This window comes from Ambystoma mexicanum, chromosome 4q (assembly GCF_040938575.1).
Source record: "Ambystoma mexicanum isolate Mex_15411 chromosome 4q, UKY_AmexF1_1, whole genome shotgun sequence".
NCBI lineage: Eukaryota > Metazoa > Chordata > Amphibia > Caudata > Ambystomatidae > Ambystoma > Ambystoma mexicanum.
This window is the reverse complement of record NC_090928.1, coordinates 436,083,043-436,148,011: the sequence shown is the minus strand read 5'-3', so window position 1 is coordinate 436,148,011 and position 64,969 is coordinate 436,083,043. Positions and strand designations below refer to the sequence as shown.

Sequence of the window (64,969 nt, the reverse complement as noted above, 5' to 3'; positions counted from 1 at the left end):
GGATAAGGAGGACGGGGGCAGCAGTGGTTAAAATGATGGAGGCGCCGGTGTGTGTGGCTATGAAATGTGTACAATTACCACAGCATTATTCTGCTCAAGCCGCAGAACTGGTTGCACTAATATTGGCATTGAAGGAAAGTTTTGACAAACGAGTAACAATATATTCCGACAGTGCATATGTTACATCCACTGTCTACTCAGGGCTATCAAAATGGAGAAGAAGAGGGTTTAGGAGAGCTGATGGCACCCCAGTGCAACATGCCCTCTTATTAGCTGAACTAATTGAAGTAATAAATGACCCCCAAGAACTAGCCCTAGTAAAATGCACCGCACACACCAATGGGGAAGATCACATCTCAAAAGGGAATGCAGCAGCAGACGCACATGCGAAATATGCTGCATACTTTGGGAGATATGGAACCCTACAGACTCACAGAGAGGGAGAGGGAGGGGAATGGCTAGGGAGATGTTGATAAGAGAAGGGTACACCCATCTTCCAGCCACACAGATTATGGAGCTACAAGCGGCTGCACCAATGGCCGAAAAAGAAATATGGGTAAAAAGAGGATGTACAATGTCACCAACCGACGCATTATGGCGCCAGGGCAGCACTGGGAAAGTTGTAATACCATTGGCACTTTTAAACACCGCCCTGAGCCAATTACATCACCCAGCCCATACAGGCAAGGAAATAATTGCAGCACGAATTAGAGAAGATTGGTTCTGTCCTGAGTTAAATTCTCATGTGTCAAATTTTATCAGCAATTGTCTTACATGTCAGCAGTTTACGGCCGGTCATACCCTAAAGGTGATAAGAGGTACCATACCCCGGCCAGAGGGACCTTTTCGGCACCTTCACATTGATTATGTTGATATGATCAACATATGTCAAGGTAATAGGTAGATGATTGTAGTAGTATGCCCATTCTCTAGATGGATTGAAGCAGGGCCCTGTTCACACCCAGATGCATTTAGAGCAGCCAAATTCCTAGTAAGGGAGGTCTTCCCCAGGTGGGGAGTGTGCGAGGTGTTAAGGTCAGACAACGGCCCACATTTCGCAAACGAAATGTTCCAACATATTACATCCTTGCTGAACATAAAACATAAATTTGCATGTGCATACCACCCACAGGCTAACGGTGTATGTGAACGCCTGAATGGCCTACTGAAGGAGGCAATTGCAAAAATACTACAAACAACAAAGAAAAGCTGGTTGTATTGCCTTCCATTAGCCCTATTCGAATTGAGGAATAGGCCAGGGTCCGACCACCACCTCACCCCGCACGAGGTGGTTACTGGACGTCAAATGCGCCTTCCCCTAACGCCAACGTCAAGGGCATTCACTGACCACGAAAGTTCAGCAAGTGTGTTAGGTGATGAAATGTATCAATATGTGTCTTCTTTGATTACTAGTGTTGTGTTTGTGTCTCAACAGCTCGAGCGCACACGGGGCGGGTCCACCAGCAATCAAGAAGAAGGCGCCAGTACCGAATTAGAAAAGGAGAACTTGTGCAAACTTGCCAAAGGTGACCACGTGCTACTTCGCAATTTCAATAGAAAGTGGAACGATAAGAGGTTCACTGGCCCCCATCTGGTAGAGGACGTATCAACAAGAGCAGTAAAACTAAAAGACAAGCCTGCCTGGAACCACTTACATGATGTAAAGATCTACAAACTGCAGACCCGCCCCAGCGCCAACGACAGGTCCAGTGGAAGAACAGCAACAACATCCCCTACAGAGGAAGGAAGTTCTACCACAGACAACGACCCAATTGTTCCCTTACCGTGTCACTACCCAACTTCCCCGGAGACAATAACTGACGAAGAAAGGAGTGATACCCATACTGCCCACCCCATGGTCACACGCTCAAGGAGTAAAAATACTTCAGCCACCTGAGCCCAAACCCCCGCCCATTGACCCCCAAGTATAGTCATAACCGACCTGAAAGACATTGCCTCACAAATACACCTGTAAACACGTGAATGTTCTCTTTTTCTCTCGCACATACAGGAACTGCGTATTGTATTGTTAAGAAAGTAGCTTACTAACAAGTTCACTGCCCAGGTGTAGATGGTACTCCCAGACGATAACTACCCAGAAGAATTGTCACACCAATTTGTATACAAAATAAAAAGGCCAACGTACCTAAAAAGGAGAAGGGTGCGTGTCTACTACACAGCATTCCTCTTGGCCATAGAATATTCCATGCCCCACCTCCGCCCATACTTGCCGATCCTAAGAGACAGATCACTTAGAGTAGCATGGGAACAGCTCTTCGCCTGGGCACTGAATGACTATTTGATAGGGAGAGCTTAAAGGAAACATACCACTAACATTTAGTAACCAGCATTTTTGAGAATTTTCAGGCGGGCAACTTTAACGTTGCAAGAATACGCTGCCAGGACTGCAGCAAGGTAAGAGCAAAATGCCGGTGAGACTAGCATATGTAATAAAGATAATAGGGATTTTGATGATCACCGGGTTCTTGGCTGCTTCTGTATGGCAGTACAGCTATGCTATTAATTTTATTGCTGCACCTAAACCTAATATACCCCTGTCCCCTGCTGCAACAGGTGTTACGTCAGGTGATAGTAGTAACCTTGCACCCAAGCAAAATAGAGTTAAACGCAGCACATACTCAGACAATAAAGGTATTGATAATTTTATACAAGATTCAGCACACGTCACAAACAACATATGGTACCAACACATGACCCGCATTGGTAAACAAACAACTGAGGACAGCTGCTACGTTTGCTCATTAATACCATACGCCATGAGTGCTTCATGAACATTTGTTGCCACAGAAATTGATGAAAAGATAGCACAATGCATAATATACTTGGCACTGTTCCAAACGAAAGGAAGATTTCAAGGGACGGTAGTGCACATGACATGGAAAACACGAGACTCATATCCATATGAAAACAACTTCCTCAAGACCTATTTGAGTTACCACAAGACCAGTTTACATGCAGAAGCATTCAGATACATAACAAGTGGCCCTGCAAAAGGAGAAACAAAGAAAGTAACACTGCAGTATCTACCATGTGATTGGTACGCCACCGAAGTTCCGGGCAAACAAGGATGTTGGGAGAGGCCGCTGGTGACGATAACAGGAAAGGTGTATCTGGACAACAGCTGGGAGATAGGAGTGATTGGCAGCAACATGGTAACAAAAGAAACTATCTCAACTATCGAGGCCCACAATCACCGATGTTGGACGACGTGGATCAAGTATGTACCAATGCTCACGTGGGTAGAAACAGATGAAGACCCAATAACAATACTACCGCTGACTGCGCCCAAGGTATGCTACCAGCATAAAGGAGAGGTGGACGTAGGATATAACACCAATTGTGCAAGTGTGACGGAGTTACCTGAGGGGGGAGCAGGAACAGCAGTAATAATGGACCATTATTGGGCCTGTGGAGAAAAGGCATACCATACACTGCCCCCCCTGTGGAATGGTGTGTGCACAATGGTGCACGTCAATGTACCATCACTAGTGGTACCTAAGAAGCATGTTAATGTGGCGAACTTTCCCAAAATGGATGAAGGGGACAAGAGAAAAAAGAGATCTGCACCACTTAAGGAGGAGCAAGGGAACAGGACCAACAACAATGATACTGTTCTAATAGAAGGAAAAGACAAGGAGAGCCACTGACAGGAAATTACCTGTGGGGAAGGTCGGAAACGGAACTAACCTCCATACCACCAGAACACAGACTATTCAGCAGAGCAGCAATGTTCTTCTCCTCAATAATACACCCGGGACTGCAGGCTTACGCAAACGCAAAATGGCTCCAAATAACTATTGGGAACTAATGATGACCATCAATTCTACAGTAAATGGGTTTAACGCAATAAAAGAGGAGCTGCGAGCTATAAGAATGGTAGCACTCCAGAACAGATATGTATTGGACCTTCTCACAGCAATGGAAGGAGGAGTTTGTGCAAAGATAGGACAATCATGCTGCACGTTCATACCTGCCAACGATGCTGATAATGGTACACTGACTGAAGCAGTTTCACAATTGGCCCAGATGCACTCCAAAATGATGGATGAAAGTAACGGTGTAAACAAGGATAAGAGCTGGTTCTCAATATTATGGTCATGGATGCCATCCTGGCTGTCAGATGGACTGAAAATAATAGTGGGTTGTACTATTTTGGCTGGAGCTACGCTGATCATAATTAGATTTTGGAAGGCCCGGAAGGCACGCACCACTGACGAGTTGCTCGAAATGGTGGGAATGCACCCCCTGATGCCAGCAGATGACGGCCAACATACAGGTGTGATAATACAGGAGAGGGAGAAGCTGCACACCCAAATAATCACCAACCATCTAGACCCACCATCAGTGAAGATCGAGAACCCAAGAAACCCCAGGAGTTACATAGGGAAATGGGTATACTGTACTCCTGGAGGAACCTGTGAATATATATTTATTGGTCATTTGAAGATCATGTGAACCATTATGGACATCTAGGAGGAATAACTAAGATATGGCGAGTAAGAGGAGATAACGAGAAGGATATGTTTGTGGTCGACAAGAGGGGGGACTGAAGTGGGAGAATGGAAGACCAGGCTCCCGTCCTTCACCTCTCACGCTTGGCCTAGAGGGTCACGACCCAGACACCCGCCACGAGAAGAGTTTGTCCATTTACCAGATGACCAAATACCCTGGTATAGGAACATATGGATGTGTCCATCTGCCTGCCCAACAGCCCGCACTGGCCATGCCGACACCTGCGGCACGGACCAACTAGACTAAAATCTACACATCGTGTCAGATATCCTTAAGCACGGCTCCTTGTTGACCCGTTGTGAAGAGAATATTTCTTCCTATCAATGTGTCTCTCAGGGGTACAAAAGGACAGACTGAGAGACTAATTGATCGGAAGATGATGATGTAGAGTCGTTGGTATCGGGAGAGTTGTGCGGACCTCAGGCTTCACGACAGAAGAGACATCCAGTAACCTTCCAACAACTGCAGAAGACGATAACTGATTAACAACCACATATACCCTCTCTCTGATAAGGACAAATATTGCTAAACCCCAACAGGTAATTTACCTTCCAACAACTTGCATGAGACAGGCTTGACCCAGAAGCATTTCACATGAGACATCCTCTAGACTGTTGGATTCTGGAGACCATAAGGAAGAAGACAAGCAATCAGTACCAGATAGCGAGAAACAGAGAATGGTAAGGAAGGTAAGGTATCTTACCCTGGTTCTCTAGAGGTTGTCGTTTCCGATGTATCCCCTTCCAGTCTTCCCGTTGCATACGTGTGAAGTTAATCCTCCGCTGGTCCAGACGGCACGAAGGATTAGAGGCAGTCTTTAATCCATCACCCAGCCTATTCCCGCCGGCACGAGGACGCCTATGAGGTGCTCAGGAAGTCTCTAGTCCAGCACCAAGCCTATTCCCGCCGGCACGAGGACGCCTATGAGGCCTAAGACTACCCAGGAAGGGAGGACAGGAAAGCAGAGGAAGGGAAAAAAGAAGGAACAATAGGGAAAAAAGGCAGGAGGTCTCCCAACCTCCCAGGTCCAAACTCTACTTAATCAAAATCACTAGGCAAGAATATCCAAGAGCAATCCGAGGTCAATAATCCGAGACAAATAAGGGCAATCCGAGAGCATATCCAAAAGACGTAATCCAAGGTCAAAAACAAACAGCAAAATCTAAGCGAGAGAAAAGCCACTGCCAAGAAACGATCAGAAGCAGCGAGTAACTGGCGCCGGATAGTTAAGTACCCAAACTACCGGCAACAAGACGATCACATGACCCAGTGCGTGCGCTATCAGGTGGAAGACTACGCACCCACTGACGTAACCTCCAAGGCATCTTCCACGCAAAGCGTCGGAACCGCAGTTTCCGACGCACACGACTGCACCGAGCCACACGTGGAGAACCCGACTCCGCCCCCTGTCCGTCATTCGATCATAAAAGACGCTTCTGTCTACGGGGGGACAGAGTAACTGGGGGGGTACCACGAGACCTGGAGCGTTTTCTGACAGTATCCTCCCCCAAAGAAACCCCATGCCCCCGAGAGGCCAGAAACTGGGAGACCAATAACGGAGCATGCACATTTCTCTCTGGTTCCCATGTCCGATCTTCCGGACCGTATCCTTTCCAGTCCACCAGAAAATATCTGGTACCACGAGAAATTCTAGAATCAAGAATAGCATTGACTTCATATTCTTCCACCCCTTGAACCAAGACTGGGGACGGAGGAGCAACTATCCTGGTACAATCGACACAGGGTTTAATCATGGATACATGAAAAACAGGATGTATCTTCCAAGAACACGGTAAATCTAACCTGACAACCAATGGACTCAAGACATCCTTGACAACATAAGGACCGACAAAACGTGGTATTAGACACCGACGTCCTGGAATACGTAAATTCTTGGTGGAAAGCCATACCCGCGAACCTGGAACGTAAACAGGTGAAGGACGGCGATTCCGATCAGCATATTTTTTGGCCTGCTCTTGGGCTTGTACTAGATGTTCCGAAACCCTGGCATGGACTAAAGACAAATCTTTAATGCAAGACTGCACTGCCGGGCAATCTTCAGGAAGTTGCCAATCAAGGGGGAGAGTGCGTGGATGTTGCCCATATAGGGCAAAAAACGGAGATGTTCCCGTAGACGAATGGCTGGAATTATTATATGCAAATTCCGCTAACGGAAGAACGGCTAACCAGGATTCTTGATACTGAAGGATGAGACACCTGAGGTACTGCTCCATCGTCGCGTTAACCCGCTCAGTTTGACCATCCGTCTGCGGATGGAACGCTGTGGAGCAACGTTCATCAACACCCAACGCGGACATAAGATGCCTCCAAAAACGTGACGTAAACTGGGACCCCCTGTCAGAAACCACAATTTCCGGCAACCCAAAGACCCGAAAGACGTGTCGTAAGAACAATTCAGCCAGCTTGGAAGCGGAAGGCAGACCTTGGCAAGGGATGAATAAAGACATTTTCGTAAAACTGTCCACCACCACCCATACGGTATCAAAACCATCGACCAAAGGTAACTCCACTACAAAATCCATCGTAATCATAGCCCATGGTCTCGCCGGTACTGGCAATGGCTGAAGCAACCCCATAGGTTTCCCAGAATGGGATTTACATTGGGCACAAATGGCGCAAGTCGATATATATTGCGAGACATCCCTTCGCATAGAAGGCCACCAGCACCAACGTTGGAGTAGTTCGAGAGTTTTCTGTGAACCCGGATGAGCGGCAATAGCAGCATCATGACACAAGGCAATAGCTGCACACCGGGTCTCCTGATCAGGCATAAAAACACGACCTTGGACATACGGTAAACCATGCACAACATCCATGTTGTAATCTGCCAATTCCGCAGGACCTTTATCAACCCAGGTTTTGAGCGTCGACTTCAAAGGAGGCTGTAACACACAACTACAAACCACCTGTGTTGGTAACAACAACGACCCCTCCTGTGGACGTGAAACACAATCCCCAAAACTTCTGGACAGAGCGTCAGCTTTGGAATGTAGAACACCTGGCCGATAAGTCAACGTAAAGTTGTACATAGAAAAGAACTCATGCCAGCGGGCATGTCTCGCAGTAGTGCAAGTCAAGGACTGTAAGGCCAACAAGTTTCTGTGGTCAGTATATACCTGGACTGGTACTTTAGTACCAAGTAGATGGTGTCGCCAGACCGTAAATGCGTCCCTAATAGCCAATAATTCTCGTTCAGTAACAGTATAATTCCGCTCATAGGGCGTTAACTTACGTGAATGATAAGCGACTGGATGTAACTCCCCAGTATCAGCACAAGACTGAGACAAAATAGCTCCTACCGCAACATCAGAGGCATCTGCTTCGACAAAGAAAGGATATTCGGCATTAGGATGCAACAAGACAGGAGCAGTAGTGAACGCAGCCTTTAAGAAATCAAACGCAGTTTGAGCGCTATCATTCCACAAATATGTTTTCTTGCTGCTGGTCAATTCGGTGAGAGGTGCAGAAATAGTGGAGAACTGTCTAATGAACCGCCGATAGAAGTTGGAAAACCCCAAAAACGACTGCAACTCCTTCCTGGTAGTAGGTATCGGCCAGTTCAAAACGGCTTTCACCTTACTGCTACTCATCTGCACTCCCTTATTAGTGATGTCGTATCCCAAGAACTCGACATGAGTTGTATGGAACACACATTTTTCCAACTTGACAAAGAGATGATGATCACGCAAGCGTTGTAAAACTTCCGAAACATGGCGCACATGGTATTCCATAGATGGGGAGTAGACGAGTATGTCATCCAGGTAAACGATAACAAACCTGTCGATCATGTCTCGGAGAACATCATTGATGAAATTCTGAAAAGTAGCCGGAGCATTACATAGCCCGAACGGCATTACCAAATACTCGAACAAACCATATCTGGTCTTGAAGGCGGTTTTCCATTCGTCCCCACGCCGTATCCTGACTAAGTTGTAGGCTCCCCTAAGGTCCAATTTAGTAAAGAATTCTGAAGACCCTAACTGATCTAGTAAGACCGAGATTAAGGGAATCGGGTACTGATTTCTGATAGTACCTGCATTTAGCTCTCGGTAGTCAATACAGGGTCTTAATTCACCCTCCTTCTTGGGTACAAAGAATAATGGAGAAGCAAATGGAGAATGGGATGGTCGAATAAAACCCAACTCTAAGGCTTTATCCAGATATTCTTTAAGGATGACGTCTTCTTTTTGGGTAAGGGAATAAATGCGTCCTGATGGTACCTTGGCATTTGGTATAAGATCGATTGGACAATCGTATGGCCGATGCGGTGGCAGGTTTTCAGCTTTCCCTTTATCAAAAACATCCGTATAACTTGTATACTCGACAGGCAACACGATGCTAGGAACTGCACCAATAGTGACCACAGAATCCAACAAAGCCCGACTAGGAGCTGCAGACATAGACCCCGCTGGATTGCATGACTGAAGACATTGCTGAGAGTTGAAGGTAATAGCCCCGGTTCCCCAGTTAATGACCGGATTGTGGAGCTTAAGCCACGGTAAACCCAGAATCAGTTTGTATTGGGGTGCCATAATGACGTCAAACGTGATGGTTTCTGTATGCTCAATCCCAATAGTTAACTGCAAAGGTATAGTATGCTCTGTAACAAGCCCAGACAGAAGGGTAGAACCATCAACGGCATTCACCACCTCTGGAACATCCTTTGGCAAGAGGGGAATACCCCACTTCTGAACATATTGGGCATCAATGTAGTTACCAGTAGCCCCTGAGTCTAGGTCCGCTTCAGCCCTCCAGGGCGCGACCTGATCATAACTGAGAGAAATGTCTACATAAAAGGGCATAGACAACAAGGAACCCTGCATGGGAGAGCTCGGAGTAGGGGTTCCTTCTACTGCCGGGCTTTGGCGTTTCCCGATTTGCGGGGTCTTTTTGGACAAGAACTAAGTAGATGATTAGCGGAACCGCAATAAAAGCACAAATTGTTCCGTCTGCGATTTTCTCTTTCCTCAGCAGATAACGGGCCCCTAACTGCCCCGATCTGCATAGGCTCATCTACACCAGAAACAGGAACTGAAGAAACGGCAGGATTAACCGGGTTTGCTCTCCTCTCCCCTTTTCTTTCAGCCCGTCGGGCATCAATCTGGAGTACTAAATCCAAGAAATCGGGAAAGGACGTAGGAACCGCCGGAACCGTGGCTACGGTATCCTTCAATGAGTCAGACAAACCTTTATAGAATAAGGCTGCCTTCTTATCTTCCGGCCAACCGGTTTCAGCAACCAACTGGTTGAATTTAGCCAAGTACGACAATAAAGAAGCATCCCCCTGACGGAGATTTAACAATTCCAAATCAGTGGCCTGAGTTTTATAACGAGTATCAAATACCCTTGTCATAGCACTAATCAATGCATCACAATCAAACAATAATGGACTGCCCTGCTCCAACAAAGGGTTCGCCCAAACAGCGGCCATACCGCCCAGATTCGATAACACAAAGGCCGCTTTTGTAGTTGCATCAGGAAACGAGGTAGGCCGACACAAAAAATGTAACCTACATTGGTTAATAAAGGTCCGAAAAGATTTAGGATCTCCAGTAAACCTTTCCGGGGGAGCAAGCGGGAACTGAGCGGCCATATAAACATGCGTAGAATCCGGTCTGGCTGAAGACCCTGCCTGACCTGGAGCAGAAGCGGAGGCCAACGACGGTGATCCTGTAACCACTTCCCTGATACCAGCCTGCATTTCATCAATGCGCCGATGGGTATCAGCCTGAGCTGCCGACATATCGGCACGTAGGTCGGCCACTAATTGCACCATAACGGCCAACGGGTCATTAGCAACATCCATGATAAAGGCTTCTGATTCTGTCAGATATCCTTAAGCACAGCTCCTTGTTGACCCGTTGTGAAGAGAATATTTCTTCCTATCAATGTGTCTCTCAGGGGTACAAAAGGACAGACTGAGAGACTAATTGATCGGAAGATGATGATGTAGAGTCGTTGGTATCGGGAGAGTTGTGCGGACCTCAGGCTTCACGACAGAAGAGACATCCAGTAACCTTCCAACAACTGCAGAAGACGATAACTGATTAACAACCACATATACCCTCTCTCTGATAAGGACAAATATTGCTAAACCCCAACAGGTAATTTACCTTCCAACAACTTGCATGAGACAGGCTTGACCCAGAAGCATTTCACATGAGACATCCTCTAGACTGTTGGATTCTGTAGACCATAAGGAAGAAGACAAGCAATCAGTACCAGATAGCGAGAAACAGAGAATGGTAAGGAAGGTAAGGTATCTTACCCTGGTTCTCTAGAGGTTGTCGTTTCCGATGTATCCCCTTCCAGTCTTCCCGTTGCATACGTGTGAAGTTAATCCTCCGCTGGTCCAGACGGCACGAAGGATTAGAGGCAGTCTTTAATCCATCACCCAGCCTATTCCCGCCGGCACGAGGACGCCTATGAGGTGCTCAGGAAGTCTCTAGTCCAGCACCAAGCCTATTCCCGCCGGCACGAGGACGCCTATGAGGCCTAAGACTACCCAGGAAGGGAGGACAGGAAAGCAGAGGAAGGGAAAAAAGAAGGAACAATAGGGAAAAAAGGCAGGAGGTCTCCCAACCTCCCAGGTCCAAACTCTACTTAATCAAAATCACTAGGCAAGAATATCCAAGAGCAATCCGAGGTCAATAATCCGAGACAAATAAGGGCAATCCGAGAGCGTATCCAAAAGACGTAATCCAAGGTCAAAAACAAACAGCAAAATCTAAGCGAGAGAAAAGCCACTGCCAAGAAACGATCAGAAGCAGCGAGTAACTGGCGCCGGATAGTTAAGTACCCAAACTACCGGCAACAAGACGATCACATGACCCAGTGCGTGCGCTATCAGGTGGAAGACTACGCACCCACTGACGTAACCTCCAAGGCATCTTCCACGCAAAGCGTCGGAACCGCAGTTTCCGACGCACACGACTGCACCGAGCCACACGTGGAGAACCCGACTCCGCCCCCTGTCCGTCATTCGATCGTAAAAGACGCTTCTGTCTACGGGGGGACAGAGTAACTGGGGGGGTACCACGAGACCTGGAGCGTTTTCTGACACATCGTTAGAGATGCCATGACGACCTAGACAACGGGAAGCACCTCTGCACAAATACACACATTGGACATTCCCACACCGATCATACATGAAGAATATACTCAGTGCTATGACATAGGCGACAGGCATATTCACGGACGTGCATCTTTATTATTTTTACATAGGCTTTCAGAATGCAGAAACGCAAGACGCGTCATGAACTCATTTACAAAGCTTGCTCACGCTTCTCTTGAAACCAGTTACCACTATAAGAACTATAATGAAGACACGATACTGGTCATGGAACTATATGCTACTATAACTTAAAGCACCCATGCACCAACCGGATCACGTATGCACCAGGCCCAAGTAGGCCTCAAACAAGAGCTCCCGTGGACGTTAACAAAGCAAGAGTCTGGTTGCTGATCCTGCAGAATGGGCCCGGTGAAACAACCAGCCAAGGTCGCGATGTTGCAAACCCACATTCCAAGAACAAAGCATCAAAGGCACGATGTTGCAGCCTCGCACTCCGCGCACCAACGTTAAGGTCACACCTGCAAATTAAACCAGACACACAGTGGAAGAGCAATATTAATTGTGCAGAATTCTGCCTCAAACACGGTCCCTCCCCACGTGACCAAGCCGAACCTGACGAGATGCCAAACCCAGGAGAGAAAAGGCGTCTGGATCCCTCGCTACGAGACAGTGGGAGCGGTCAGCCTTCCAACTATGAATAAATCCTCACATTGTCTGCACGTACCCATATTGAAACATTGTTGCAATCGCAGGTACACCGAGAGCTGGGAACAACGGTGGTCCCAGGCTGGGAAGCTCACGGGTGCACCAATGTTTCAATATGGGTACGATGTTGCAGCCTCGCACTCCGCGCACCAACGTTAAGGTCACACCTGCAAATTAAACCAGACACACAGTGGAAGAGCAATATTAATTGTGCAGAATTCTGCCTCAAACACGGTCCCTCCCCACGTGACCAAGCCGAACCTGACGAGATGCCAAACCCAGGAGAGAAAAGGCGTCTGGATCCCTCGCTACGAGACAGTGGGAGCGGTCAGCCTTCCAACTATGAATAAATCCTCACATTGTCTGCACGTACCCATATTGAAACATTGTTGCAATCGCAGGTACACCGAGAGCTGGGAACAACGGTGGTCCCAGGCTGGGAAGCTCACGGGTGCACCAATCAGAACATGGGGCTCTTATCTCAGACGTCAGTAATATTAGCCAATCCTCAGGAGTCTTCATGTAACAATTTTCATGTATCTAATTGTAGGGACAACCCAGATATATCACCTGACTACCCTTTGTCCAGTAACATTGTCCTCTATATGTGTGCTATACTAACCCTACCACTCGAGCAACCAATTAAGAGTGGCGATAGGTTTTTTGTTAACTTTCTGAAGTGACGCGAATAGCGTGTCATAATGCAGTAAAAAGGGCCTGCGAGCCCCACGATTGTGTGTGTGTCAGGACGGACGCGTACGCTCCTTGACCCATCCCTGCCGTTTTTGTCTAATAAACAGCAGAGTCACCTTGCTCCTTGTGTGTGTCTCGCGCTCTGTCTCAACTGGGATACATGGGAGGAGTTGGGGCCTCCCTGCCTGGAGGTCCGCGGACGGCCCGGCCGACCCCGGCAGAATTTCCCCCCGACATCATGTTGCTTCAACTTTGTACATATTACTGAATAAATAAAGGTGAACTTTTCGGAACTGGGGGTGTAGCTCAGTGGTAGAACATTTGACTGCAGATCAAGAGATCCCTAGTTCAAATCTGTGTGCTCTCTTGTTCAACTGTTTTACCTGTAGAAAAAAACATTTACAATCTTAGCATTTGATGTAATGAGGAACACATTTCTACATTTGAAATACTCCTGAAACATAGGGTAAACACCATGAAACTGTTTAGGATTTCTTCATATGATACAAGCTGTGTTTTACATTCACCCAAGTTCTACTGGTGATATTATCAGTTTGAAATAGTCCATTGGAAGCTCATATGAATGTTATAAAACTGTGGTGGAACCCAATAATATGCCCTTAATGAAATGTATTAATTTGTACAGCTCACCAGAAGTGCACTGATGTCATTAGTTCTACAAGTTCCATACAGTCACCCACTCTATCACCTTTTTAAAAAAGGGCAGTTTTCAGCATTCAAGGGTTTAACTCAGTGGTAGAGCGTAGGAGTGCAGTTCAAGAAGTCCCTGTTTCATAACCATATACCCTCGTCAATAGATGCTGTTAAAATGTTTTTCAACCCAATGCACTGTAAGAAACATTAGGATATATCATCATTTCATATACAAAGCAATGAACAATTGGGTTTAACTATGCTCTTAGCACAAAATCAACAAACTGCAGTAGAGAAGTAGTTACGTTTTGCAGAATTTGTGCATTTGACAAAAGTTTTTTTTCCATGTTCCAAGATCTACATGTGATACGAAATGTATGAATTCTTGCAATGGAAACCTCACTGTATTTTACCAAGGCAGATAAAGGACATCTTTTGTACCCCTTATACTTATAAGGAGGGTTTGGTGTCTGAAAATGCATTGCTTTGATGGTGATTGCATGTTGCTTCCACTTTCTACATATTACTGAATAAATAAAGGTGAACATTTCAGAAATGGGGGTATAGCTCAGGGGTAGAGCATTTCACTGCAGATCAAAAGGTCCCTAATTCAAATCTGGGTGCCCCCTTGTCCAACTGTTTTACCTGTAGAAATATTTTTTTAATTAAATAAATTGAAGTAAACATTTACAATCTTAGCATTTTATGTAATGAGCAACACATTTCTACATTTGAAATACTCCTGATCATCACCTGAAACATAGGGTAAACACCATTAAGCTGTTTAGGATTTCTTCATATGATACAAGCTGTGTTTTACATTCACCCAAGTTCTGCTGGTGATATTACCAGTTTAAAATAGTCCATTGGAAGCTCATATGAATGTTATAAAACTGTGGTGGATAACAATAATATGCCCTTAATGAAATGTATTAATTTGTGCAGCTGACCAGAATTGCACTGATGTCATTAGTTCTACAAGTTCCATAGAGTCACCTCCTCTATCACCTTTTTAAAAAAGGGCAGTTTTCAACATTGAAGGGTTTATGTCAGTGGTAGAGCGTAGGAGTGTAGTTCAAGAAGTCCCTGTTTCATAACCATATACCCTCTTCAATAGATCCTGTTAAATGTTTTTCAACCCAATGCACTGTAGGAAACAATAAGATATATCATCATTTCATATACAAAACAATGAACAATTGGGTTTAACTATGCTCTTAGCACAAAATCAACAAAATGCAGCAGAGAAACAGTTACGTTTTGCAGAATGTGTGCATTTGACAAAAGTTTTTTTTCCATGTTCCAAGATCTACATGTGATACGAAATGTATGAATTCTTGCAATGGAAACCTCACTGTATTTTACCAAGTCAGATAAAGGACATCTTTTGTACCCCTTATACTTATAAGGAGGGTTTGGTGGCTGAAAATGCATTGCTTTGATGGTGATTGGATGTTGCTTCCACTTTGTACATATTACTGAATAAATAAAGGTGAACGTTTCAGAAATGGGGGTATAGCTCAGGGGGAGAGCATTTCACTGCAGATCAAGAGGTCCCTAGTTCAAATCTGGGTGCCCACTTGTTCAACTGTTTTACCTGTAGAAATATTTTTCAATTAAAAAAATTGAAGAAAACATTTACAATCTTAGCATTTTATGTAATGAGCAACACATTTCTACATTTGAAATACTCCTGATCATCTCCTGAAACATAGGGTAAACACCATGAAACTGTTTAGGATTTCTTCATATGATACAAGCTGTGTTTTACATTCACCCAAGTTCTACTAGTGATATCAGTTTGAAATAGTCCATTGGAAGCTCATATGAATGTTATAAAACTGCGGTGGAAACCAATAATATGCCCTTAATGAAATGTATTAATTTGTACAGCTGACCAGAAGTGCACTGATGTCATTAGTTCTACAAGTTCCATACAGTCACCCACTCTATCACCTTTTTAAAAAAGGGCAAATTTCAACATTCAAGGGTTTATGTCAGTGGTAGAGCGTAGGAGTGTAGTTCAAGAAGTCCCTGTTTCATAACCATATACCCTCTTCAATAGATCCTGTTAAAATGTTTTTCAACCCCATGCACTGTAAGAAACAATATGATATATCATCATTTCATATACAAAACAATGAACAATTGGGTTTAACTATGCTCTTAGCACAAAATCAACAAACTGCAGTAGAGAAGTAGTTACATTTTGCAGAATTTGTGCATTTGACAAAAGATTTGTTTTCCATGTTCCAAGATCTACATGTGATACGAAATGTATGAATTCTTGCAATGGAAACCTCACTGTATTTTACCAAGTCAGATAAAGGACATCTTTTGTATCCCTTATACTGATAAGGAGGGTTTGGTGGCTGAAAATGCATTGCTTTGATGGTGATTGCATGTTGCTTGCACTTTGTACATATTACTGAATTAATAAAGGGTAATTTTTCAGAACTGGGGGTATAGCTCAGTGGTAGAGCATTTGACTGCTGATCAAGAGTTCCCTATTTCAAATCTGGGTGCCCCCTTGTCCAACTGTTTTACCTGTAGAAATATGTTTTTAATTAAATAAATTGAAGTAAACATTTACAATCTTAGCATTTTATGTAATGAGCAACACATTTCTACATTTGAAATACTCCTGATCATCTCCTGAAACATAGGGTAAACACCATGAAACTGTTTAGGATTTCTTCGTATGATACAAGCTGTGTTTTACATTCACCCAAGTTCTACTGGTGATATTATCAGTTTGAAATAGTCCATTGGAAGCTCATATGAATGTTATAAAACTGTGGTGGAAACCAATAATATGCCCTTAATGAAATGTATTAATTTGTACAGCTGACCAGAAGTGCACTGATGTCATTAGTTCTACAAGTTCCATACAGTCACCCACTCTATCACCTTTTTAAAAAAGGGCAGTTTTCAGCATTCAAGGGTTTAACTCAGTGGTAGAGCGTAGGAATCCAGTTCAAGAAGTCCCCGTTTCATAACCATATACCCTCTTCAATAGATCCTGTTAAAATGTTTTTCAGCCCAATGCACTGTAAGAAACAATAGAAACAATAAGATATATCATCATTTCATATACAAAAGAATGAACAATTGGGTTTAACTATGCTGTTAGCACAAAATCAACGAACTGCAGTAGAGAAGCAGTTGCATTTTGCAGAATTTGTGCATTTGACAAAAGATTTTTTTTCCATGTTCCAAGATCTACATGTGATACGAAATGTATGAATTCTTGCAATGGAAACCTCACTGTATTTTACCAAGGCACATAAACGACATCCTTCGCACCCCATATACGTATAAGGAGGGTTTGGTGGCTGAAAATGCTTTGCTTTGATGGCGATTGCATGTTGCTTCCACTTTGTACATATTACTGAATAAATAAAGGTGAACATTTCAGAAATGGGGATATAGCTCCGGAGTAGAGCATTTCACTGCAGATCAAAAGGTCACTAGTTCAAATCTGGGTGCCCCCTTGTCTAACTGTTTTACCTGTAGAAATATGTTTTTAATTAAATAAATTGAAGTAAACATTTACAACCTTAGCATTTTATGTAATGAGCAACACATTTCTACATTTGAAATACTCCTGATCATCACCTGAAACATAGGGTAAACACCATTAAGCTGTTTAGGATTTCTTCATATGATACAAGCTGTGTTTTACATTCACCCAAGTTCTACTGGTGATATGATCAGTTTGAAATAGTTCATTGGAAGCTCTTATGAATGTTATAAAACTGTGGTGGAAACCAATAATATGCCCTTAATGAAATGTATTAATTTGTACTGCTGACCAGAAGTGCACTGATGCCATTAGTTCTACAAGTTTTTAGAGTCACCCACTCTATCACCTTTTTAAAAACGGGCAGTTTTCAACATTCAAGGGTTTATGTCAGTGGTAGAGCGTAGGAGTGTAGTTCAAGAAGTCCCTGTTTCATAACCATATACCCTCTTCAATAGATCCTGTTAAATGTTTTTCAACCCAATGCACTGTAAGAAACAATAAGATATATAATCATTTCATAAACAAAACAATGAACAATTGTGTTTAACTATGCTCTTAGCACAAAATCAACAAACTGCAGTAGAGAAGCAGTTACATTTTTCAGAATTTGTGCATTTGACAAAAGATTTTTTTCCATGTTCCAAGATCTACATGTGATACGAAATGTATGAATTCTTGCAATGGAAACCTTACTGTATTTTACCAAGGCAGATAAAGGACATCCTTCGCACCCCTTATACTTATAAGGAGGGTTTGGTGGCTGAAAATGCATTGCTTTGATGGTGATTGCATGTTGCTTGCACTTTGTACATATTACTGAATTAATAAAGGTGAACTTTTCAGAACTGGGGGTATAGCTCAGTGGTAGAGCATTTGACTGCAGATCAAGAGGTCCCTAGTTCAAATCTGGGTGACCCCTTGTTCAACTGTTTTACCTGTAGAAATATTTTTTTAATTAAATAAATTGAAGAAAACATTTACAATTTTAGCATTTTATGTAATGAGCAACACATTTCTACATTAGAAATACTCCTGATCATCTCCTGAAACATAGGGTAAACACCATGAAACTGTTTAGGATTTCTTCGTATGATACAAGCTGTGTTTTACATTCACCCAAGTTCTACTGGTGATATTATCAGTTTGAAATAGTCCATTGGAAGCTCATATGAATGTAATAAAACTGTGGTGGAAACCAATAATATGCCCTTAATGAAATGTATTAATTTGTACAGCTGACCAGAAGTGCACTGATGTCATTAGTTCTACAAGTTCCATACAGTCACCCACTCTATCACCTTTTTAAAAAAGGGCAGTTTTCAGCATTCAAGGGTTTAACTCAGTGGTAGAGCGTAGGAATCCAGTTCAAGAAGTCCCCGTTTCATAACCATATACCCTCTTCAATAGATCCTGTTAAAATGTTTTTCAACCCAATGCACTGTAAGAAACAATAGAAACAATAAGATATATCATCATTTCATATACAAAACAATGAACAATTGGGTTTAACTATGCTCTTAGCACAAAATCAACAAACTGCAGTAGAGAAGCAGTTACATTTTTCAGAATTTGTGCATTTGACAAAATATTTTTTTTCCATGTTCCAAGATCTACATGTGATACGAAATGTATGAATTCTTGCAATGGAAACCTTTCTGTATTTTACCAAGGCAGATAAAGGACATCCTTCGCACCCCATATACTTATAAGGAGGGTTTGGTGGCTGAAAATGCATTGCTTTGATGGTGATTGCATGTTGCTTCCACTTTGTACATATTACTGAATAAATAAAGGTGAACATTTCAGAAATGGGGGTATAGCTCAGGGGTAGAGCATTTCACTGCAAATCAGAAGGTCCCTAGTTCAAATCTGGGTGCCCCCTTGTCCAACTGTTTTACCTGTAGAAATATGTTTTTAATTAAATAAATTGAAGTAAACATTTACAATCTTAGCATTTTATGTAATGATCAACACATTTCTACATTTGAAATACTCCTGATCATCTCCTGAAACATAGGGTAAACACCATGAAACTGTTTAGGATTTCTTCGTATGATACAAGCTGTGTTTTACATTCACCCAAGTTCTATTATTGATATTATCAGTTTGAAATAGTCCATTGGAAGCTCATACGAATGTTATAAAACTGTGGTGGAAACCAATAATATGCCCTTAATGAAATGTATTAATTTGTACAGCTGACCAGAAGTGCACTGATTTCATTAGTTCTACAAGTTCCATACAGTCACCCAGTCTATCACCTATTTAAAAAAAGTCCCTGTTTCATAACCATATACCCTCTTCAATAGATCCTGTTAAAATGTTTTTCAACCCAATGCACTCTAAGAAACAATAAGATATATCATCATTTCATATACAAAAGAATGAACAATTGGGTTTAACTATGCTCTTAGCACAAATTCAACAAACTGCAGTAGAGAAACAGTTACATTTTGCAGAATTTGTGCATTTGACAAAGATTTTTTTTCCATGTTCCAAGATCTACATGTGATACGAAATGTATGAATTCTTGCAATGGAAACCTCACTGTATTTTACCAAGGCAGATAAAGGACATCTTTTGTACCCCTTATACTTATAAGGAGGGTTTGGTGGCTGAAAATGCATTGCTTTGATGGTGATTGCATGTTGCTTCCACTTTGTACATATTACTGAATAAATAAAGGTGAATGTTTCAGAAATGGGGGTATAGCTCAGGGGTAGAGCGTTTCACTACAGATCAAGCGGTCCCTAGTTCAAATCTGGGTGCCCACTTGTTCCACTGTTTTACCTGTAGAAATATTTTTTTAATTAAAAAAATTGAAGAAAACATTTACAATCTTAGCATTTTATGTAATGAGCAACACATTTCTACATTTGAAATACTCCTGATCATCTCCTGAAACATAGGGTAAACACCATGAAACGGTTTAGGATTTCTTCATATGATACAAGCTGTGTTTTACATTTACCCAAGTTCTACTGGTGATATTATCAGTTTGAAATAGTCCATTGGAAGCTCATATGAATGTTATAAAACTGTGGTGGAAACCAATAATATGCCCTTAATGAAATGTATTAATTTGTACAGCTGACCAGAAGTGCACTGATGTCATTAGTTCTACAAGTTCCATACAGTCACCCACTCTATCACCTTTTTAAAAAAGGGCAGTTTTCAACATTCAAGGGTTTATGTCAGTGGTAGAGCGTAGGAGTGTAGTTCAAGAAGTCCCTGTTTCATAACCATATACCCTCTTCAATAGATCCTGTTAAAATGTTTTTCAACCCAATGCACTGTAAGAAACAATAGAAACAATAAGATATATCATCATTTCATATACAAAAGAATGAACAATTGGGTTTAACTATGCTCTTTGCACAAAATCAACAAACTGCAGTAGAGAAGCAGTTGCATTTTGCAGAATTTGTGCATTTGACAAAAGATTTTTTTTCCATGTTCCAAAATCTACATGTGATACGAAATGTATGAATTCTTGCAATGGAAACCTCACTGTATTTTACCAAGGCACATAAAGGACATCCTTCGCACCCCATATACTTATAAGGAGGGTTTGGTGGCTGAAAATGCTTTGTTTTGATGGTGATTGCATGTTGCTTCCACTTTGTACATATTACTGAATAAATAAAGGTGAACATTTCAGAAATGGGGGTATAGCTCCGGAGTAGAGCATTTCACTGCAGATCAAAATGTCACTAGTTCAAATCTGGGTGCCCCCTTGTCCAACTGTTTTACCTGTAGAAATATGTTTTTAATTAAATAAATTGAAGTAAACATTTACAATCTTAGCATTTTATGTAATGAGCAACACATTTCTACATTTGAAATACTCCTGATCATCACCTGAAACATAGGGTAAACACCATTAAGCTGTTTAGGATTTCTTCATATGATACAAGCTGTGTTTTACATTCACCCAAGTTCTACTGGTGATATTATCAGTTTGAAATAGTCCATTGGAAGCTCATATGAATGTTATAAAACTGTGGTGGAAACCAATAATATGCCCTTAATGAAATGTATTAATTTGTACAGCTGACCAGAAGTGCACTGATGTCATTAGTTCTACAAGTTCCATACAGTCACCCACTCTATCACCTTTTTAAGAAAGGGCAGTTTTCAGCATTCAAGGGTTTAACTCAGTGGTAGAGCGTAGGAATGCAGTTCAAGAAGTCCCTGTTTCATAACCATATACCCTCTTCAATAGATCCTGTTAAATGTTTTTCAACCCAATGCACTGTAAGAAACAATAAGATATATCATCATTTCATATACAAAACAATGAACAATTGGGTTTAACTATGCTCTTAGCACAAAATCAACCAATTGCAGTAGAGAAGCAGTTACATTTTGCAGAATTTGTGCATTTGACAAAAGATTTTTTTTCCATGTTTCAAGATCTACATGTGATACGAAATGTATGAATTCTTGCAATGGAAACCTCACTGTATTTTACCAAGGCAGATAAAGGACATCTTTTGTACCCCTTATACTTATAAGGAGGGTTTGGTGGCTGAAAATGCATTGCTTTGATGGTGATTGCATGTTGCTTCCACTTTGTACATATTACTGAATAAATAAAGGTGAACATTTCAGAAATGGGGGTATATCTCAGGGGTAGAGAATTTCACTGCAAATCAAAAGGTCCCTAGTTCAAATCTGGGTGCCCCCTTGTCCAACTGTTTTACCTGTAGAAATATGTTTTTAATTAAATAAATTGAAGTAAACATTTACAATCTTAGCATTTTATGTAATGAGCAACACATTTCTACATTTGAAATACTCCCGATCATCACCTGAAACATAGGGGAAACACCATTAAGCTGTTTAGGATTTCTTCGTATGATACAAGCTGTGTTTTACATTCACCCAAGTTCTACTGGTGATATTATCAGTTTGAAATAGTCCATTGGAAGCTCTTATGAATGTTATAAAACTGTGGTGGAAACCAATAATATGCCCTTAATGAAATGTATTAATTTGTACAGCTGACCAGAAGTGCACTGATGTTATTAGTTCTACAAGTTCCATACAGTCACCCACTCTATCACCTTTTTAAAAAAGGGCAGTTTTCAGCATTCAATGGTTTAACTCAGTGGTAGAGCGTAGGAATGCAGTTCAAGAAGTCCCTGTTTCATAACCATATACCCTCTTCAATAGATCCTGTTGAAATGTTTTTCAACCCAATGCACTGTAAGAAACAATAAGAAATATTTTCATTTCATATACAAAACAATGAACAATTGGGTTTAACTATGCTCTTAGCACAAAATCAAAAAAATGCAGTAGAGAAACAGTTACGTTTTGCAGAATTTGTGCATTTGACAAAGTTTTTTTTCCATGTTCCAAGATCTACATGTGATACGAAATGTATGAATTCTTGCAATGGAAACCTCACTGTATTTTACCAAGGCAGATAAAGGACATCCTTCGCACCCCATATACTTATAAGGAGGGTTTGGTGGCTGAAAATGCTTTGCTTTGATGGTGATTGCATGTTGCTTCCACTTTGTACATATTACTGAATAAATAAAGGTGAACATTGCAGAAATGGGGGTATAGCTCAGGGGTAGAGCATTTCACTGCAGATCAAAAGGTCCATAGTTCAAATCTGGGTGCCCCCTTGTCCAACTGTTTTACCTCTAGAAATGTGTTTTTAATTAAATAAATTGAAGTAAACATTTACAATCTTAGCATTTTATGTAATGAGCAACACATTTCTACATTTGAAATACTCCTGATCATCTCCTGAAACATAGGGTAAACACCATTAAGCTGTTTAGGATTTCTTCATATGATACAAGCTGTGTTTTACATTCACCCAAGTTCTACTGGTGATATGATCAGTTTGAAATAGTCCATTGGAAGCTCTTATGAATGTTATAAAACTGTGGTGGAAACCAATAATATGCCCTTAATGAAATGTATTAATTTGTACAGCTGACCAGAAGTGCACTGATGTCATTAGTTCTACAAGTTCCATAGAGTCACCCACTCTATCACCTTTTTAAAAAAGGGCAGTATTCAACATTCAAGGGTTTATGTCAGTGGTAGAGCATAGGAGTGTAGTTCAAGACGTCCCTGTTTCATAACCATATACCCTCTTCAATAGATCCTGTTAAATGTTTTTCAACCCAATGCACTGTAAGAAACAATAAGATATATTTTCATTTCATATACAAAACAATGAACAATTGGGTTTAACTATGCTCTTAGCACAAAATCAAAAAAATGCAGTAGAGAAACAGTTACGTTTTGTGGAATTTGTGCATTTGACAAAGTTTTTTTTCCATGTTCAAAGATCTACATGTGATACGAAATGTATGAATTCTTGCAATGGAAACCTCACTGTATTTTACCAAGGCAGATAAAGGACATCCTTCGCACCCCATATACTTATAAGGAGGGTTTGGTGGCTGAAAATGCTTTGCTTTGATGGTGATTGCATGTTGCTTCCACTTTGTACATATTACTGAATAAATAAAGGTGAAAATTGCAGAAATGGGGGTATAGCTCAGGGGTAGAGCATTTCACTGCAGATCAAAAGGTCCATAGTTCAAATCTGGGTGCCCCCTTGTCCAACTGTTTTACCTGTAGAAATGTGTTTTTAATTAAATAAATTGAAGTAAACATTTACAATCTTAGCATTTTATGTAATGAGCAACACATTTCTACATTTGAAATACTCCTGATCATCACCTGAAACATAGGGTAAACACCATTAAGCTGTTTAGGATTTCTTCATATGATACAAGCTGTGTTTTACATTCACCCAAGTTCTACTGGTGGTATGATCAGTTTGAAATAGTCCATTGGAAGCTCGTATGAATGTTATAAAACTGTGGTGGAAACCAATAATATGCCCTTAATGAAATGTATTAATTTGTACAGCTGACCAGAAGTGCACTGATGTCATTAGTTCTACAAGTTCCATACAGTCAACCACTCTATCACCTTTTTAAAAAAGGGCAGTTTTCAGCATTCAAGGGTTTAACTCAGTGGTAGGGCGTAGGAATGCAGATCAAGAAGTCCCTGTATCATAACCATATACCCTCTTCAATAGATCCTGTTAAAATGTTTTTCAACCCAATGCACTGTAAGAAACAATAAGATATATCATCATTTCATATACAAAAGAATGAACAATTGGGTTTAACTATGCTCTTAGCACAAAATCAACAAACTGCAGTAGAGAAGCAGTTGCATTTTGCAGAATTTGTGATTTTGACAAAAGATTTTTTATCCATGTTCCAAGATCTACATGTGATACGAAATGTATGAATTCTTGCAATGGAAACCTCACTGTATTTTACCAAGGCACATAAAGGACATCCTTCGCACCCCATATACTTATAAGGAGGGTTTGGTGGCTGAAAATGCTTTGCTTTGATGGTGATTGCATGTTGCTTCCACTTTGTACATATTACTGAATAAATAAAGGTGAACATTTCAGAAATGGGGGTATAGCTCCGGGGTAGAGCATTTCACTGCAGATCAAAAGGTCCCCAGTTCAAATCTGGGTGCCCCCTTGTCCAACTGTTTTACCTGTAGAAATATGTTTTTAATTAAATAAATTGAAGTAAACATTTACAATCTTAGGATTTTATGTAATGAGCAACACATTTCTACATTTGAAATACTCCTGATCATCACCTGAAACATAGGGTAAACACCATTAAGCTGTTTAGGATTTCTTCATATGATACAAGCTGTGTTTTACATTCACCCAAGTTCTACTGGTGATATGATAAGTTTGAAATAGTCCATTGGAAGCTCTTATGAATGTTATAAAACTGTGGTGGAAACCAATAATATGCCCTTAATGAAATGTATTAATTTGTACAGCTGACCAGAAGTGCACTGATGTCATTAGTTCTACAAGTTCCATACAGCCACCCACTCTATCACCTTTTTAAAAAAGGGCAGTTTTCAACATTCAAGGGTTTATGTCAGTGGTAGAGCGTAGGAGTGTAGTTCAAGAAGTCCCTGTTTTATAACCATGTGCCCTCTTCAATAGATCCTGTTAAATGTTTTTCAACCCAATGCACTGTAAGAAACAATAAGATATATCATCATTTCATATACAAAACAATGAACAATTGGGTTTAACTATGCTCTTAGCACAAAATCAACAAACTGCAGTAGAGAAGCAGTTACATTTTTCAGAATTTGTGCATTTGACAAAAGATTTTTTTTCCATGATCCAAGATCTACATGTGAAACGAAATGTATGAATTCTTGCAATGGAAACCTTACTGTATTTTACCAAGGCAGATAAAGGACATCCTTTGCACCCCATATACTTATAAGGAGGGTTTGGTGGCTGAAAATGCATTGCTTTGATGGTGATTGCATTTTGCTTGCACTTTGTACATATTACTGAATTGATAAAGGTGAACTTTTCAGATCTGGGGGTATAGCTCAGTGGTAGAGCATTTGACTGCAGATCAAGAGGTCCCCAGTTCAAATCTGGGTGCCCCCTTGTTCAACTGTTTCACCTGTAGAAATGTGTTTTTAATTAAATAAATTGAAGTAAACATTTACAATCTTAGCATTTTATGTAATGAGCAACACATTTCTACATTTGAAATACTCCTGATCATCTCCTGAAACATAGGGTAAACACCATTAAGCTGTTTAGGATTTCTTCATATGATACAAGCTGTGTTTTACATTCACCCAAGTTCTACTGGTGATATGATCAGTTTGAAATAGTCCATTGGAAGCTCTTATGAATGTTATAAAACTGTGGTGGAAACCAATAATATGCCCTTAATGAAATGTATTAATTTGTACAGCTGACCAGAAGTGCACTGATGTCATTAGTTCTACAAGTTCCATAGAGTCACCGACTCTATCACCTTTTTAAAAAAGGGCAGTATTCAACATTCAAGGGTTTATGTCAGTGGTAGAGCGTAGGAGTGTAGTTCAAGAGGTCCCTGTTTCATAACCATATACCCTCTTCAATAGATCCTGTTAAAAATTTTTTCAACCCAATGCACTGTAAGAAACAATAGGATATATCATCATTTCATATACAAAACAATGAACAATTGGGTTTAACTATGCTCTTAGCACAAAATCAACAAACTGCAGTAGAGAAGCAGTTACATTTTGCAGAATTTGTGCATTTGGCAAAATATTTTTTTTTCCATGTTCCAAGATCTACATGTGATACGAAATGTATGAATTCTTGCAATGGAAACCTCACTGTATTTTACCAAGGCAGATAAAGGACATCCTTCGCACCCCATATTCTTATAAGGAGGGTTTGGTGGCTGAAAATGCTTTGCTTTGATGGTGATTGCATGTTGCTTCCACTTTGTACATATTACTGAATAAATAAAGGTGAACATTGCAGAAATGGGGGTATAGCTCAGGGGTAGAGCATTTCACTGCAGATCAAAAGGTCCATAGTTCAAATCTGGGTGCCCCCTTGTCCAACTGTTTTACCTCTAGAAATGTGTTTTTAATTAAATAAATTGAAGTAAACATTTACAATCTTAGCATTTTATGTAATGAGCAACACATTTCTACATTTGAAATACTCCTGATCATCTCCTGAAACATAGGGTAAACACCATTAAGCTGTTTAGGATTTCTTCATATGATACAAGCTGTGTTTTACATTCACCCAAGTTCTACTGGTGATATGATCAGTTTGAAATAGTCCATTGGAAGCTCTTATGAATGTTATAAAACTGTGGTGGAAACCAATAATATGCCCTTAATGAAATGTATTAATTTGTACAGCTGACCAGAAGTGCACTGATGTCATTAGTTCTACAAGTTCCATAGAGTCACCCACTCTATCACCTTTTTAAAAAAGGGCAGTATTCAACATTCAAGGGTTTATGTCAGTGGTAGAGCATAGGAGTGTAGTTCAAGACGTCCCTGTTTCATAACCATATACCCTCTTCAATAGATCCTGTTAAATGTTTTTCAACCCAATGCACTGTAAGAAACAATAAGATATATTTTCATTTCATATACAAAACAATGAACAATTGGGTTTAACTATGCTCTTAGCACAAAATCAAAAAAATGCAGTAGAGAAACAGTTACGTTTTGTGGAATTTGTGCATTTGACAAAGTTTTTTTTCCATGTTCAAAGATCTACATGTGATACGAAATGTATGAATTCTTGCAATGGAAACCTCACTGTATTTTACCAAGGCAGATAAAGGACATCCTTCGCACCCCATATACTTATAAGGAGGGTTTGGTGGGTGAAAATGCTTTGCTTTGATGGTGATTGCATGTTGCTTCCACTTTGTACATATTACTGAATAAATAAAGGTGAACATTCCAGAAATGGGGGTATAGCTCAGGGGTAGAGCATTTCACTGCAGATCAAAAGGTCCATAGTTCAAATCTGGGTGCCCCCTTGTCCAACTGTTTTACCTGTAGAAATGTGTTTTTAATTAAATAAATTGAAGTAAACATTTACAATCTTAGCATTTTATGTAATGAGCAACACATTTCTACATTTGAAATACTCCTGATCATCACCTGAAACATAGGGTAAACACCATTAAGCTGTTTAGGATTTCTTCATATGATACAAGCTGTGTTTTACATTCACCCAAGTTCTACTGGTGGTATGATCAGTTTGAAATAGTCCATTGGAAGCTCGTATGAATGTTATAAAACTGTGGTGGAAACCAATAATATGCCCTTAATGAAATGTATTAATTTGTACAGCTGACCAGAAGTGCACTGATGTCATTAGTTCTACAAGTTCCATACAGTCAACCACTCTATCACCTTTTTAAAAAAGGGCAGTTTTCAGCATTCAAGGGTTTAACTCAGTGGTAGGGCGTAGGAATGCAGATCAAGAAGTCCCTGTATCATAACCATATACCCTCTTCAATAGATCCTGTTAAAATGTTTTTCAACCCAATGCACTGTAAGAAACAATAAGATATATCATCATTTCATATACAAAAGAATGAACAATTGGGTTTAACTATGCTCTTAGCACAAAATCAACAAACTGCAGTAGAGAAGCAGTTGCATTTTGCAGAATTTGTGATTTTGACAAAAGATTTTTTTTCCATGATCCAAGATCTACATGTGAAACGAAATGTATGAATTCTTGCAATGGAAACCTTACTGTATTTTACCAAGGCAGATAAAGGACATCCTTTGCACCCCATATACTTATAAGGAGGGTTTGGTGGCTGAAAATGCATTGCTTTGATGGTGATTGCATTTTGCTTGCACTTTGTACATATTACTGAATTGATAAAGGTGAACTTTTCAGATCTGGGGGTATAGCTCAGTGGTAGAGCATTTGACTGCAGATCAAGAGGTCCCCAGTTCAAATCTGGGTGCCCCCTTGTTCAACTGTTTCACCTGTAGAAATGTGTTTTTAATTAAATAAATTGAAGTAAACATTTACAATCTTAGCATTTTATGTAATGAGCAACACATTTCTACATTTGAAATACTCCTGATCATCACCTGAAACATAGGGTAAACACCATTAAGCTGTTTAGGATTTCTTCATATGATACAAGCTGTGTTTTACATTCACCCAAGTTCTACTGGTGATATGATCAGTTTGAAATAGTCCATTGGAAGCTCTTATGAATGTTATAAAACTGTGGTGGAAACCAATAATATGCCCTTAATGAAATGTATTAATTTGTACAGCTGACCAGAAGTGCACTGATGTCATTAGTTCTACAAGTTCCATACAGTCACCCACTCTATCACCTTTTTAAAAAAGGGCAGTATTCAACATTCAAGGGTTTATGTCAGTGGTAGAGCGTAGGAGTGTAGTTCAAGACGTCCCTGTTTCATAACCATATACCCTCTTCAATAGATCCTGTTAAATGTTTTTCAACCCAATGCACTGTAAGAAACAATAAGATATATTTTCATTTCATATACAAAACAATGAACAATTGGGTTTAACTATGCTCTTAGCACAAAATCAAAAAAATGCAGTAGAGAAACAGTTACGTTTTGCAGAATTTGTGCATTTGGCAAAATATTTTTTTTTCCATGTTCCAAGATCTACATGTGATACGAAATGTATGAATTCTTGCAATGGAAACCTCACTGTATTTTACCAAGGCAGATAAAGGACATCCTTCGCACCCCATATTCTTATAAGGAGGGTTTGGTGGCTGAAAATGCTTTGCTTTGATGGTGATTGCATGTTGCTTCCACTTTGTACATATTACTGAATAAATAAAGGTGAACATTGCAGAAATGGGGGTATAGCTCAGGGGTAGAGCATTTCACTGCAGATCAAAAGGTCCATAGTTCAAATCTGGGTGCCCCCTTGTCCAACTGTTTTACCTCTAGAAATGTGTTTTTAATTAAATAAATTGAAGTAAACATTTACAATCTTAGCATTTTATGTAATGAGCAACACATTTCTACATTTGAAATACTCCTGATCATCTCCTGAAACATAGGGTAAACACCATTAAGCTGTTTAGGATTTCTTCATATGATACAAGCTGTGTTTTACATTCACCCAAGTTCTACTGGTGATATGATCAGTTTGAAATAGTCCATTGGAAGCTCTTATGAATGTTATAAAACTGTGGTGGAAACCAATAATATGCCCTTAATGAAATGTATTAATTTGTACAGCTGACCAGAAGTGCACTGATGTCATTAGTTCTACAAGTTCCATAGAGTCACCCACTCTATCACCTTTTTAAAAAAGGGCAGTATTCAACATTCAAGGGTTTATGTCAGTGGTAGAGCATAGGAGTGTAGTTCAAGACGTCCCTGTTTCATAACCATATACCCTCTTCAATAGATCCTGTTAAATGTTTTTCAACCCAATGCACTGTAAGAAACAATAAGATATATTTTCATTTCATATACAAAACAATGAACAATTGGGTTTAACTATGCTCTTAGCACAAAATCAAAAAAATGCAGTAGAGAAACAGTTACGTTTTGTGGAATTTGTGCATTTGACAAAGTTTTTTTTCCATGTTCAAAGATCTACATGTGATACGAAATGTATGAATTCTTGCAATGGAAACCTCACTGTATTTTACCAAGGCAGATAAAGGACATCCTTCGCACCCCATATACTTATAAGGAGGGTTTGGTGGGTGAAAATGCTTTGCTTTGATGGTGATTGCATGTTGCTTCCACTTTGTACATATTACTGAATAAATAAAGGTGAACATTCCAGAAATGGGGGTATAGCTCAGGGGTAGAGCATTTCACTGCAGATCAAAAGGTCCATAGTTCAAATCTGGGTGCCCCCTTGTCCAACTGTTTTACCTGTAGAAATGTGTTTTTAATTAAATAAATTGAAGTAAACATTTACAATCTTAGCATTTTATGTAATGAGCAACACATTTCTACATTTGAAATACTCCTGATCATCACCTGAAACATAGGGTAAACACCATTAAGCTGTTTAGGATTTCTTCATATGATACAAGCTGTGTTTTACATTCACCCAAGTTCTACTGGTGGTATGATCAGTTTGAAATAGTCCATTGGAAGCTCGTATGAATGTTATAAAACTGTGGTGGAAACCAATAATATGCCCTTAATGAAATGTATTAATTTGTACAGCTGACCAGAAGTGCACTGATGTCATTAGTTCTACAAGTTCCATACAGTCAACCACTCTATCACCTTTTTAAAAAAGGGCAGTTTTCAGCATTCAAGGGTTTAACTCAGTGGTAGGGCGTAGGAATGCAGATCAAGAAGTCCCTGTATCATAACCATATACCCTCTTCAATAGATCCTGTTAAAATGTTTTTCAACCCAATGCACTGTAAGAAACAATAAGATATATCATCATTTCATATACAAAAGAATGAACAATTGGGTTTAACTATGCTCTTAGCACAAAATCAACAAACTGCAGTAGAGAAGCAGTTGCATTTTGCAGAATTTGTGATTTTGACAAAAGATTTTTTTTCCATGATCCAAGATCTACATGTGAAACGAAATGTATGAATTCTTGCAATGGAAACCTTACTGTATTTTACCAAGGCAGATAAAGGACATCCTTTGCACCCCATATACTTATAAGGAGGGTTTGGTGGCTGAAAATGCATTGCTTTGATGGTGATTGCATTTTGCTTGCACTTTGTACATATTACTGAATTGATAAAGGTGAACTTTTCAGATCTGGGGGTATAGCTCAGTGGTAGAGCATTTGACTGCAGATCAAGAGGTCCCCAGTTCAAATCTGGGTGCCCCCTTGTTCAACTGTTTCACCTGTAGAAATGTGTTTTTAATTAAATAAATTGAAGTAAACATTTACAATCTTAGCATTTTATGTAATGAGCAACACATTTCTACATTTGAAATACTCCTGATCATCACCTGAAACATAGGGTAAACACCATTAAGCTGTTTAGGATTTCTTCATATGATACAAGCTGTGTTTTACATTCACCCAAGTTCTACTGGTGATATGATCAGTTTGAAATAGTCCATTGGAAGCTCTTATGAATGTTATAAAACTGTGGTGGAAACCAATAATATGCCCTTAATGAAATGTATTAATTTGTACAGCTGACCAGAAGTGCACTGATGTCATTAGTTCTACAAGTTCCATACAGTCACCCACTCTATCACCTTTTTAAAAAAGGGCAGTATTCAACATTCAAGGGTTTATGTCAGTGGTAGAGCGTAGGAGTGTAGTTCAAGACGTCCCTGTTTCATAACCATATACCCTCTTCAATAGATCCTGTTAAATGTTTTTCAACCCAATGCACTGTAAGAAACAATAAGATATATTTTCATTTCATATACAAAACAATGAACAATTGGGTTTAACTATGCTCTTAGCACAAAATCAAAAAAATGCAGTAGAGAAACAGTTACGTTTTGCAGAATTTGTGCATTTGACAAAGTTTTTTTTCCACGTTCCAAGATCTACATGTGATACGAAATGTATGAATTCTTGCAATGGAAACCTCACTGTATTTTACCAAGGCAGATAAAGGACATCCTTCGCACCCCATATACTTATAAGGAGGGTTTGGTGGCTGAAAATGCTTTGCTTTGATGGTGATTGCATGTTGCTTCCACTTTGTACATATTACTGAATAAATAAAGGTAAACATTGCAGAAATGGGGGTATAGCTCAGGGGTAGAGCATTTCACTGCAGATCAAAAGGTCCATAGTTCAAATCTGGGTGCACCCTTGTCCAACTGTTTTACCTGTAGAAATGTGTTTTTAATTAAATAAATTGAAGTAAACATTTACACTCTTAGCATTTTATGTAATGAGCAACACATTTCTACATTTGAAATACTCCTGATCATCACCTGAAACATAGGGTAAACACCATTAAGCTGTTTAGGATTTCTTCATATGATACAAGCTGTGTTTTACATTCACCCAAGTTCTACTGGTGATATGATCAGTTTGAAATAGTCCATTGGAAGCTCTTATGAATGTTATAAAACTGTGGTGGAAACCAATAATATGCCCTTAATGAAATGTATTAATTTGTACAGCTGACCAGAAGTGCACTGATGTCATTAGTTCTACAAGTTCCATAGAGTCACCGACTCTATCACCTTTTTAAAAAAGGGCAGTATTCAACATTCAAGGGTTTATGTCAGTGGTAGAGCGTAGGAGTGTAGTTCAAGAGGTCCCTGTTTCATAACCATATACCCTCTTCAATAGATCCTGTTAAAATGTTTTTCAACCCAATGCACTGTAAGAAACAATAGGATATATCATCATTTCATATACAAAACAATGAACAATTGGGTTTAACTATGCTCTTAGCACAAAATCAACAAACTGCAGTAGAGAAGCAGTTACATTTTGCAGAATTTGTGCATTTGGCAAAATATTTTTTTTTCCATGTTCCAAGATCTACATGTGATACGAAATGTATGAATTCTTGCAATGGAAACCTCACTGTATTTTACCAAGGCAGATAAAGGACATCCTTCGCAGCTCATATACTTATAAGGAGGGTTTGGTGGCTGAAAATGCATTGATTTGATGGTGATTGCATGTTGCTTCCACTTTGTACATATTACTGAATAAATAAAGGTGAACATTTCAGAAATGGGGGTATAGCTCAGGGGTAGAGCATTTCACTGCAGATCAAAAGGTCCACAGTTCAAATCTGGGTCCCCACTTGTCCACCTGTTTTAACTGTAGAAATATGTTTTTAATTAAATAAATTGAAGTAAACATTTACAATCTTAGCATTTTATGTAATGAGCAACACATTTCTACATTTGAAATACTCCTGATCATCACCTGAAACATAGGGTAAACACCATTAAGCTGTTTAGGATTTCTTCATATGATACAAGCTGTGTTTTACATTCACCCAAGTTCTACTGGTGATATGATCAGTTTGAAATAGTCCATTGGAAGCTCGTATGAATGTTATAAAACTGTGGTGGAAACCAATAATATGCCCTTAATGAAATTTATTAATTTGTACAGCTGACCAGAAGTGCACTGATGTCATTAGTTCTACAAGTTCCATACAGTCAACCACTCTATCACCTTTTTATAAAAGGGCAGTTTTCAGCATTCAAGGGTTTAACTCAGTGGTAGGGCGTAGGAATGCAGATCAAGAAGTCCCTGTATCATAACCACATACCCTCTTCAATAGATCCTGTTAAAATGTTTTTCAACCCAATGCACTGTAAGAAACAATAAGATATATCATCATTTCATATACAAAAGAATGAACAATTGGGTTTAACTATGCTCTTAGCACAAAATCAACAAACTGCAGTAGAGAAGCAGTTGCATTTTGCAGAATTTGTGCATTTGACAAAAGATTTTTTATCCATGTTCCAAGATCTACATGTGATACGAAATGTATGAATTCTTGCAATGGAAACCTCACTGTATTTTACCAAGGCACATAAAGGACATCCTTCGCACCCCATATACTTTTAAGGAGGGTTTGGTGGCTGAAAATGCTTTGCTTTGATGGTGATTGCATGTTGCTTCCACTTTGTACATATTACTGAATAAATAAAGGTGAACATTTCAGAAATGGGGGTATAGCTCCGGGGTAGAGCATTTCACTGCAGATCAAAAGGTCCCTAGTTCAAATCTGGGTGCCCCCTTGTCCAACTGTTTTACCTGTAGAAATATGTTTTTAATTAAATAAATTGAAGTAAACATTTACAATCTTAGCATTTTATGTAAAGAGCAACACATTTCTACATTTGAAATACTCCTGATCATCACCTGAAACATAGGGTAAACACCATTAAGCTGTTTAGGATTTCTTCATATGATACAAGCTGTGTTTTACATTCACCCAAGTTCTACTGGTGATATGATCAGTTTGAAATAGTCCATTGGAAGCTCTTATGAATGTTATAAAACTGTGGTGGAAACCAATAATATGCCCTTAATGAAATGTATTAATTTGTACAGCTGACCAGAAGTGCACTGATGTCATTAGTTCTACAAGTTCCATAGAGTCATCCACTCTATCATCTTTTTTAAAAAGGGCAGTTTTCAACATTCAAGGGTTTATGTCAGTGGTAGAGCGTAGGAGTGCAGTTCAAGAAGTCCCTGTTTCATAACCATATACCCTCTTCAATAGATCCTGTTAAATGTTTTTCAACCCAATGCACTGTAAGAAACAATAAAATATATCATCATTTCATATACAAAACAATGAACAATTGGGTTTAACTATGCTCTTAGCACAAAATCAACAAACTGCAGTAGAGAAGCAGTTACATTTTTCAGAATATGTGCATTTGACAAAAGATTTTTTTTCCATGATCCAAGATCTACATGTGATACGAAATGTATGAATTCTTGCAATGGAAACCTTACTGTATTTTACCAAGGCAGATAAAGGACATCCTTTGCACCCCATATACTTATAAGGAGGGTTTGGTGGCTGAAAATGCATTGCTTTGATGGTGATTGCATGTTGCTTGCACTTTGTACATATTACTGAATTAATAAAGGTGAACTTTTCAGAACTGGGGGTATAGCTCAGTGGTAGAGCATTTGACTGCAGATCAAGAGGTCCCCAGTTCAAATCTGGGTGCCCCCTTGTTCAACTGGTTCACCTGTAGAAATATTTTTTTAATTAAATAAATTGAAGAAAACATTTACAATCTTAGAATGTTATGTAATGAGCAACACATTTCTACATTAGAAATACTCCTGATCATCTCCTGAAACATAGGGTAAACACCATGAAACTGTTTAGGATTTCTTAATATGATACAAGCTGTGTTTTACATTCACCCAAGTTCTACTGGTGATATTATCAGTTTGAAATAGTCCATTGGAAGCTCATATGAATGTTATAAAACTGTGGTGGAAACCAATAATATGCCCTTAATGAAATGTATTAATTTGTACAGCTGACCAGAAGTGCACTGATGTCATTAGTTCTACAAGTTCCATACAGTCACCCACTTTATCACCTTTTTAAAAAAAAGGCAGTTTTTCAGCATTCAAGGGTTTAACTCAGTGGTGGAGCGTAGGAATGCAGTTCAAGAAGTCCCTGTTTCATAACCATATACCCTCTTCAATAGATCCTGTTAAAATGTTTTTCAACCGAATGCACTGTAAGAAACAATAAGATATATCATCATTTCATATACAAAAGAATGAACAATTGGGTTTAACTATGCTCTTAGCACAAAATCAACAAACTGCAGTAGAGAAGCAGTTACATTTTTCAGAATTTTTTTGCATTTGACAAAAGATTTTTTTTCCATGTTCCAAGATCTACATGTGATACGAAATGTATGAATTCTTGCAATGGAAACCTCACTGTATTTTACCAAGGCAGATAAAGGACATACTTCGCACCCCATATACTTATAAGGAGGGTTTGGTGGCTGAAAATGCTTTGCTTTGATGGTGATTGCATGTTGCTTCCACTTTGTACATATTACTGAATAAATAAAGGTGAACTTTTCAGAAATGGGGGTATAGCTCAGAGGTAGAGCATTTCACTGCAGATCAAAAGGTCCCTAGTTCAAATTTGGGTGCCCCCTTGTCCAACTGTTTTACCTGTAGAAATGTGTTTTTAATTAAATAAATTGAAGTAAACATTTACAATCTTAGCATTTTATGTAATGAGCAACACATTTCTACATTTCAAATACTCCTGATCATCACCTGAAACATAGGGTAAACACCATTAAGCTGTTTAGGATTTCTTCATATGATACAAGCTGTGTTTTACATTCACCCAAGTTCTACTGGTGATATGATCAGTTTCAAATAGTCCATTGGAAGCTCTTATGAATGTTATAAAACTGTGGTGTAAACCAATAATATGCCCTTAATGAAATGTATTAATTTGTAGAGCTGACCAGAAGTGCACTGATGTCATTAGTTCTACAAGTTCCATACAGTCACCCAGTCTATCACCTTTTTAAAAAAGGGCAGTTTTCAACATTCAAGGGTTTATGTCAGTGGTAGAGCATAGGAGTGTAGTTCAAGAAGTCCCTGTTTCATAACCATATACCCTCTTCAATAGATCCTGTTAAAATGTTTTTCAACCCAATGCACTGGAAGAAACAATAGGATATATCATCATTTCATATACAAAACAATGAACAATTGGGTTTAACTATGCTCTTAGCACAAAATCAACAAACTGCAGTAGAGAAGCAGTTACATTTTGCAGAATTTGTGCATTTGGCAAAATATTTTTTTTCCATGTTCCAAGATCTACATGTGATACGAAATGTATGAATTCTTGCAATGGAAACCTCACTGTATTTTACCAAGGCAGATAAAGGACATCCTTCGCAGCTCATATACTTATAAGGAGGGTTTGGTGGCTGAAAATGCATTGATTTGATGGTGATTGCATGTTGCTTCCACTTTGTACATATTACTGAATAAATAAAGGTGAACATTTCAGAAATGGGGGTATAGCTCAGGGGTAGAGCATTTCACTGCAGATCAAAAGGTCCCCAGTTCAAATCTGGGTCCCCCCTTGTCCAACTGTTTTACCTGTAGAAATATGTTTTTAATTAAATAAATTGAAGTAAACATTTACAATCTTAGCATTTTATGTAATGAGCAACACATTTCTACATTTGAAATACTCCTGATCATCACCTGAAACATAGGGTAAACACCATTAAGCTGTTTAGGATTTCTTCATATGATACAAGCTGTGTTTTACATTCACCCAAGTTCTACTGGTGATATGATCAGTTTGAAATAGTCCATTGGAAGCTCTTATGAATGTTATAAAACTGTGGTGGAAACCAATAATATGCCCTTAATGAAATGTATTAATTTGTACAGCTGACCAGAAGTGCACTGATGTCATTAGTTCTACAAGTTCCATACAGTCACGCACTTTATCACCTTTTTAAAAAAAGGCAGTTTTTCAGCATTCAAGGGTTTAACTCAGTGTTGGAGCGTAGGAATGCAGTTCAAGAAGTCCCTGTTTCATAACCATATACCCTCTTCAATAGATCCTGTTAAAATGTTTTTCAACCGAATGCACTGTAAGAAACAATAAGATATATCATCATTTCATATACAAAAGAATGAACAATTGGGTTTAACTATGCTCTTAGCACAAAATCAACAAACTGCAGTAGAGAAGCAGTTACATTTTTCAGAATTTGTGCATTTGACAAAAGATTTTTTTTCCATGTTCCAAGATCTACATGTGATACGAAATGTATGAATTCTTGCAATGGAAACCTCACTGTATTTTACCAAGGCAGATAAAGGACATCCTTTGCACCCCATATACTTATAAGGAGGGTTTGGTGGATGAAAATGCTTTGCTTTGATCGTGATTGCATGTTGCTTCCACTTTGTACATATTACTGAATAAATAAAGGTGAACATTTCAGAAATGGGGGTATAGCTCAGAGGTAGAGCATTTCACTGCAGATCAAAAGGTCCCTAGTTCAAATCTGGGTGCCCCCTTGTCCAACTGTTTTACCTGTAGAAATGTGTTTTTAATTAAATAAATTGAAGTAAACATTTACAATCTTAGCATTTTATGTAATGAGCAACACATTTCTACATTTCAAATACTCCTGATCATCACCTGAAACATAGGGTAAACACCATTAAACTGTTTAGGATTTCTTCATATGATACAAGCTGTGTTTTACATTCACCCAAGTTCTACTGGTGATATGATCAGTTTCAAATAGTCCATTGGAAGCTCTTATGAATGTTATAAAACTGTGGTGGAAACCAATAATATGCCCTTAATGAAATGTATTAATTTGTACAGCTGACCAGAAGTGCACTGATGTCATTAGTTCTACAAGTTCCATACAGTCACCCACTCTATCACCTTTTTACAAAAGGGCAGTTTTCAACATTCAAGGGTTTATGTCAGTGGTAGAGCATAGGAGTGTAGTTCAAGAAGTCCCTGTTTCATAACCATATACCCTCTTCAATAGATCCTATTAAAATGTTTTTCAACCCAATGCACTGTAAGAAACAATAAGATATATCATCATTTCATATACAAAAGAATGAACAATTGGGTTTAACTATGCTCTTAGCACAAAATCAACAAACTGCAGTAGAGAAGCAGTTACATTTTTCAGAATTTGTGCATTTGACAAAAGATTTTTTTTCCATGTTCCAAGATCTACATGTGATACGAAATGTATGAATTCTTGCAATGGAAACCTCACTGTATTTTACCAAGGCAGATAAAGGACATCCTTCGCACCCCATATACTTATAAGGAGGGTTTGGTGGCTGAAAATGCTTTGCTTTGATGGTGATTGCATGTTGCTTCCACTTTGTACATATTACTGAATAAATAAAGGTGAACATTTCAGAAATGGGGGTATAGCTCAGAGGTAGAGCATTTCACTGCAGATCAAAAGGTCCCTAGTTCAAATTTGGGTGCCCCCTTGTCCAACTGTTTTACCTGTAGAAATGTGTTTTTAATTAAATAAATTGAAGTAAACATTTACAATCTTAGCATTTTATGTAATGAGCAACACATTTCTACATTTCAAATACTCCTGATCATCACCTGAAACATAGGGTAAACACCATTAAGCTGTTTAGGATTTCTTCATATGATACAAGCTGTGTTTTACATTCACCCAAGTTCTACTGGTGATATGATCAGTTTCAAATAGTCCATTGGAAGCTCTTATGAATGTTATAAAACTGTGGTGTAAACCAATAATATGCCCTTAATGAAATGTATTAATTTGTACAGCTGACCAGAAGTGCACTGATGTCATTAGTTCTACAAGTTCCATACAGTCACCCAGTCTATCACCTTTTTAAAAAAGGGCAGTTTTCAACATTCAAGGGTTTATGTCAGTGGTAGAGCATAGGAGTGTAGTTCAAGAAGTCCCTGTTTCATAACCATATACCCTCTTCAATAGATCCTGTTAAAATGTTTTTCAACCGAATGCACTGTAAGAAACAATAAGATATATGATCATTTCATATACAAAAGAATGAACAATTGGGTTTAACTATGCTCTTAGCACAAAATCAACAAACTGAAGTAGAGAAGCAGTTACATTTTGCAGAATTTGTGCATTTGGCAAAATATTTTTTTTACATGTTCCAAGATCTACATGTGATACGAAATGTATGAATTCTTGCAATGGAAACCTCACTGTATTTTACCAAGGCAGATAAAGGACATCCTTCGCAGCTCATATACTTATAAGGAGGGTTTGGTGGCTGAAAATGCATTGATTTGATGGTGATTGCATGTTGCTTCCACTTTGTACATATTACTGAATAAATAAAGGTGAACATTTCAGAAATGGGGGTATAGCTCAGGGGTAGAGCATTTCACTGCAGATCAAAAGGTCCCCAGTTCAAATCTGGGTCCCCCCTTGTCCAACTGTTTTACCTGTAGAAATATGTTTTTAATTAAATAAATTGAAGTAAACATTTACAATCTTAGGATTTTATGTAATGAGCAACACATTTCTACATTTGAAATACTCCTGATCATCACCTGAAACATAGGGTAAACACCATTAAGCTGTTTAGGATTTCTTCATATGATACAAGCTGTGTTTTAGATTCACCCAAGTTCTACTGGTGATATGATAAGTTTGAAATAGTCCATTGGAAGCTCTTATGAATGTTATAAAACTGTGGTGGAAACCAATAATATGCCCTTAATGAAATGTATTAATTTGTACAGCTGACCAGAAGTGCACTGATGTCATTAGTTCTACAAGTTCCATACAGTCACCCACTCTATCACCTTTTTAAAAAAGGGCAGTTTTCAACATTCAAGGGTTTATGTCAGTGGTAGAGCGTAGGAGTGTAGTTCAAGAAGTCCCTGTTTTATAACCATATGCCCTCTTCAATAGATCCTGTCAAATGTTTTTCAACCCAATGACTGTAAGAAACAATAAGATATATCATCATTTCATATACAAAACAATGAACAATTGGGTTTAACTATGCTCTTAGCACAAAATCAACAAACTGCAGTAGAGAAGCAGTTACATTTTTCAGAATTTGTGCATTTGACAAAATATTTTTTTTCCATGATCCAAGATCTACATGTGAAACGAAATGTATGAATTCTTGCAATGGAAACCTTACTGTATTTTACCAAGGCAGATAAAGGACATCCTTTGCACCCCATATACTTATAAGGAGGGTTTGGTGGCTGAAAATGCTTTGCTTTGATGGTGATTGCATGTTGCTTCCACTTTGTACATATTACTGAATTAATAAAGGTGAACTTTTCAGATCTGGGGGTATAGCTCAGTGGTAGAGCATTTGACTGCAGATCAAGAGGTCCCCAGTTCAAATCTGGGTGCCCCCTTTTTCAACTGTTTCACCTGTAGAAATGTGTTTTTAATTAAATAAATTGAAGTAAACATTTACAATCTTAGCATTTTATGTAATGAGCAACACATTTCTACATTTGAAATACTCCTGATCATCTCCTGAAACATAGGGTAAACACCATTAAGCTGTTTAGGATTTCTTCATATGATACAAGCTGTGTTTTACATTCACCCAAGTTCTACTGGTGATATGATCAGTTTGAAATAGTCCATTGGAAGCTCTTATGAATGTTATAAAACTGTGGTGGAAACCAATAATATGCCCTTAATGAAATGTATTAATTTGTACAGCTGACCAGAAGTGCACTGATGTCATTAGTTCTACAAGTTCCATACAGTGACCCACTCTATCACCTTTTTAAAAAAGGGCAGTATTCAACATTCAAGGGTTTATGTCAGTGGTAGAGCGTAGGAGTGTAGTTCAAGACGTCCCTGTTTCATAACCATATACCCTCTTCAATAGATCCTGTTAAATGTTTTTCAACCCAATGCACTGTAAGAAACAATAAGATATATTTTCATTTCATATACAAAACAATGAACAATTGGGTTTTACTATGCTCTTAGCACAAAATCAAAAAAATGCAGTAGAGAAACAGTTACGTTTTGCAGAATTTGTGCATTTGACAAAGTTTTTTTTCCATGTTCCAAGATCTACATGTGATACGAAATGTATGAATTCTTGCAATGGAAACCTCACTGTATTTTACCAAGGCAGATAAAGGACATCCTTCGCACCCCATATACTTATAAGGAGGGTTTGGTGGCTGAAAATGCTTTGCTTTGATGGTGATTGCATGTTGCTTCCACTTTGTACATATTACTGAATAAATAAAGGTAAACATTGCAGAAATGGGGGTATAGCTCAGGGGTAGAGCATTTCACTGCAGATCAAAAGGTCCATAGTTCAAATCTGGGTGCCCCCGTGTCCAACTATTTTACCTGTAGAAATGTGTTTTTAATTAAATAAATTGAAGTAAACATTTACACTCTTAGCATTTTATGTAATGAGCAACACATTTCTACATTTGAAATACTCCTGATCATCACCTGAAACATAGGGTAAACACCATTAAGCTGTTTAGGATTTCTTCATATGATACAAGCTGTGTTTTACATTCACCCAAGTTCTACTGGTGATATGATCAGTTTGAAATAGTCCATTGGAAGCTCTTATGAATGTTATAAAACTGTGGTGGAAACCAATAATATGCCCTTAATGAAATGTATTAATTTGTACAGCTGACCAGAAGTGCACTGATGTCATTAGTTCTACAAGTTCCATAGAGTCACCGACTCTATCACCTTTTTAAAAAAGGGCAGTATTCAACATTCAAGGGTTTATGTCATTGGTAGAGCGTAGGAGTGTAGTTCAAGAGGTCCCTGTTTCATAACCATATACCCTCTTCAATAGATCCTGTTAAAATGTTTTTCAACCCAATGCACTGTAAGAAACAATAGGATATATCATCATTTCATATACAAAACAATGAACAATTGGGTTTAACTATGCTCTTAGCACAAAATCAACAAACTGCAGTAGAGAAGCAGTTACATTTTGCAGAATTTGTGCATTTGGCAAAATATTTTTTTTCCATGTTCCAAGATCTACATGTGATACGAAATGTATGAATTCTTGCAATGGAAACCTCACTGTATTTTACCAAGGCAGATAAAGGACATCCTTCGCAGCTCATATACTTATAAGGAGGGTTTGGTGGCTGAAAATGCATTGATTTGATGGTGATTGCATGTTGCTTCCACTTTGTACATATTACTGAATAAATAAAGGTGAACATTTCAGAAATGGGGGTATAGCTCAGGGGTAGAGCATTTCACTGCAGATCAAAAGGTCCCCAGTTCAAATCTGGGTCCCCACTTGTCCACCTGTTTTACCTGTAGAAATATGTTTTTAATTAAATAAATTGAAGTAAACATTTACAATCTTAGCATTTTATGTAATGAGCAACACATTTCTACATTTGAAATACTCCTGATCATCACCTGAAACATAGGGTAAACACCATTAAGCTGTTTAGGATTTCTTCATATGATACAAGCTGTGTTTTACATTCACCCAAGTTCTACTGGTGATATGATCAGTTTGAAATAGTCCATTGGAAGCTCGTATGAATGTTATAAAACTGTGGTGGAAACCAATAATATGCCCTTAATGAAATTTATTAATTTGTACAGCTGACCAGAAGTGCACTGATGTCATTAGTTCTACAAGTTCCATACAGTCAACCACTCTATCACCTTTTTATAAAAGGGCAGTTTTCAGCAGTCAAGGGTTTAACTCAGTGGTAGGGCGTAGGAATGCAGATCAAGAAGTCCCTGTATCATAACCACATACCCTCTTCAATAGATCCTGTTAAAATGTTTTTCAACCCAATGCACTGTAAGAAACAATAAGATATATCATCATTTCATATACAAAACAATGAACAATTGGGTTTAACTATGCTCTTAGCACAAAATCAACAAACTGCAGTAGAGAAGCAGTTACATTTTTCAGAATATGTGCATTTGACAAAAGATTTTTTTTCCATGATCCAAGATCTACATGTGATACGAAATGTATGAATTCTTGCAATGGAAACCTCACTGTATTTTACCAAGGCACATAAAGGACATCCTTCGCACCCCATATACTTATAAGGAGGGTTTGGTGGCTGAAAATGCTTTGCTTTGATGGTGATTGCATGTTGCCTCCACTTTGTACATATTACTGAATAAATAAAGGTGAACATTTCAGAAATGGGGGTATAGCTCCGGGGTAGAGCATTTGACTGCAGATCAAAAGGTCCCCAGTTCAAATCAGGGTGCCCCCTTGTCCAACTGTTTTACCTGTAGAAATATGTTTTTAATTAAATAAATTGAAGTAAACATTTACAATCTTAGCATTTTATGTAATGAGCAACACATTTCTACATTTGAAATACTCCTGATCATCACCTGAAACATAGGGTAAACACCATTAAGCTGTTTAGGATTTCTTCATATGATACAAGCTGTGTTTTACATTCACCCAAGTTCTACTGGTGATATGATCAGTTTGAAATAGTCCATTGGAAGCTCTTATGAATGTTATAAAACTGTGGTGGAAACCAATAATATGCCCTTAATGAAATGTATTAATTTGTACAGCTGACCAGAAGTGCACTGATGTCATTAGTTCTACAAGTTCCATACAGTCACCCACTCTATCATCTTTTTTAAAAAGGGCAGTTTTCAACATTCAAGGGTTTATGTCAGTGGTAGAGCGTAGGAGTGCAGTTCAAGAAGTCCCTGTTTCATAACCATATACCCTCTTCAATAGATCCTGTTAAATGTTTTTCAACCCAATGCACTGTAAGAAACAATAAGATATATCATCATTTCATATACAAAACAATGAACAATTGGGTTTAACTATGCTCTTAGCACAAAATCAACAAACTGCAGTAGAGAAGCAGTTACATTTTTCAGAATATGTGCATTTGACAAAAGATTTTTTTTCCATGATCCAAGATCTACATGTGATACGAAATGTATGAATTCTTGCAATGGAAACCTTACTGTATTTTACCAAGGCAGATAAAGGACATCCTTTGCACCCCATATACCTATAAGGAGGGTTTGGTGGCTGAAAATGCATTGCTTTGATGGTGATTGCATGTTGCTTGCACTTTGTACATATTACTGAATTAATAAAGGTGAACTTTTCAGAACTGGGGGTATAGCTCAGTGGTAGAGCATTTGACTGCAGATCAAGAGGTCCCCAGTTCAAATCTGGGTGCCCCCTTGTTCAACTGGTTCACCTGTAGAAATATTTTTTTAAATAAATTGAAGAAAACATTTACAATCTTAGAATTTTATGTAATGAGCAACACATTTCTACATTAGAAATACTCCTGATCATCTCCTGAAACATAGGGTAAACACCATGAAACTGTTTAGGATTTCTTAATATGATACAAGCTGTGTTTTACATTCACCCAAGTTCTACTGGTGATATTATCAGTTTGAAATAGTCCATTGGAAGCTCATATGAATGTTATAAAACTGTGGTGGAAACCAATAATATGCCCTTAATTAAATGTATTAATTTGTACAGCTGACCAGAAGTGCACTGATGTCATTAGTTCTACAAGTTCCATACAGTCACCCAGTCTATCACCTTTTTAAAAAAGGGCAGTTTTCAACATTCAAGGGTTTATGTCAGTGGTAGAGCATAGGAGTGTAGTTCAAGAAGTCCCTGTTTCATAACCATATACCCTCTTCAATAGATCCTGTTAAAATGTTTTTCAACCCAATGCACTGGAAGAAACAATAGTATATATCATCATTTCATATACAAAACAATGAACAATTGGGTTTAACTATGCTCTTAGCACAAAATCAACAAACTGCAGTAGAGAAGCAGTTACATTTTGCAGAATTTGTGCATTTGGCAAAATATTTTTTTTCCATGTTCCAAGATCTACATGTGATACGAAATGTATGAATTCTTGCAATGGAAACCTCACTGTATTTTACCAAGGCAGATAAAGGACATCCTTCGCAGCTCATATACTTATAAGGAGGGTTTGGTGGCTGAAAATGCATTGATTTGATGGTGATTGCATGTTGCTTCCACTTTGTACATATTACTGAATAAATAAAGTTGAACATTTCAGAAATGGGGGTATAGCTCAGGGGTAGAGCATTTCACTGCAGATCAAAATGTCCCCAGTTCAAATCTGGGTCCCCCCTTGTCCAACTGTTTTACCTGTAGAAATATGTTTTTAATTAAATAAATTGAAGTAAACATTTACAATCTTAGCATTTTATGTAATGAGCAACACATTTCTACATTTGAAATACTCCTGATCATCACCTGAAACATAGGGTAAACACCATTAAGCTGTTTAGGATTTCTTCACATGATACAAGCTGTGTTTTACATTCACCCAAGTTCTACTGGTGATATGATCAGTTTGAAATAGTCCATTGGAAGCTCGTATGAATGTTATAAAACTGTGGTGGAAACCAATAACATGCCCTTAATGAACTGTATTAATTTGTACAGCTGACCAGAAGTGCACTGATGTCATTAGTTCTACAGGTTCCATACAGTCACCCACTCTATCACCTTTTTAAAAAAGGGCAGTTTTCAGCATTTAAGGGTTTAACTCAGTGGTAGAGCGTAGGAATGCAGTTCAAGAAGTCCCTGTTTCATAACCATATACCCTCTTCAATAGATCCTGTTAAAATGTTTTTCAACCCAATGCATGGTAAGAAACAATAAGCTATATCGTCATTTCATATACAAAAGAATGAACAATTGGGTTTAACTATGCTCTTAGCACAAAATCAACAAACTGCAGTAGAGAAGCAGTTACATTTTGCAGAATTTGTGCATTTGACAAAAGATTTTTTTTCCATGTTCCAAGATCTACATGTGATACGAAATGTATGAATTCTTGGAATGGAAACCTCACGGTATTTTACCAAGGCAGATAAAGGACATCCTTCGCACCCCACATACTTACAAGGAGGGTTTGGTGGCTGAAAATGCTTTGCTTTGATGGTGATTGCATGTTGCTTCCACTTTGTACATATTACTGAATAAATAAAGGTGAACCTTTCAGAAATGGGGGTATATAGCTCAGGGGTAGAGCATTTCACTGCAGATCAAAATGTTCCTAGTTCATATCTGGGTGCCCCCTTGTCCAACTGTTTTACCTCTAGAAATATGTTTATAATTAAATAAATTGAAGTAAACATTTACAATCTTAGCATTTTATGTAATGAGCAACACATTTCTACATTTGAAATACTCCTGATCATCACCTGGAACATAGGGTAAACACCATTACGCTGTTTAGGATTTCTTCATATGATACAAGCTGTGTTTTACATTCACCCAAGTTCTACTGGTGATATGATCAGTTTGAAATAGTCCATTGGAAGCTCTTATGAATGTTATAAAACTGTGGTGGAAACCAATAATATGCCCTTAATGAAATGTATTAATTTGTACAGCTGACCAGAAGTGCACTGATGTCATTAGTTCTACAAGTTCCATAGAGTCACCCACTCTATCATCTTTTTTAAAAAGGGCAGTTTTCAACATTCAAGGGTTTATGTCAGTGGTAGAGCGTAGGAGTGTAGTTCAAGAAGTCCCAGTTTCATAACCATATACCCTCTTCAATAGATCCTGTTAAAATGTTTTTCAACCCAATGCACTGTAAGAAACAATAGGATATATTCATTTCATATACAAAACAATGAACATTGGGTTTAACTATGCTGTTAGCCCAAAATCAACAAACTGCAGTAGAGAAGCAGTTACGTTTTGCAGAATTTGTGCATTTGACAAAAGTTTTTTTTCCATGTTCCAAGATCTACATGTGATACGAAATGTATGAATTCTTGCAATGGAAACCTCACTGTATTTTACCAAGGCAGATAAAGGACATCCTTTGCACCTCATATACTTATAAGGAGGGTTTGGTGGCTGAAAATTCATTGCTTTGATGGTGATTGCATGTTGCTTGCACTTTGTACATATTACTGAATTAATAAAGGGGATCTTTTCAGAACTGGGGGTATAGCTCAGTGGTCGAGCATTTGACTCCAGATCTAGCGGTCCCTAGTTCAAATCTGGGTGACCCCTTGTTCAACTGTTTTACCTGTAGAAATATTTTTTTAATTAAATAAATTGAAGAAAACATTTACAATCTTAGCATTTTATGTAATGAGCAACACATTTCTACATTTGAAATACTCCTGATCATCTCTGGAAACATAGGGTAAACACCATGAAACTGTTTAGGATTTCTTCATATGATATAAGCTGTGTTTTACATTCACCCAAGTTCTACTGGTGATATTATCAGTTTGAAATAGTCCATTGGAAGCTCATATGAATGTTATTAAACTGTGGTGGAAACCAATAATATGCCCTTAATGAAATGTATTAATTTGTACAGCTGACCAGAAGTGCACTGATTTCATTAGTTCTACAAGTTCCATACAGTCACCCACTCTATCACCTTTTTAGAAAAGGGCAGTTTTCAGCATTCAAGGGTTTAACTCAGTGGTAGAGTGTAGGAATGCAGTTCAAGAAGTCCCTGTTTAATAACCATATACCCTCTTCAATAGATCCTGTTAAAATGTTTTTCAACCCAATGCACTGTAAGAAACAATAAGATATATCATCATTTCATATACAAAACAATGAACAATTGGGTTTAACTATGCTCTTAGCACAAAATCAACAAACTGCAGTAGAGAAGCAGTTACATTTTGCAGAATTTGTGCATTTGACAAAAGATTTTTGTTCCATGTTCCAAGATCTACATGTGATACGAAATGTATGAATTCTTGCAATGGAAACCTCACGGTATTTTACCAAGGCAGATAAAGGACATCCTTCGCACCCCACATACTTACAAGGAGGGTTTGGTGGCTGAAAATGCTTTGCTTTGATGGTGATTGCATGTTGCTTCCACTTTGTACATATTACTGAATAAATAAAGGTGAACATTTCAGAAATGGGTGTATAGCTCATGGGTAGAGCATTTCACTGTAGATCAAAAGGTCTCTAGTTCAAATCTGGGTGCCCCCTTGTCCAACTGTTTTACCTGTAGAAATCTGTTTTTAATTAAATAAATTGAAGTAAACATTTACAATCTTAGCATTTTATGTAATCAGCAACACATTTCTACATTTGAAATACTCCTGATCATCTCCTGAAACATAGGGTAAACACCATGAAACTGTTTAGGATTTCTTCGTATGATACAAGCTGTGTTTTACATTCACCCAAGTTCTACTGGTGATATGATCAGTTTGAAATAGTCCATTGGAAGCTCTTATGAATGTTATAAAACTGTGGTGGAAACCAATAATATGCCCTTAATGAAATGTATTAATTTGTACAGCTGACCAGAAGTGCACTGATGTCATTAGTTCTACAAGTTCCATAGAGTCACCCACTCTATCATCTTTTTTAATAAGGGCAGTTTTCAACATTCAAGGGTTTATGTCAGTGGTAGAGCGTAGGAGTGTAGTTCAAGAAGTCCCAGTTTCATAACCATATACCCTCTTCAATAGATCCTGTTAAAATGTTTTTCAACCCAATGCACTGTAAGAAACAATAGGATATATCATCATTTCATATACAAAACAATGAACATTGGGTTTAACTATGCTCTTAGCCCAAAATCAACAAACTGCAGTAGAGAAGCAGTTACGTTTTGCAGAATTTGTGCATTTGACAAAAGTTTTTTTTCCATGTTCCAAGATCTACATGTGATACGAAATGTATGAATTCTTGCAATGGAAACCTCACTGTATTTTACCAAGGCAGATAAAGGACATCCTTTGCACCTCATATACTTATAAGGAGGGTTTGGTGGCTGAAAATTCATTGCTTTGATGGTGATTGCATGTTGCTTGCACTTTGTACATATTACTGAATTAATAAAGGGGAACTTTTCAGAACTGGGGGTATAGCTCAGTGGTCGAGCATTTGACTCCAGATCTAGAGGTTCCTAGTTCAAATCTGGGTGACCCCTTGTTCAACTGTTTTACCTGTAGAAATATGTTTTTAATTAAATAAATTGAAGTAAACATTTACAATCTTAGCATTTTATGTAATGAGCAACCCATTTCTACATTTGAAATACACCTGATCATCACCTGAAACATAGGGTAAACACCATTAAGCTGTTTAGGATTTCTTCATATGATACAAGCTGTGTTTTACATTCACCCAAGTTCTACTGGTGATATGATCAGTTTGAAATAGTCCATTGGAAGCTCATATGAATGTTATAAAACTGTGGTGGTTACCAATAATATGCCCTTAATGAAATGTATTAATTTGTACAGCTGACCAGAATTGCACTGATGTCATTAGTTCTACAAGTTCCATACAGTCAACCACTCTATCACCTTTTTAAAAAAGGGCAGTTTTCAGCATTCAAGGGTTTAACTCAGTGGTAGGGAATAGGAATGCAGATCAAGAAGTCCCTGTTTCATAACCATATACCCTCTTCAATAGATCCTGTTAAAATGTTTTTCAACCCAATGCACTGTAAGAAACAATAAGATATATCATCATTTCATATACAAAAGAATGAACAATTGGGTTTAACTATGCTCTTAGCACAAAATCAACAAACTGCAGTAGAGAAGCAGTTACATTTTGCAGAATTTGTGCATTTGACAAAAGATTTTTTTTCCATGTTCCAAGATCTACATGTGATACGAAATGTATGAATTCTTGCATTGGAAACCTCATTGTATTTTACCAAGGCAGATAAAGGACATCTTTTGTACCCCTTATACTTATAAGGAGGGTTTGGTGGCTGGAAATGCATTGTTTTGATGGTGATTGCATGTTGCTTCCACTTTGTACATATTACTGAATAAATAAAGGTGAACATTTCAGAAATGGGGGTATATCTCAGGGGTAGAGCATTTCACTGCAGATCAAAAGGTCTCTAGTTCAAATCTGGGTGCCCCCTTGTCCAACTGTTTTACCTGTAGAAATATGTTTTTAATTAAATAAATTGAAGTAAACATTTACAATCTTAGCATTTTATGTAATGAGCAACACATTTCTACATTTGAAATACTCCTGATCATCTCCTGAAACATAGGGTAAACACCATGAAACTGTTTAGGATTTCTTCATATGATACAAGCTGTGTTTTACATTCGCCCAAGTTCTACTGGTGATATTATCAGTTTGAAATAGTCCATTGGAAGCTCATATGAATGTTATAAAACTGTGGTGGAAACCAACAATATGCCCTTAATGAAATGTATTAATTTGTAGAGCTGACCAGAAGTGCACTGATGTCATTAGTTCTACAGGTTCCATACAGTCACCCACTCTATCACCTTTTTAAAAAAGGGCAGTTTTCAGCATTTAAGGGTTTAACTCAGTGGTAGAGCGTAGGAATGCAGTTCAAGAAGTCCCTGTTTCATAACCATATACCCTCTTCAATAGATCCTGTTAAAATGTTTTTCAACCCAATGCATGGTAAGAAACAATAAGCTATATCGTCATTTCATATACAAAAGAATGAACAATTGGGTTTAACTATGCTCTTAGCACAAAATCAACAAACTGCAGTAGAGAAGCAGTTACATTTTGCAGAATTTGTGCATTTGACAAAAGATTTTTTTTCCATGTTCCAAGATCTACATGTGATACGAAATGTATGAATTCTTGGAATGGAAACCTCACGGTATTTTACCAAGGCAGATAAAGGACATCCTTCGCACCCCACATACTTACAAGGAGGGTTTGGTGGCTGAAAATGCTTTGCTTTGATGGTGATTGCATGTTGCTTCCACTTTGTACATATTACTGAATAAATAAAGGTGAACCTTTCAGAAATGGGGGTATATAGCTCAGGGGTAGAGCATTTCACTGCAGATCAAAATGTTCCTAGTTCATATCTGGGTGCCCCCTTGTCCAACTGTTTTACCTCTAGAAATATGTTTATAATTAAATAAATTGAAGTAAACATTTACAATCTTAGCATTTTATGTAATGAGCAACACATTTCTACATTTGAAATACTCCTGATCATCACCTGGAACATAGGGTAAACACCATTACGCTGTTTAGGATTTCTTCATATGATACAAGCTGTGTTTTACATTCACCCAAGTTCTACTGGTGATATGATCAGTTTGAAATAGTCCATTGGAAGCTCTTATGAATGTTATAAAACTGTGGTGGAAACCAATAATATGCCCTTAATGAAATGTATTAATTTGTACAGCTGACCAGATGTGCACTGATGTCATTAGTTCTACAAGTTCCATAGAGTCACCCACTCGATCATCTTTTTTAAAAAGGGCAGTTTTCAACATTCAAGGGTTTATGTCAGTGGTAGAGCGTAGGAGTGTAGTTCAAGAAGTCCCAGTTTCATAACCATATACCCTCTTCAATAGATCCTGTTAAAATGTTTTTCAACCCAATGCACTGTAAGAAACAATAGGATATATCATCATGTCATATACAAAACAATGAACATTGGGTTTAACTATGCTCTTAGCCCAAAATCAACAAACTGCAGTAGAGAAGCAGTTACGTTTTGCAGAATTTGTGCATTTGACAAAAGTTTTTTTTCCATGTTCCAAGATCTACATGTGATACGAAATGTATGAATTCTTGCAATGGAAACCTCACTGTATTTTACCAAGGCAGATAAAGGACATCCTTTGCACCTCATATACTTATAAGGAGGGTTTGGTGGCTGAAAATTCATTGCTTTGATGGTGATTGCATGTTGCTTGCACTTTGTACATATTACTGAATTAATAAAGGGGATCTTTTCAGAAATGGGGGTATAGCTCAGTGGTTGAACATTTGACTCCAGATCTAGAGGTCCCTAGTTCAAATCTGGGTGACCCCTTGTTCAACTGTTTTACCTGTAGAAATATTTTTTTAATTAAATAAATTGAAGAAAACATTTACAATCTTAGCATTTCATGTAATGAGCAACACATTTCTACATTTGAAATACTCCTGATCATCTCTGGAAACATAGGGTAAACACCATGAAACTGTTTAGGATTTCTTCATATGATATAAGCTGTGTTTTACATTCACCCAAGTTCTACTGGTGATATTATCAGTTTGAAATAGTCCATTGGAAGCTCATATGAATGTTATTAAACTGTGGTGGAAACCAATAATATGCCCTTAATGAAATGTATTAATTTGTACAGCTGACCAGAAGTGCACTGATGTCATTAGTTCTACAAGTTCCATACAGTCACCCACTCTATCACCTTTTTAGAAAAGGGCAGTTTTCAGCATTCAAGGGTTTAACTCAGTGGTAGAGTGTAGGAATGCAGTTCAAGAAGTCCCTGTTTAATAACCATATACCCTCTTCAATAGATCCTGTTAAAATGTTTTTCAACCGAATGCACTGTAAGAAACAATAAGATATATCATCATTTCATATACAAAACAATGAACAATTGGGTTTAACTATGCTCTTAGCACAAAATCAACAAACTGCAGTAGAGAAGCAGTTACATTTTGCAGAATTTGTGCATTTGACAAAAGATTTTTGTTCCATGTTCCAAGATCTACATGTGATACGAAATGTATGAATTCCTGCAATGGAAACCTCATTGTATTTTACCAAGGCAGATAAAGGACATCTTTTGTACCCCTTATACTTATAAGGAGGGTTTGGTGGCTGAAAATGCATTGCTTTGATGGTGATTGCATGTTGCTTCCACTTTGTACATATTACTGAATAAATAAAGGTGAATATTTCAGAAATGGGTGTATAGCTCATGGGTAGAGCATTTCACTGTAGATCAAAAGGTCTCTAGTTCAAATCTGGGTGCCCCCTTGTCCAACTGTTTTACCTGTAGAAATCTGTTTTTAATTAAATAAATTGAAGTAAACATTTACAATCTTAGCATTTTATGTAATGAGCAACACATTTCTACATTTGAAATACTCCTGATCATCTCCTGAAACATAGGGTAAACACCATGAAACTGTTTAGGATTTCTTCGTATGATACAAGCTGTGTTTTACATTCACCCAAGTTCTACTGGTGATATTATCAGTTTGAAATAGTCCATTGGAAGCTCATATGAATGTTATAAAACTGTGGTGGAAACCAATAATATGCCCTTAATGAAATGTATTAATTTGAACAGTTGACCAGAAGTGCACTGATGTCATTAGTTCTACAAGTTCCATACAGTCACCCACTCTATCACCTTTTTAAAAAGGGCAGTTTTCAGCATTCAAGGGTTTAAATCAGTGGTAGAGCGTAGGAATCCAGTTCAAGAAGTCCCCGTTTCATAACCATATACCCTCTTCAATAGATCCTGTTAAAATGTTTTTCAACCCAATGCACTGTAAGAAACAATAATATATATCATCATTTCATATACAAAAGAATGAAAAATTGGGTTTAACTATGCCCTTAGCACAAAATCAACAAACTGCAGTAGAGAAGCAGTTACATTTTGCAGAATTTTTGCATTTGACAAAAGATTTTTTTTCCATGTTCCAAGATCTACATGTGATACGAAATGTATGAATTCTTGCAATGGAAACCTCACTGTATTTTACCAAGGCACATAAAGGACATCCTTCGCACCCCATATACTTATAAGGAGGGTTTGGTGGCTGAAAATGCTTTGCTATGATGGTGATTGCATGTTGCTTCCACTTTGTACATATTACTGAATAAATAAAGGTGAACTTTTCAGAACTGGGGGTATAGCTCCAGGGTAGAGCATTTCACTGCAGAGCAAAAGGTCCCTAGTTCAAATCTGGGTGGCCCCTTGTCCAACTGTTTTACCTGTAGAAATATGTTTTTAATTAAATAAATTGAAGTAAACATTTACAATCTTAGCATTTTATGTAATGAGCAACCCATTTCTACATTTGAAATACACCTGATCATCACCTGAAACATAGGGTAAACACCATTAAGCTGTTTAGGATTTCTTCATATGATACAAGCTGTGTTTTACATTCACCCAAGTTCTACTGGTGATATGATCAGTTTGAAATAGTCCATTGGAAGCTCATATGAATGTTATAAAACTGTGGTGGTTACCAATAATATGCCCTTAATGAAATGTATTAATTTGTACAGCTGACCAGAATTGCACTGATGTCATTAGTTCTACAAGTTCCATACAGTCAACCACTCTATCACCTTTTTAAAAAAGGGCAGTTTTCAGCATTCAAGGGTTTAACTCAGTGGTAGGGAATAGGAATGCAGATCAAGAAGTCCCTGTTTCATAACCATATACCCTCTTCAATAGATCCTGTTAAAATGTTTTTCAACCCAATGCACTGTAAGAAACAATAAGATATATCATCATTTCATATACAAAAGAATGAACAATTGGGTTTAACTATGCTCTTAGCACAAAATCAACAAACTGCAGTAGAGAAGCAGTTAAATTTTGCAGAATTTGTGCATTTGACAAAAGATTTTTTTTCCATGTTCCAAGATCTACATGTGATACGAAATGTATGAATTCTTGCAATGGAAACCTCATTGTATTTTACCAAGGCAGATAAAGGACATCTTGTGTACCCCTTATACTTATAAGGAGGGTTTGGTGGCTGAAAATGCATTGCTTTGATGGTGATTGCATGTTGCTTCCACTTTGTACATATTACTGAATAAATAAAGGTGAACATTTCAGAAATGGGTGTATAGCTCAGGGGTAGAGCATTTCACTGAAGATCAAAAGGTCTCTAGTTCAAATCTGGGTGCCCCCTTGTCCAACTGTTTTACCTGTAAAAATCTGTTTTTAATTAAATAAATTGAAGTAAACATTTACAATCTTAGCATTTTATGTAATGAGCAACACATTTCTACATTTGAAATACTCCTGATCATCTCCTGAAACATAGGGTAAACACCATGAAACTGTTTAGGATTTCTTCGTATGATACAAGCTGTGTTTTACATTCACCCAAGTTCTACTGGTGATATTATCAGTTTGAAATAGTCCATTGGAAGCTCATATGAATGTTATAAAACTGTGGTGGAAACCAATAATATGCCCTTAATGAAATGTATTAATTTGTACAGTTGACCAGAAGTGCACTGATGTCATTAGTTCTACAAGTTCCATACAGTCACCCACTCTATCACCTTTTTAAAAAGGGCAGTTTTCAGCATTCAAGGGTTTAAATCAGTGGTAGAGTGTAGGAATCCAGTTCAAGAAATCCCCGTTTCATAACCATATACCCTCTTCAATAGATCCTGTTAAAATGTTTTTCAACCCAATGCACTGTAAGAAACAATAACATATATCATCATTTCATATACAAAAGAATGAACAATTGGGTTTAACTATGCTCTTAGCACAAAATCAACAAACTGCAGTAGAGAAGCAGGTGCATTTTGCAGAATTTTTGCATTTGACAAAAGATTTTTTTTCCATGTTCCAAGATCTACATGTGATACGAAATGTATGAATTCTTGCAATGGAAACTTCACTGTATTTTACCAAGGCACATAAAGGACATCCTTCGCACCCCATATACTTATAAGGAGGGTTTGGTGGCTGAAAATGCTTTGCTATGATGGTGATTGCATGTTGCTTCCACTTTGTACATATTACTGAATAAATAAAGGTGAACTTTTAAGAACTGGGGGTATAGCTCCAGGGTAGAGCATTTCACTGCAGATCAAAAGGTCCCTAGTTCAAATCTGGGTGCCCCCTTGTTCAACTGTTTTACCTGTAGAAATATGTTTTTAATTAAATAAATTGAAGTAAACATTTACAATCTTAGCATTTTATGTAATGAGCAACACATTTCTACATTTGAAATATACCTGATCATCACCTGAAACATAGGGTAAACACCATTAAGCTGTTTAGGATTTCTTCATATGATACAAGCTGTGTTTTACATTCACCCAAGTTCTACTGGTGATATGATCAGTTTGAAATAGTCCATTGGAAGCTCATATGAATGTTATAAAACTGTGGTGGTTACCAATAATATGCCCTTAATGAAATGTATTAATTTGTACAGCTGACCAGAATTGCACTGATGTCATTAGTTCTACAAGTTCCATACAGTCAACCACTCTATCACCTTTTTAAAAAAGGGCAGTTTTCAGCATTCAAGGGTTTAACTCAGTGGTAGGGAATAGGAATGCAGATCAAGAAGTCCCTGTTTCATAACCATATACCCTCTTCAATAGATCCTGTTAAAATGTTTTTCAACCCAATGCACTGTAAGAAACAATAAGATATATCATCATTTCATATACAAAAGAATGAACAATTGGGTTTAACTATGCTCTTAGCACAAAATCAACAAACTGCAGTAGAGAAGCAGTTACATTTTGCAGAATTTGTGCATTTGACAAAAGATTTTTTTCCATGTTCCAAGATCTACATGTGATACGAAATGTATGAATTCTTGCAATGGAAACCTCATTGTATTTTACCAAGGCAGATAAAGGACATCTTTTGTACCCCTTATACTTATAAGGAGGGTTTGGTGGCTGACAATGCATTGCTTTGATGGTGATTGCATGTTGCTTCCACTTTGTACATATTACTGAATAAATAAAGGTGAACATTTCAAAAATGGGGGTATATCTCAGGGGTAGAGCATTTCACTGCAGATCAAAAGGTCTCTAGTTCAAATCTGGGTGCCCCCTTGTCCAACTGTTTTACCTGTAGAAATATGTTTTTAATTAAATAAATTGAAGTAAACATTTACAATCTTAGCATTTTATGTAATGAGCAACACATTTCTACATTTGAAATACTCCCGATCATCTCCTGAAATATAGGGTAAACACCATGAAACTGTTTAGGATTTCTTCATATGATACAAGCTGTGTTTTACATTCACCCAAGTTCTACTGGTGATATTATCAGTTTGAAATAGTCCATTGGAAGCTCATATGAATGTTATAAAACTGTGGTGGAAACCAACAATATGCCCTTAATGAAATGTATTAATTTGTATAGCTGACCAGAAGTGCACTGATGTCATTAGTTCTACAAGTTCCATACAGTCACCCACTCTAGCACCTTTTTAAAATAGGGCAGTTTTCAGCATTCAAGGGTTTATGTCAGTGGTAGAGCGTAGGAGTGTAGTTCAAGAAGTCCCTGTTTCATAACCATATAACCTCTTCAATAGATCCTGTTCAAATGTTTTTCAACCCAATGCACTGTAAGAAACAATAAGATATATCATCATTTCATATACAAAAGAATGAACAATTGGGTTTAACTATGCTCTTAGCACAAAATCAACAAACTGCAGTAGAGAAGCAGTTACATGTTGCAGAATTTGAGCATTTGACAAAAGATTTTTTTTCCATGTTCCAAGATCTACATGTGATACGAAATGTATGAATTCTTGCAATGGAAACCTCACTGTATTTTACCAAGGCAGATAAAGGACATCTTTTGTACCCCTTATACTTATAAGGAGGGTTTGGTTGCTGAAAATGCATTGCTTTGATGGTGATTGCATGTTGCTTGAACTTTGTACATATTACTGAATTAATAAAGGTGAACATTTAAGAACTGGGGGTATAGCTCAGTGGTAGAGCATTTGACAGCAGATCAAGAGGTCCCTAGTTCAAATCTGGGTGCCCCCTTGTCCAACTGTTTTACCTGTAGACATGTGTTTTTAATTAAATAAATTGAAGTAAACATTTAAAATCTTAGCATTTTATGTAATGAGCAACACATTCCTACATTTGAAATACTCCTGATCATCACCTGAAACATAGGGTAAACACCATTAAGCTGTTTAGGATTTCTTCATATGATACAAGCTGTGTTTTACATTCACCCAAGTTCTACTGGTGATATGATCAGTTTGAAATAGTCCATTGGAAGCTCATATGAATGTTATAAAACTGTGGTGGAAACCAATAATATGCCCTTAATGAAATGTATGAATTTGTACAGCTGACCAGAAGTGCACTGATGTCATTAGTTCTACAAGTTCCATAGAGTCACCCACTCTATCACCTTTTTAAAAAAGGCCAGTTTTCAGCATTCAAGGGTTTAACTCAGTGGTAGAGCGTAGGAATGCAGTTCAAGAAGTCCCCGTTTCATAACCATATACCCTCTTCAATTGATCCTGTTAAAATGTTTTTCAACCCAATGCACTGTAAGAAACAATAAGATATATCATCATTTCATATACAAAACAATGAACAATTGGGTTTAACTATGCTCTTAGCACAAAATCAACAAAATGCAGTAGAGAAACAGTTACGTTTTGCAGAATGTGTGCATTTGACAAAAGTTTTTTTTCCATGTTCCAAGATCTACATATGATACGAAATGTATGAATTCTTGCAATGGAAACCTCACTGTATTTTACCAAGGCAGATAAAGGACATCTTTTGTACCAATTATACTTATAAGGAGGGTTTGGTTGCTGAAAATGCATTGCTTTGATGGTGATTGCATGTTGCTTGAACTTTGTACATATTACTGAATTAATAAAGGTGAACATTTAAGAACTGGGGGTATAGCTCAGTGGTAGAGCATTTGACAGCAGATCAAGAGGTCCCTAGTTCAAATCTGGGTGCCCCCTTGTCCAACTGTTTTACCTGTAGAAATGTTTTTTTAATTAAATAAATTGAAGAAAACATTTACAATCTTAGCATTTTATGTAATGAGCAACACATTTCTACATTTGAAATACTCCTGATCATCTCCTGAAACATAGGGTAAACACCATGAAACTGTTTAGGATTTGTTCGTATGATACAAGCTGTGTTTTACATTCTCCCAAGTTCTACTGGTGATATTATCAGTTTGCAATAGTCCATTGGAAATTCATATGAATGCTATAAAACTGTGGTGGAAACCAATACTATGCCCTTAATGAAATGTATTAATTTGTACAGCTGACCAGAAGTGCACTGATGTCATTAGTTCTACAAGTTCCATACAGTCACTCACTCTATCACCTTTTTAAAAAAAGGGCAGTTTTCAGCATTCAAGGGTTTATGTCAGTGGTAGAGCGTAGGAGTGCTCTTCAAGAAGTTCCTGTTTCATAACCATATACCCTTTTCAATAGATCCTGTTAAAATGTATTTTTTAACCCAATGCACTGTAAGAAACAATAAGATATATCATCATTTCAAATACAAAAGAATGAACAATTGGGTTTAACTATGCTCTTAGCACAAAATCAACAAAATGCAGTAGAGAAACAGTTATGTTTTGCAGAATTTGTGCATTTGACAAAAGTGTTTTTTCCATGTTCCAAGATCTACATGTGATACGAAATGTATGAATTCTTGCAATGGAAACCTCACTGTATTTTACCAAGGCAGATAAAGGACATCCTTCGCACCCCATATACTTATAAGGAGGGTTTGGTGGCTGAAAATCCTTTGCTTTGATGGTGATTGCATGTTGCTTCCACTTTGTACATATTACTGAATAAATAAAGGTGAACATTTCAGAAATGGGGTTATAGCTCAGGAGTAGAGTATTTTACTGCAGATCAAAAGGTCCCTAGTTCAAATCTGGGTGCCCCCTTGTCCAACTGTTTTAATTGTAGAAATATGTTTTTAATTAAATAAATTGAAGAAAACATTTACAATCTTAGCATTTTATGTAATGAGCAACACATTTCTACATTTGAAATACTCCTGATCATCTCCTGAAACATAGGGTAAACACCATGAAACTGTTTAGGATTTCTTCGTATGATACAAGCTGTGTTTTACATTCACCCAAGTTCTACTGGTGATATTATCAGTTTGAAATAGTCCATTTGAAGCTCATATGAATGTTATAAAACTGTGGTGGAAACCAATAATATGCCCTTAATGAAATGTATTAATTTGTACAGTTGACCAGAAGTGCACTGATGTCATTAGTTCTACAAGTTCCATACAGTCACCCACTCTATCACCTTTTTAAAAAGGGCAGTTTTCAGCATTCAAGGGTTTAAATCAGTGGTAGAGCGTAGGAATCCAGTTCAAGAAGTCCCCGTTTCATAACCATATACCCTCTTCAATAGATCCTGTTAAAATGTTTTTCAACCCAATGCACTGTAAGAAACAATAAGATATATCATCATTTCATATACAAAAGAATGAACAATTGGGTTTAACTATGCTCTTAGCACAAAATCAACAAACTGCAGTAGAGAAGCAGTTACATTTTGCAGAATTTGAGCATTTGACAAAAGATTTTTTTCCATGTTCCAAGATCTACATGTGATACGAAATGTATGAATTCTTGCAATGGAAACCTCACTGTATTTTACCAAGGCAGATAAAGGACATCCTTCGCACCCCATATACTTATAAGGAGGGTTTGGTGGCTGAAAATGCTTTGCTTTGATGGTGATTGCATGTTGCTTCCACTTTGTACATATTACTGAATAAATAAAGGTGAACATGTCAGAAATGGGGGTATAGCTCAGGGGTAGAGCATTTCACTGCAGATCAAAAGGTCTCTAGTTCAAATCTGGGTGCCCCCTTGTCCAACTGTTTTACCTGTAGAGATATGTTTTTAATTAAATAAATTGAAGTAAACATTTACAATCTTAGCATTTTATGTAATGAGCAACACATTTCTACATTTGAAATACTCCTGATCATCTCCTGAAACATTGGGTAAACACCATGAAACTGTTTAGGATTTCTTCGTATGATACAAGCTGTGTTTTACATTCACCCAAGTTCTACTGGTCATATTATCAGTTTGAAATAGTCCATTGGAAGCTCATATGAATGTTATAAAACTGTGGTGGAAACCAATAATATGCCCTTAATGAAATGTATTAATTTGTACAGCTGACCAGAAGTGCACTGATGTCATTAGTTCTACAAGTTCCATACAGTCACCCACTCTATCACCTTTTTAAAATAGGGCAGTTTTCAGCATTCAAGGGTTTATGTCAGTGGTAGAGCGTAGGAGTGTAGTTCAAGAAGTCCCTGTTTCATAACCATATACCCTCTTCAATAGATCCTGTTCAAATGTTTTTCAACCCAATGCACTGTAAGAAACAATAAGATATATCATCATTTCATATACAAAAGAATGAACAATTGGGTTTAACTATGCTCTTAGCACAAATTAACAAACTGCAGTAGAGAAGCAGTTACATTTTGCAGAATTTGTGCATTTGACAAAAGATTTTTTTTCCATGTTCCAAGATCTACATGTGATACGAAATGTATGAATTCTTGCAATGGAAACCTCACTGTATTTTACCAAGGCAGATAAAGGACATCCTTCGCACCCCATATACTTATAAGGAGGGTGTCAGGAATAAGGGCAAGCATGTGTACACTGGGCTCAGAGGGCTAAAACACTGAAAAGTCCAACAAAACTACAATTCCCAGCAGTACTTGGGAGGCTGGGTAGTTTACTGCCGTGCGCGCGTGGGGCCAGCTGATCATGATTGCTAACGGTTTATGAGCGGCCCACGCCGCGCGGCAGGTGTGGCTTATTTTGTTTGGAGGTCGAAGCTGCGTCGGTCGGAGCAGCATTCGGAGAAGTCAGGAGCCGCCCGCTATGAAATTGGCAGGAACACGGAGGCGGCGGGCGTGAGCACTTTGCAGCGGGGAGAGGAGTGCTCTTCACGGCTGCTACGGGCGACAGCATTCAACGTCCGGGAAGGCTCAGGAGCTTCCCGGACACAAGATAAGTGCGGAAAGGGTTTATTGGTCATTAATGAAATGCACATGTGATTACGAGCATGCTCATAGAAGTGCTCGGCGTTGAGAGACTGTGCACATTTTTCTGTTCTGCTGCAAGGAAGCATTCGACAAATCTTTATGTTCTACACGTTTAATTATTGTCGTGCTTGTTGTACTTGTTAGTTGCTATAAGTGTTGCATATACCAGCCCAAGGGGCCATGTGTCATGTCTTCATCTTGGGAGTATTCCCATCGTATGTTTCATCTGCTAATCATGCTTTGTTGTTTCATGTCAATGACATACAGTGTGTGAGATACATGTATTAAGATGTTCTCAAGGTATGGGTTATCAGGTAACAGGCAGTAATACCACATATGAAATCAATTAATCAGAGTATTGCAGAGTATGATGTTATAAGTATTACTAAGTGTAGGCTTTTTCCCTGTACTTCCCCCAGTCCTATCCAAACTAGGTTTTCCTATACCCTCTATCCGGTGTTCCTAAAACCCCTCACCCTGTCCACAACCTCTCCCTAACCCTCTTCCCCCCACTGGCTGCCACGTGGCGTCCTGTCTATATATATATATATCAGGTACCTGTGCCAACCACGGTGGGAGGGTCGACTTCATTCGGCTTCTGTGGTTCGGGGGAGAGTGTCGACCTCTCCTCCTATTATTGTGTATTGTGACATAATAAGCCACCCCCATATTGGGATACTCAAACCACCCAAGCCAAATGGAAGCGACTCCTCCGCCTTTGGCCGATGTGCTAAAGGCCCTACAAGATATGCAGTTAGAATTAGCTCAGACAAGACAAGAAGCTGATAATTTGAAGACTCAAGTTCAAAGTTTGGTTGCTCAGAGAACTCCTTTGGAGGGGGTAGGTGCAATGGGAGTTGCCTCTTCTAGTCAGAATTCCACGGTAATTGTCCACCCTCCCAGTAGTGTCCCCTTGGCAGCCCCCGAGCGTTTTTCGGGGGATCCCAGAAAGTACATGATGTTCCTTACACAGTGTAGATTACATTTCCTGTGTAAACCTACGGCCTTCGAGACTATTCAAGCTAGAACGGCTTTTGTCATTTCCTATTTAACCGGGGATGCTGCAGCATGGGCAATGCCCTTGGTACAAAAGGATGATCCCCTATTATATAACTGGGATGGGTTTTTGACGGAATTTGGCCGGCTATTCGATCGCCGAGAGGTATCTCTAGCTCAGGATAAGGAATTGTTGGGATTAAAACAAGGAGTGCGGGACCTAGTAACGTATGTAACTCAGTTTAACAGGCTAGTCATAGAGACAGACTGGCCAACAGCCAAACAAACAGTATTGTTTTACCAAGGATTACGGGAGGAATTAAAAGATGCCATTGCACAAGTGGAGCCTCAACCGAGCACATGTACTGCTATGATAGATTTAGCGCTGAGGTTGGATCATCGCATGAATGAAAGGAAAGGTGATAAAAAGAGACCGGAAGTAGCACCTTTTGTACGACTAGACAGAAGTAGAGGAGGAAGGGCAAGTGAAGCAGAACCAATGCAGATTGGAAGTGTCAGAGGGCCATTATCGGCGGCAGAAAAGGAACAACGTAGGTCCAATAAGTTGTGTTTGTATTGTGGGCAAGCAGGGCATTTTATACGAACATGTCCCAATACTCCTCAGAAGAGTGGTGAAAAGAGTTCAAAGGAGGCGGGAAAAGAATTGGGCCGGCCTTGAGGGGAACACAGGTGTCAGGCCCATTAGAAGTAAGATTCCCCAGGTGGATTGCAAACACGGTGGGTGGGACAACTTCCCATTTTTACATTCTTGTTACATTATGTTTTGCTTTGACGAAACAGGAGGTTAGGGCGATGGTGGACTCAGGGGCCACAGGTAACTTTGTAGACATATCACTGGCTACTCAGTTAGGGTTACCTGTAGTTGACAAGCAGCAGGTAGAAGGAGTCCAGTCGGTAGATGGTTCAACATTAATATCAGGTCCCATACTACAACAGACTGAGGAATTGGAAATGATTTGTGAAGGAGGTCATCAAGAACTAATTACCTTTGACCTTATAGCAGCCCCGCAATTTGGGTTGATTCTGGGAATGCCATGGTTAAGATTACATAACCCGCAAATTGATTGGGTACTACGGACAGTAAGGTTTGATGAACAACGGTGTCAAGAACACATGCTGCTTGAAACAGGCCCCACAGCATTGTTAATTGAGAAGGTAGTAGGGCCCCAAGTGGTGGGAGCAGTGGAAAAAGGAATTCCCTCACAGTACATGGAATTTGCAAAAGTGTTTGACAAAAGAGTGGCGCAGCAGTTGCCTCCTCATAGGACCTATGATTGTGTTATTGAACTAGAAGAAGGGGCGAAATTACCTTGTAGTAGAATATATGCCCTTACAGAGAAGGAAAATGAACACTTACGAGAGTATCTTGATGAAATGTTGTCTAAAGGATTTATTAGGCACTCTACTTCTCCAGTTTCTTCTCCATTATTTTTTGTCCCTAAAAAGGAAGGGACGCTACGCACATGCATAGACTATCGGGCATTAAACAAGGTGACCATCAAGAATCGATTCCCTTTACCTTTGATTTCGGTTCTATTGGACCAAGTAAAGAATGCAAAGATTTATACCAAATTGGATTTAAGGGGAGCCTATCATTTGATACGGGTGAAGGAGGGAGATGAGTGGAAGACGGCATTCAGAACAAAGTTTGGATTATTTGAGTATCTTGTCATGCCGTTTGGTTTGTGTAATGCCCCTGCTGCTTTTCAGTTTTTTATGCAAGAAGTATTGCATGAGTTTATTGATCTCTTTGTAATTGTGTAC

At 38.3% G+C, this 64,969-nt stretch overlaps 10 non-coding genes across 10 annotated transcripts; all 10 read left to right on the top strand.

The window, feature by feature from the left end:
- The first annotated feature begins 16,140 nt into the window (after positions 1–16,140).
- On the top strand, positions 16,141–16,212 carry TRNAS-GCU (transfer RNA serine (anticodon GCU)). The gene has a single exon. It is a non-coding gene; the product is annotated as a tRNA-Ser (tRNA).
- A 1,842-nt stretch (positions 16,213–18,054) lies between these two features.
- TRNAC-GCA (transfer RNA cysteine (anticodon GCA)) lies at positions 18,055–18,126 on the top strand. Its single transcript has one exon. It is a non-coding gene; the product is annotated as a tRNA-Cys (tRNA).
- A 7,509-nt stretch (positions 18,127–25,635) lies between these two features.
- TRNAC-GCA (transfer RNA cysteine (anticodon GCA)) lies at positions 25,636–25,707 on the top strand. The gene has a single exon. It is a non-coding gene; the product is annotated as a tRNA-Cys (tRNA).
- Positions 25,708–28,495: 2,788 nt separating this feature from the next.
- On the top strand, positions 28,496–28,567 carry TRNAC-GCA (transfer RNA cysteine (anticodon GCA)). The gene has a single exon. It is a non-coding gene; the product is annotated as a tRNA-Cys (tRNA).
- A 2,787-nt stretch (positions 28,568–31,354) lies between these two features.
- On the top strand, positions 31,355–31,426 carry TRNAC-GCA (transfer RNA cysteine (anticodon GCA)). Its single transcript has one exon. It is a non-coding gene; the product is annotated as a tRNA-Cys (tRNA).
- Positions 31,427–35,167: 3,741 nt separating this feature from the next.
- Positions 35,168–35,239, top strand: TRNAC-GCA (transfer RNA cysteine (anticodon GCA)). The gene has a single exon. It is a non-coding gene; the product is annotated as a tRNA-Cys (tRNA).
- A 5,655-nt stretch (positions 35,240–40,894) lies between these two features.
- On the top strand, positions 40,895–40,966 carry TRNAC-GCA (transfer RNA cysteine (anticodon GCA)). Its single transcript has one exon. It is a non-coding gene; the product is annotated as a tRNA-Cys (tRNA).
- Positions 40,967–44,706: 3,740 nt separating this feature from the next.
- Positions 44,707–44,778, top strand: TRNAC-GCA (transfer RNA cysteine (anticodon GCA)). The gene has a single exon. It is a non-coding gene; the product is annotated as a tRNA-Cys (tRNA).
- A 13,273-nt stretch (positions 44,779–58,051) lies between these two features.
- TRNAC-GCA (transfer RNA cysteine (anticodon GCA)) lies at positions 58,052–58,123 on the top strand. The gene has a single exon. It is a non-coding gene; the product is annotated as a tRNA-Cys (tRNA).
- Positions 58,124–59,004: 881 nt separating this feature from the next.
- On the top strand, positions 59,005–59,076 carry TRNAC-GCA (transfer RNA cysteine (anticodon GCA)). Its single transcript has one exon. It is a non-coding gene; the product is annotated as a tRNA-Cys (tRNA).
- The last annotated feature ends 5,893 nt before the right edge of the window (positions 59,077–64,969 follow it).